Source organism: Dama dama, chromosome 4 (assembly GCF_033118175.1).
Source record: "Dama dama isolate Ldn47 chromosome 4, ASM3311817v1, whole genome shotgun sequence".
NCBI lineage: Eukaryota > Metazoa > Chordata > Mammalia > Artiodactyla > Cervidae > Dama > Dama dama.
In genome coordinates, this window is record NC_083684.1 from 29,716,516 (window position 1) to 29,785,597 (window position 69,082).

Sequence of the window (69,082 nt, forward strand, 5' to 3'; positions counted from 1 at the left end):
CCAGCCATCTCACACTGCTCCCTAGTAAACACCACCAGGCTCTCCACCGCTGAATAAACATCAGCACGCAGAGGAAAACGTGAAATCCTTCCATTGGAACCAAGTCTCAGGCACACTCACCCTTCCTTGACAATGACTAGGAAATTCCCTACGAATCCAAGTGAGTATGGGGATTTCCACTAGCCAAGGGCTAGCTTTGAGGGAAGGGCAGCTTTCAGCCTGACCTAGGGGGGAACTTGCAAATATTCAGAGTCAGACCACTGCAAGGACCTGTCAGAGGTCCTGTCAGCAGCACTGGGAAAGCCAAAACCGATGTTCCCTGAAAGGTGGAGGGGAGCAGGGCCATACCAGGCATGTGAGGTCCACACAATGGGGCATTGGTGAAGTGTATCCAGAACAGGTGCACACCTTCAGTGAATATATGTGCAGCTTATAAAAGTCTCTAATGCTAGTAATTTGTTCTTCACATATTTAGGTGAATGTATGTGTTGAAGGGAAAAATGGGTTTGATATATGTTGTTGTTTCAAAAATTTTTTTAGAAATCCGTTTATTGACCAAAGTTTTAAACCATGGTGTTAAAAAAAAAAAAGATTTTTCCATGGTGTTTTAGAAGCCAGCCCTGTGTAGATGTCAAGCAAGAGGTGTGTTGGATTTCATCCCCTCCGAGTACTCTTCCAGGCTCTCACCAAGACTGAGTTTGGCAGGGTTTCCCAGAGAAGGAAAATGAGAAATGGAGAACTTTCTCCGCAAACCATACTCTTAACATGAATACAGTGAAACCCTATGTTTCTCAGATGCCGTAATCATCTGGACAATGCTTTCCTTTTGAGCTGAGAAACTGAAGATTTGAGAGGTGACCTGCTAAGACAGAGTCGGGGGTAGTGGGGAGGCTTCTCTCTGGTCCAGAACCCAGGTCTCTGGGCTTCTGGTCCAGTTCATCACCCCAGTCCTCATGGACATGAACTTTTTGTGCCCAAGACAAAAAGGAAAACAGGGCCAGAATAAAGTCAACAACGTTTATTACCACTCAGGTGTTTCATAGAAACAGGAACGTGGCGCCGAGTCAGGTTGTATGAAAAGGAAGAAACTGCAGGTTGGCTGGTTGCTCTATGGACACCTGGCAGGCTCTCCCCTGCGTCAGGTGCAGCGGCTGCACTTGTCTGAGGCCCCTTTGCAGACATAGCCCTGGGCACACGAGGCACACCCCGCAGGGCTGCAGGAGCAGCAGCCTGGGGAAGCAACGGCAAGGCAAAGTCAGAGCACACGTTACCCAGCAACCCCCTTCCCCCAGCAGGTCTCACACAAGCTGCCCTGACGCCCAGACCCGGACTTTCACGGAGTCCGCTGTCCTGACGTCATTGCTGTCGGTTACCAGGTGAAGTTTCCTGCCGCATGTTTGCCCAGGACAGGGCACAGGGCCTCTGGGGACAAGAGAAAGCCAGCTCCCAGTCCATCACTAAAGAGAGAACGTCCCCCAGGGCAAGGTGGAGGCCGTCACTCTCACAGAGCACCTCCCAGTGGGAATAGGGATGCTCTGGGCTGCTTCCACAGGAAAGAGCAGAACCAGGTCAGAGAAGCCACACATTGTCACTAGCTCATGTCCCTAATGTGCTTCAGTCCATGAGAGGATACAGAAACCAAAATCAGGAGGCAGGAGAACTAGATCTAGTGATGGGTCTGAGTTTGTTCGGTTGGGACCATCCTGGCCTCCATTTCCCCATTCCCTAGTGAGAAATAACTTGATGCTCAGTTATCTCTGAGGTGATTGCAGGTGATTCAGAATCAGTTCCCAGTGAGGGGGTGCCAGGAAGTTTGGTCAGTGTCCCGCTCCCGCCTGCTGAGCTCTGGGTGCCTCCTAGGCCTCAGCTCAGCCCCGTTCCCAGAGGAGGCCCTGCACTCTTCTCTTCTTGCAGGAGGGGCATCTGCAGGCCCTGCAGGAGCAGGAGCCAGTGCAGCTGCAGAAGCCTCCAGCCAGGAAGGGAAAGGCCAGCAGTGAGCAGGGGGAGGAGGAGCCACCCCAGACATCAGCAGGGCCCTCCCCCTCCTCCTGGGTCAGGACCAGCCCTGGGAGTGCGCCCCTCCACTCAGCCAGAGGGAGAAGACCCAGCTCCTCTCTCCCGGTCGCAGGAAAGAAGATCCCCTTCCAAGGGAAGGCCCCAGGCTCCAGATCCAGCCCAGGTTGACCGGGGCAGGGGGCCAGGTCTATGTCCTGAGCCCCCAGAGGCACCATGTCCCCTCCTGCCATCAAAGCCTGGCAGCTCCAAGCCTTTCTCATAGAACTGGGTTCCGGTCTTGCTGTCCCCTGACCCGCTGGGGGAGAAGGACAGTGTAGGGCCTCCGTGCCCTCAGATTTAGAATGGCCTGGAGAAAGGCAGACCTGGCATTCAGTAAGAAAGACGAGTGGGCTTTCTTATTAGAGAAATGCAAATCAAAACCACAATAAGGTACCATTACACGCCAGTCAGGATGGCTGCTATCCAAAAGTCTACAAGCAATAAATGCTGGAGAGGGTGTGGAGAAAAGGGAACCCTCTTACACTGTTGGTGGGAATGCAAACTAGTACAGCTGCTATGGAAAACAGTGTGGAGATTTCTTAAAAAACTGGAAATAGAACTGCCATATGACCCAGCAATCCCACTTCTGGGCATACACACTGAGGAAACCAGATCTGAAAGAGACACGTGCACCCCAATGTTCATCGCAGCACTGTTTATAATAGCCAGGACATGGAAGCAACCTAGATGCCCATCAGCAGATGAATGGATAAGGAAGCTGTGGTACATATACACCATGGAATATTACTCAGCCATTAAAAAGAATTCATTTGAACCAGTCCTAATGAGATGGATGAAACTGGAGCCCATTATACAGAGTGAAGTAAGCCAGAAAGATAAAGAACATTACAGCATACTAACACATATATATGGAATTTAGAAAGATGGTAACGATAACCCTATATGCAAAACAGAAAAAGAGACACAGAAGTACAGAACAGACTTTTGAACTCTGTGGGAGAATGTGAGGGTGGGATATTTCAAAAGAACAGCATGTATACTATCTATGGTGAAACAGATCACCAGCCCAGGTGGGATGCATGAGACAAGTGCTCCGGCCTGGTGCACTGGGAAGACCCAGAGGAATCGGGTGGAGAGGGAGGTGGGAGGGGGGATCGGGATGGGGAATACATGTAAATCCATGGCTGATTCATATCAATGTATGACAAAACCCAAAAAAAAAAAAAAAGAAAGAAAGACGAGTGGGTAATTACCGTGTCAGTATTGCTGACAATTTCCTGACAATTACACGCCTTGGAGACTGTGCCAAGCCTTGTTAATTACTTTTACTTTTTGAATTCTCACAGTAACCCCAAAGGGAAATACGAGTTAGGACTGCCTTTCTCAAAGGCAAAACTGCACACAGTACAAAGAGGCTCCTCGGGCAGGCTCACAGTGCTGGGAAGTTATTCCCTTCTGGTTTTTTGTCACTTCCCAGTTGAAAGAGAGAGTCAGTGAGAAAGCCTCCCTTTGAGCCAGAACTATGTGTTCAGCACTTCTCACTGTGTGAGGCTCAATCCTGAGAGTTACACGTGAGAAAGAAAAGGAACGTCTGTATGATCTTCTGGCTACGGTTTTACGCTCCTTTTCAGTGGTGGTCATTTTTCATATAATGAAATTTCATGTAGCATTATTTTTCACATGATATACCCAAGAAAATATGAATTATGGAAAAGAAAATGGTAAGGAAATCCTGAGGCAGGTGACAGCAGAAACGGCAGGATCCTTCTGTATCTGTTAGGAGGACCCAGGCTGTCTTGCTTATGGCTTTCTATGTCTAGAGTCAATGCCTCTTTTCCTGAATGGAGGGTAACCCTCTGAGGGGAACTGGTCACATGCTCACAGGGTTGATGAGGATGACACAGAACCCAGAACTAAGCCTCCCGTCCTTGCTTGATTCTCTGGTAGGAGGAAAATGGCTCTTACACTGCTACTACGAATAATAAATAGCTGATATTATAGATACTCACTAAGTGCCAAGCAGATTTTGACAGTCTGCCAATGTATTACTTTCTTTCATCCTGAGAGCCAGGCACTGTTATTTTGCCCTTTAGAGCAGAGGAGACTGAGGCACAGAGAGGTTATGTGGCTAATGACACAGGTTGGGCTGACACTTGCAGGCTGCCTGCAGCCTCCTACCCTGACCCCACACCAGGCACCACGTCATCCCAGGACAGGTGAGGACATGATCACCTGGCACAGAGCAGCAGTGGGAAAGCACTGGCATGGCTATCAGGACCCTCTGCATACTCGGCGAGCTCTCTGGCTTCATCCTCCCGTGTCTCCAGCCAGGAGCACACATGGACTGTCTCTGAGCACCCTTACAGCTCTGAATAAGGAGAGGCAGGGTCAGCATCCCGCGGCATCATCATCAACACAGCATGGCATGGCCAGGAGGTGAGACAGTAGTTTAGGTTCAGCCCTCTGACTGTGGTGTGACCTCAGGCAAGTTGTTTTACCTCTTTGTAACTAGCAGTCACTCCAGACCATGAAGGTTCACTGAGTTTGCTCAAATGGTGGTACAGTGACTTATTCTGTGGGGCTTACTGGAGGACATGCACAGGCCCTGTGGGCACCGGATAAGCAAGGTTCCTATCCGTTTGTGGCCTCACGCTGAGCATGGTTGCAAACCAATGAGCCTTTCTCCCAATGCTTATTGGGAGCTGCATTAATGTCGGTGTGGATATAGAGATCATAATGGACACCATTCGGGAAGCCTGTGCTTGGAACCAAGTCACTGTCACATTTATTCCCCCACATTGAAATATCATCTTTTAAATTAATGATTTATTTATATTTGGCTGTGCTGGGTCTTCCTTGCTGTGCTCAGGCTTTCTCTAGTTGTAATTCGTGGACTTCTCATGGCGGTGGCTCCTTGTTGGGGAGCACAGGCTCTAGCGCACAGGCTCATCAGTTGTGGCACACAGCTGATCAGGAGGCTTAGATGCTCCGTGGCATGTGGGATCTTCCTGGATCAAAGATCCAACCTGTTTCTTCTGGATTGGCAGGTGGATTCTTTACCCCTGAACCACCAGGGAAGTCCTTTTATCTTTTTTATAGGAAGGAGGAAATGGAATCCCAGAGTATCAATAACTTGCCTCCGTCAGGAACTGGCAAGGTGACTGTTAGCAAGGATGCCTGACTCCCTCATACCCATGAACTCAGCACAGGCTGGCTCTTCACACTGGGCACATGTAGGCAGTCTGCATCCTGAGTTCTGAATCACATCTTGAACATCAAATAGTAATTCCCTGCAGCGACCGCCAGGGGGTGGGACACCTGGAATGGATTACCATTCACTCAGCACATGGGAGCCTGGCAGGCTAGTCCGTCGGATGGCAGAGTCAGACAGGACTAAAGCGACTTAGCACGCACACATGGCAGCACACACTGCTCCCTATTAACACCACCAGGCCCTTCAAACTGCAGAATGGCCATCATGTGCCGAGGAAGACATGAAATCCTCTATCTGGTAACAAGTCTCAGGTACACTCACTTTTGCTGGGAAAAAGATGGGAAATTCCCTCTAAATTTACATTAGTTTGTGGGTTTCAAGTAGCAAAGGGCTAAATTTCAAGGCAGGGTGGATTTCAGCCTGACTTAGGGAGGAATTTTCAAAGATTCAGAGCCAGGTCAGCATGGGGAGCTCTCAGGAAAAACAAGTGTCTTGTCACTGGAACTGGCCAAGCCAAGACTGATGTTCCCTCTGGGGATGCCAAGCCCAGCATCTCAGGCATGTTTGCTCACACAGTGGGGTATTTGTAAAGTGTTTCTAGAGCTCATGAATGCCTTCAATGAACATATAAAAATCACAAGCTTTTCAAAGTTATCATCTTCATATATTAATGTTGCTTTTTATGTGTTGAATCCTAAAGTAGGTTTTACATACTGTAGATTTTAACAATTTTTTAATAATTCATTTTTTATTTTTCAAAATAAAAGTGTGGTAGAAAATAAAAACAGGTCATTTTAGTGTTTTAGAAGCAAGCTAAAACATGGAAATTAAACAAGAGGAGCATTAAATAGCAGCCCCTGTGAGTGCTTTTGAAGATTCACATCACCAAGGACTGAGGTTGTCACAACTCCCCACAGAATTTAAAGAAACTAAAGTTTCTGAGCCATCAATACTCACAATGAGAACAGAGGGGAACCAGTACCTGCCCAATGTCATTGTGTCATGTGGACAACATTTTCCTTTTGAACTGAGAAACCGAAGATCTGAGAGGTAGCCTGACCTGCTAAGACCCTCAATGTGTTAGGGGATAATATTTGGTCCAGAGCCCAGATCTCTGCACTTCCGGTCCGTTCCCCACCCTAGTTCTCATAGGCATGAAGTCTCTTTGTCCAAGACAAACAAAGGAAAACAGAGCCAGAATAAAGTCAACAACTTTACTAGAAATCACATGTCTCACAGAAAAAGGGAATGTAGCACCAGGTCGGGTTGTATGAAAAATATGTATCTATATAAATTTGTCATGGTTGCTCTATTGACCACTAGGGCAGGCTCCCCCGGGTATCAGGCGCAGCAGCTGCACTTGTCCGAGGCCCCTTTGCAGACACAGCCCTGGGCACACTTGGCACAGTCCACAGGGCAGCAGGAGCAGCAGCCTGGGGAAGAAAGGAGAGAGTGAAAGTCGGAGATAATATTACAGCAAAACGCCTTTCCCAAGAGCAGACCTGCCCCAGGCTCCTCCTCCAGGCCTAGAGGACTCTGACTTCAGGATAGAGAGCCGTCTTAAGAAATTTGCTGTGTGACTAAAGGAAAAGGCTGCCCTGCCCCATGTGAGTACAGAATAGTCAGAGGGCCTTGGAGAGACAGTGACAGGGCCTCGGGACCAAGGGAAGGCCACCCCCAGAAGCATCCCAGGAAGTGAAAGAGTCTTCAGGGTCAGAGAGGAGGCAGACTAGTTACAGAGCTGGTCCCAGGAAGACCAGGTATGCTCTGGGCTGCACTGCAGCAAAGGACATGGTTCAGAGAAGCTACACATGGTCACCCAGTTCAGTATGAAGAACTCAGGACACTGGAGGGTTCACAAAGTGGCATCAGAGAAAGGAGACCTGGGTTCTAGTCCCCGATCCATCCTCGACACTATTATGTGACTTCTATGGGCTCAGTTTACCAGTTTTACCTTTCGAGAATGAGAGGTTGGTACTGAACAATCTTTATGGCTTGTATGGGTCTCAACCTGTTTCAGTGCTGGGGGTCGGGGGCGGGCACAGGACATGTAGGGAAGTGTGGTCAGTGTCCTGCTCCTGCCTGCTGAGCTCTGGGTCCCTCCTCAGCCCAGACCCCAGGTTCCCAGAGAAGGGGCCACACTCACTCTTCTTGCAGGAGAGACATCTGCAGGCCTTGCAGGTGCAGGAGCCAGCACAGCTGCAGGAGCCGCCTGCCAGGAAGGGAAAGGCCAGCGGTGAGCAGGGGGAGGAGGGCTCCATCAGCAGGCCCCCTCCCCATCCTCATGCGTCAGGACCAGCGCTGGAGCTCCCAGTCCACTCAGGCAGATAGAGCAGCCCCAGCTCCTCTCTTCCGGTCCCAGGAAAGTAGGTCCCCTCCTGATTTACTCCCCAGGGAAGGCCCCAGGCTCTAGACCCAGCCCAGGGTGACTGTGGGTGGGGGCCAGGTCTCTGTCCTGGAGCTCAAGAGGCACCATGTCCCCACCTCCCATCAAGGCCCGGCAGCTCCAAGGCCTCCTCGCAACACTGGGTCCCCGTTGAGCTGTCCCCTGACCAGGTGGGTGAGGACAAGGATGGGCTGGAACCTCAGTACATTCAATTCAATAAGAAGCAGGGATTTCCCCGGTGGTTAAGACTCCCCGCTGCCACTGCAGGGAGACACGGGTTCCTTCCCTGGTTGGGGAACTAAGATCCAGCACATCGTGCAAGACGACAAACTAAAAACAACAAAAAAAGGGGGTGGGTGGCAAAGGGAGATAAATGCTCTCATAATCCTGACTAGGAAAAACCACTGGTCCAATGACAGGAGTCCCCTTGAGCACAAACTCCACATCCTCCCTTCTCTAGCTGCCGGGACTTTCTGTCCTACGCCTGGAAGCGCGCATCCTAGGGCTCAACGCCAAGGGACACTTACCAGTGGGGCAGGAGCAGTTCGGGTCCATTTTTGAGGAAAGGCGAGGGCCGAGGTCCAGAGCAAGTGGCAAAGCAGATCCACTGATCCAGTGGGAGGCGTGTTGGAGCCCAGGAGCCGAGCGCTATTATACCCACAGGAGACGGGCCGGGCGCAGAGGGTCTGCCCCCGCCTGCCCCCACGCCGCCCTCTGCGCCCGGGCCGGGCGGTGAGCACTACGCGCGGCCGAGCGCAAGATTCCCGGAACGCGGCTGGGCTACGTGCGCACCGAAACGCCTCCTTCCCCTACTCGCCCCCAACGCGGAGGGACTTTGTCCCGGGCAACAAGTAGCGCTCCAGGCTTCCTGTCCGCCCCTTCCCAGCTTTCCACGATGTTCCCGGCGTTTACAGGAACCCAGCCCCTGAGTCCTCGCAGCCTTCCCCGCCCCCGCAACTCTTGTCTTTGCTTTCACCCTTTCCCGGAGCCCAGGCGCAACCTGAGCCTCGAGCTCACATCTCAGGCTTGGCTGGAGCCCGTGTGTCGTGTGCAGAGACCCGTGATGGACGTGAGCTTCACCATCAATCCCCTGAACCCCGCTTCCCTAATATGTCTTCCCACAGCCCCCACCGTGGACTTTGAACAGAGTTTCTCTAGTTTCTCCTGTAACAGCCCAGCAGCGAACTCAGCCTTTTGTCTCCCAGCCTTCCTTACATTCTCCACGACTGAATAGATGAATGGGCACGTTTACCCAGCGAATCCACTGCCTAGCCAGTCCTCCCGGCTCCGGGATGGAGATTCCCTAGTCATACGATGCCTCCTAGGGAAAGCATCCTTGTGAGTGATAGGCAGACCTGGCATTCAATAACGAAGTAAGACAGTGGGTATTTCCCTTTGAGTAGTCCTGACAATTACATACCAGGGAGTCTATGCCAAGCCTTCTTTCATCACTTTTCCTCTTTAAATTCTAACAGGTAAAGGGAAATACTACTTGGGAGCTTGTTTCCCAAAGGCAAAAAGTAGATCCAGTACAAGGATGCTACTAACCCAAGGTCACAGTGCTGGGATATGGTGCCCCAAATGCTATTCCTATCTCTTCTTAAGGAAAAGAGTCAGTGAAGAAGCTTCCCTGTGGCCCAGAGGTATGTGTTCAGCACTTCTCTACTGCATCAGCTCAATCATGGGTGCCGAAGTGGTACGAAAGGAATGCATATATGTCTTAGTGGCTACCATCAATGTTTAGAAGTAAATTGATCTTCATAGCGTTAAAGAGTTTGCTTTTCATGTAAATAAATTTATATGTATATAAAATGTTAAGTAAAATCTTGGTGCAGGTGACAGCAGAAATGGAAGAATCCTTCAGTATTTTGTTAGGAGAACTCGGACTGTCTTGCTGATGGCTTGATATCCCTAGTGCCAGCCCCTTTTTGTTGGAAGAGTGGCGTAACCCTCTTAGGGAAACTAGTCATCCACTCCCATATTTGATGAGAACAAGAGAGAACACTCAGCTAGCACACCAGCTCCAGCTTATTGGTCTGGGTGTAGAGATATATATCCTATGCTTTGACTGATAATAATAGCTGATATTACTATATTACTGACTGTGTGCCAGGTTTCATTCCAATTTATTTGCAAATATTCACTTCTTTAATCCTAAGAGCCAGACACTATTATTTTGCCTTTTAAAGCAGATGAGACTGAAGCACAGAGGTTATGTCATGTGGATGTGACACAGGTGGGACCGGCACTCATGCAGGCTGAGGGCAGCCCCCTTGCCCTCACCCCCTACTGGGCACCATGACATCTCACAACAGGTGAGGACACGGAACACCTGGCATGAAAGGAGCCGTGGGAAAGCACTGAGCTGGCAGTCAGAACCCTCTGCATAGCTCTGTGACCTCTCTGGCCCTCAGTCTCCCATCTCTCCAGCCAGGAACATAACTGGACCATCTCTGGGCACCCTTGCAGCTCTGAATAGGGAGAGGCAGGATTCAGCCTCCAGGGACATTGTAACCAGCAGTGTGTGGCCAGGAGGTGAGACGGCTGTAGTATAGGTTCAGTCTTCTGACTTCCGACTGTGTGTCCTTGGGCAGGTTGCTTAGCCTCTCTGGAAGATGGTACAATGACCCCAGCCCCTGCGCATTTATTCTGGCGCTGGTTCCTGTGCAGCTCAAATGACATGAAGGGTGGGAAAGTCTTCCGAGTCTGTCCTGACACTGTGTAGGGTCTTATCCTGTGGGTGTCATTTGAGGGTATCCCCACTCCCCCGGCACTCAGTCAGCAAGGTTCCAACCCATTCCCAGCCTCAGTCCTGGGAATCCTCCCAAATCCATGAGCCATTTTCTAGGAGTTTGTTGGGGCCTCAATGGATTCACCACATATCCACAAAATTTTGTGGATAAAGTGATTATAATGGCCACTTCTTAAAGCCATATCTAGGAATCACCACTATCCCACTTATGCCCGTGCCATTGAGATGTAATCTCCCTTATACACATGTGAAAATGGAGGCTCAGGCAGTATCACATACATGCGCAAGTCAGATAGTGGCTAGGTAGTTGTGAACCAGGATGCCTGACACCAAAACCCATCCCCTCTTCACACAGGAAATCCGTGGGCAAGTGTGGTTCTGACTTCTAGGCCAAGTGACTTGTTTTATGGTTGTGTTTTTTTTTTGGGGGGGGGGGGCGGTATTGTACAACAAATAGCAATACCCTGGAGTAAGAAGGGGAAACCTACTCCAGTATTCTTGCCTGGAAAATTTCATGAACCAAGGAGCCTGGGGGGAAAACAGTTCCTGGGCTCGAAAAGAGTCAGACACAACTGAGCCACCTGAGCACACATGCACGCACACAGCTTACTTTAAGTGTCCTTTTACTATTAAAAGATTCCTAAAAAAAAAAAAAGATTCCTGCATTAAAAAAAAAAAAAAATAACGGCAATACCCTCCACAAACAGCCAGGGACAGTGAGCTTTGATATAAATAACAAGTCACTGGGCTCCTCACTCCAGCCTAATGAACACCACCTCGCCCTCCAAACTGGGGAATAGCTATCACCCTGTGGACATGAAGTCCTTCACCTGGACCCAGTTCTCAGGTACACGCCCTCTTCATGGGAAATAGCTGGGTGGTGACTCCTTCCACTTTCACAGTCACTCTGCTGCTTTCATGTAGCCAAGGGCTGGATTTTGAGAGAGGAACAGATTTCAGCCTGCCCTAGGGAAGAACTCCCAAAGATTCTAAGCCAACTCACCACAGGAAGCTGGCTAGGGGTGGTGGCTGTCCTGTCAGTGACCCTGGGCAAGCCAAGGCTGATGTTCCCTGCGGGCATGTGGGGGCAAGAGCTACTTCAGGTGTGTGTGGTCCACACAGTGGGGCATTGGTGAAGTACTTCCAGGAAGGCTTATCCACGGCTTAGATGAACGTATGTGTAGCATTTAAAACTCTTAAATTTTCTTATTGGTTCTTTATAGATTGATGAAATTCTGTGTACTGAATCTAAAAATGGGTTGGTTTTTTTTACACTGTGACCTCTAAAATTTTTTTAGTACATATACCAAAGTTTAAATCTGTGAGCATTAGAAAATAAAAATTGGCCCTTCAGCAGTGTTTCAAGCAAGCCCTATGTAGAAGTAAAACAATTAAGGTTCGGATTTCACCCAGTCTGAGTACTTTTTTTTTTTTTTTTGCATGGCAGAATTTAATTTTTTTTAATTTATTTTTTTCTTTCTTTATTTTTTTTTCATTTATTTTTATTAGTTGGAGGCCAATTACTTCACAACATTGCAGTGGGTTTTGTCATACATTGACATGAATCAGCCATGGAGTTACATGTATTCCCCATCCCGATCCCCCCTCCCACCTCCCTCTCCACCCGATTCCTCTGGGTCTTCCCAGTGCACCAGGCCGGAACACTTGTCTCATGCATCCCATCTGGGCTGGTGATCTGTTTCACTATAGATAATATACATGCTGTACTCTCGAAACATCCCACCCTCACCTTCTCCCACAGAGTCCAAAAGTCTGTTCTCTACATCTGTGTCTCTTTTTCTGTTTTGCATATAGGGTTAGCATTACCATCTTTCTAAATTCCATATATATGTGTTAGTATGCTGTAATGGTCTTTATCTTTCTGGCTTACTTCACTCTGTATAATGGGCTCCAGTTTCATCCATCTCATTAGAACTGATTCAAATAAATTCTTTTTAACAGCTGAGTAATATTCCATGGTGTATATGTACCACAGCTTCCTTATCCATTCATCTGCTGATGGGCATCTAGGTTGCTTCCATGTCCTGGCTATTATAAACAGTGCTGCAATGAACATTGGGGTGCACGTGTCTCTTTCAGATCTGGTTTCCTTGGTGTGTATGCCCAGGAGTGGGATTGCTGGGTCATATGGCAGTTCTATTTCCAGTTTTTTAAGAAATCTCCACACTGTTTTCCATAGCGGCTGTACTAGTTTGCATTCCCACCAACAGTGTAAGAGGGTTCCCTTTTCTCCACACCCTCTCCAGCATGTATTGCTTGTAGACTTTTGGATAGCATTAGAAAATAAAAACTGGCCCTTCAGCAGTGTTTCAAGCAAGCCCTATGTAGAAGTAAAACAATTAGGGTTCGGATTTCACCCAGTCTGAGTACTTTTGAAACCTACAAACCTAATAATGCTGAGGCCTGAACTTTGGTAGGGGAAGCCCAGAGAGTGAAAATGAGAAATTGAGGAGTTTCCCCATCATCGACACTTAAAATAATGAGAACAGTGAGGAGCTGTATGTGCCCAATGCCATTATATCACTTGGAGGATGTGTCCCCTTTTACCTGAGAAGCCGAAGCTCAGAGAGGTAACCTGACCTGTTTAAGGTACTCAGTGTCTTAGGGGCAACTGGTTAGGTGCAGAACGCAAGTCTGCATTTCCACGCAAGACACACAAACAAAAACAGAAGCCAGAATAGAGTCAACAAGATTTATTACAATTCATATATTTTATAGAAAAAGGAATGTCGTATCGCATCAAGGTAGTGAGAAAAAATTGTGAAATGCAAGTTTGTCATGGTTGCTGTGCGGATACCCGGGAGCAGGCTCTCCCCTGCGTCAGGCGCAGCGACTGCACTTGTCCGGGGCCCCTTTGCAGACGCAGCCCTGGGCACACTTGGCATAGCCCACGGGGCAGCAGGAGCAGCAGCCTGGGGGGAGTGAGAGATAACATTATGTGAAACCACCCTTCCCAACAGCAGGCCTGGCACAAGCTGACCCCAGGCCCTGAGGACCCTGACCTTAGGAAAGTATGCTCTATCCTAAGAAATTCGTCTCTGACCCTCTGAAAATTGCTCTGAGTTCAGGACAGGGCAGAGAGCCTAGAGACTGTGGTGGGACCTTTAGGGGCAGTGAAAGGACAGCTGCCACTCCTCAGAGGGCTTCCTAGGTGGCACTAGTGGTAAAGAACCCTTTGCCAATGCAGGAGACATAAGAGACGTGGGTTTCATCCCTGGGTTTGGAAGATCCCCTGGAGGAGGGCATGGCAACCCACTCCAGTATCCTTGACTGGAGAATCCCATGGACAGAGGAGTCTGGATGGCTACAGTCCCTTAGGGTCACAAAGAGACATGACTGAAGCAAACAGACAGTGAAGTAAGCACGCACACACCCGTCAGAAACATACAGTGAAGTAAGGAAAGTGGTCAGGTCCAGAGAGGGGCAAACTCTGCCACAGCTGTTCACCAGGGGTCAGGGAAGGACTGGGCTGCCCGTACAGCAAAGGACTGCACCCCCAGGGCAGAGACACCGCACCTGGTCACCAAGTTCAAGAACCTAAAGTGTCCAGGACACTATAAGGTTCACAAGGTGACATAAGAGACAAGAGACCTGGGATCTAGGTCTAGTTTCCATCCTTGACCCCATTCGCTGACCTCTCTCAAACTTATTTAGCCATTCTAGAATGAGAAGCTGGAACAGAATCATCTCTCTGGCTCTTTCAGCTCAGATTCTGTTTCAGTGCTGGTGCAGAGGGAAGGGGGTGATGTAGGGAAGTCTGGTCAGTCCTGCTCCCTGCTGAGCTCTGGGTCCCTCCTCGGACTCAGCCCAGACCCCGGGTTCCCAGAGGAGGCCCCACACTCACTCTTCTTGCAGGAGGGGCATCTGCAGGCCTTGCAGGTGCAGGAGCCAGCGCAGCTGCAGGAGCCGCCTGCCAGGAAGGGAAAGGCCAGTGGTGAGCAGGGGGAGGAGGGGCCACTGCAGACATAAGCAGGGCCCTCCCCCTCCTCCTGGGTCAGGACCAGCCCTGGGAGAGCTCGCCTCCACTCAGCCAGATGGAGAAGCCCCAGCTCCTCTCTTCTGGCCCCAGGAAAGTAGATCTGGTTCCCAAGGAAGGCCCCAGGCTCCAGACCCAGCCCAGGTTGACCGGGGCTGGGGGCCAGGTCTATGTCCTGAACCCCAAGAGGCACCATGTCCCCTCCTGCCGTCAAAGCCTGGCAGCTCCAAGGTCTCCACCCAGCACTGGGTCCCAGTCTAGCTGTCCCCTGACCCCCTGGGTGAGGACAAGAGGGACAGTCTGGAGCCTCAGTACTCTCCATTCAAAAAGAGAGTCTGGGAATTCCCTGTGAGTCCAGTCCTTAGGATTCCCCTGCTCTCACTGCCCAGGGCCCGTGTTCAATCCCTGGTGGAGGAACTAAGATCCCACAAACCGCGTGACTGGGGGGGGGGGGGGGGGGGGGAAGGGGGAAAAAATGCTCCCTCGGTCCTGGCTAGGAAGAAAGCACTTCTGGGTGAACCCTGGGCATCCACTTTAGCTCAAATTCAAAATCCTCCATCGTCTAACCCCACGGAACATCTGTCTAGTGCCTGGGAAGGGGGCACCCTAGGCCCAGAGCCAGGGGTCTATTACTAGTGGGGAAGGAGCAGTTGGGGTCCATTTGGAGCAAAAGCACGCGGCAAAGAAGAGGCACACGATCCAGTGAGAGGCGTGTCGAGTCGAGGAGCCCGCTCGCTGTTTGTAACCGGAGGAGACGGCCCGGGCGCAGAGGGCCCGCCCCGCCTGCACCCGCCCGGAGGCTCCGCGCCCGCACCGCCCACAGCGCACGGGGCGGGGCGGTGAGCCCCGCGCGGGCCGAGCGCACGAGTCTTCCGGTGCCCTTGGGGCCGCTGCACACGGAGGGCCGCCTTTGGCCCTGGCCCGCGGGGAGGGACAGTTTGCCGGGAGGTACGCGGTGTCCTAGCCTCCCTGCCCGCCCCCTCCCAGTTTTCCCGAGGGTGGTAGCCACCCTGCTCCCGGCTTTTTCCGGGAACCCAGCCTCTGTGTGTTCGCCGTCTTCCCCACCCCCGCCCCCCGCGCTATCATCTTCGGGTTCGCCACTTCCCCGAGCCAGTGTGCAACCCTAGTCTCGCGTGCACATCCCACCCACAGCTGCAGCTGTGTGTCGTGTGCAGAGCCCCGTGGTGGATGTGACCGTCACCACCAAGCCCTCGACTCTCTCTTGCCCCACCATTCCCTGTCCTGGTCCCCGCAAAGGGCCCTAGGTAGCGTCTCTCTTAACATTTATCTCTAACGGCCCCAGGACCAACTCACTCAGGCCTTTGCCTCCCATCCTTCCTTCTGTTCTCCACGACTGAAATGGATGGATGGGCACGTTTTTCCAGGTGCTCTTGCCCTAAACTTTTCAGGGGTTTTCCTCAACCTAGCCAGTCCACCCCATTCCAGGATGGAGGTTCTGGAAGCATGATGACCCCAAGGAAGGGAAGATCATAGCCATGACCTCTTGGACTTCAGTCTCCCATCTTTTCTGCGGTTAGCACAACTAGCCTGTCTCTAGCAAGCCTGCCAGCTCTGAATAATGAGAGGCAGGGCTCAGCATACTATGACCTCATAATTATTCACCTTTGGCAAGGAGGCGAGACCGCTGTAGTATGGATTCAGACCTCTTGACTACGATCTGTGTGCCCTTGGGCAGGTTGCTTAAACTCTGGGTAATTGGCAGAATCCCTCCATCCCCTGCAAGTTCACTCTGTTATGGGTTCAATGTAGGTCATGTGATATGAAGGGTGGGCATTGAATTTGTGGTTGTCCAAACGGTGTGGCAGCATGATACCCAAGGGGGGCTGTTGCAGGGCATCCACACTCCCCCTGGCAATGGATTAGTACATTTCCAATCAAACTTTAACCTCTCACCTTTCCCCAAGAGCTTTTTGGGATTCAACAAGATTCTGTCCCAATAAAGTCACAGTGAACTGAAGGATCATAGTAGACACTGTTTATTAAGCCCTAGTGAGGAGCTAGGCCACTGTCACTTAATACCAGGCAGAGACACAACCTCCTTTTTATAGGAAATGGAGACTTAGAGGATTTGAGAGACTCATTCAGGATATGTGGCAGAAAGTGCCACTGCCTAAGTGAACCAGGACTGCCTGACACCAGCACCCATGCCCCCAGCATAGGCTGGCTCTAGAAATCCCCTCTTCACACAGGATACCTGGGGGTGAGTGTGGTCCTGACACTTGGGCCATGTGACTTTCTCTTTATCAAATAGCAAATCACTCCAAATGTTGTGGGGGTGGAGGGGGCAGGGACCAGCTATGGCCATTGTTTACAAGTCACTCAGCACCCCTCTCTTTCCAAATACACACAGCCACAACTTTGTAACTGCAGAAAGTGACACTGCCCTGCACAGGCAGACATGAAGTCCTTCATCAGGACCCAATTTCCAGGTATACTCCCTCTTGTTGGGAAATGACTGAGCATTACCTCTTAATTCCTAGCCACTTTGCTGGTTTCAAGTAGCCGAGGGCTGGATTTTGAAAGCAGAGTTCAGCCTGACCTAAAGAAACTTCCAGAAACTTAGAGCCAACTCACTGCAGGGAGCTCTCAAGGGTAGCCGGTTTCCGGTCCCTGGCACTAGATCAGATGAGATGGATGCTCCCTGTGGGGATGTGGGGAGGAGCTACTCCAGGTATAGATGGTCCACATAGTGGGACATCTCCAGAGTGTTTTCAGTGTTCAGCATACACCTTTGGTGAACAAATGTGCAGTTTGTTTCTTTTTTAAACTGAACTATAGTTGATTTACAATACTGTGTTAGTATCGGGTGAACAAACGTGGTTTTTACTTGTTAAATTTTTCTTGTATTACTATTCCCCATGTATTTATTCAAATCTGTCAAGTCAATAATTGGACTTTGTATTTTGTGTCCTTGTAAATTTTTATTAGTAATTCACTTAATTTTATTTTGCCAACATTTAGGTTTGTGAAGATAGAAAATAGAAACCACAGCCAGAAGATTCACACTAGCCTTTCAGTGCAGGGAGTTTGAGAGTCCCAGGTAGGGATTTAGGTAACTAGGGGTGTGAGTCCAACTTCTTTAGAGTCTATAAGCCTAAAATCTATGAGGAATTGAAGGAATTGAAGTTACTTAGGGCAATCAGAGGATGGAAAATGAAGCCACCAACCCTTGACATGAGAATGGAGGGGACCCTGAATCTGCTCAGCACACTTAGTTTATTAGGGATTAATGTTTTGTTCTAGTAGCCACGTCTCTACAGTTCTCATCCAGCCTCCTACACCAGCCCTGGATGGCACAAAAGCCCTTATTCCGAATGCATAGAAAAGAAAGCTGAATCAGAATAGTGTCAACAACCTTTATTACCATTCACATATTTCCTAGGAAAGGGAATGTAGCAATCAAGTCAGAGATGCATAAAATGCAGGTTGGCCCACGCTCCTCCATTGATACCCGGGAGCAGGCTCTCCCCGCCTTCAGGCGCAGCAGCTGCACTTGTCCGAGGCGCCTTTGCAGACGCAGCCCTGGGCACACTTGGCACAGCCCACGGGGCAGCAGGAGCAGCAGCCTGGGGAGAGATGGGGCAAAGCAGGTGTCAGCGATGTTTCCCAGGCACCTCCCTGCCCAACAGCAATCCTGCGGCAAAGCCCTCAGACCCAGAGGACCCTGAGTGCAGAAAAACATGCCCTACAACAGCTTGGAGGACCTTTGGCATTTGAGTTATCCTAGGAAATGGCTGCCTGGCTCCATCTAAGCCCAGGACAGGGCAGAAAGTTAGAAGCAGCAGTGACAGGTGGGTGCCCAGCGGCAAAAGAGGGCCAGGCCCCCAGAACCATGCACTCCGAACCCATTCTGGGTTCCCCCCCTCCCCCAAGCTGCAGCACTCCCCACCCACCACCTCCCTGGGTTTCCAGAGGAGTCCCCACACTCACTCTTCTTGCAGGAGACACATCTGCAGGCCTTGCAGGTGCAGGAGCCAGCGCAGCTGCAGGAGCCGCCTGCCAGGAAGGGAAAGGCCAGCCGTGAGCAGGGGGCAGGAGGAGCCACTGCAGACATGGCAGGGCCCTCCCCATCCTCCTGGGTCGGGACCAGCCCTGGGAGCTCCCGTCCAGCACAGAACAGACGGAAGGCTCATTCTCCCACCCCCCACCCCAGCCCCCTGCTCTGCCCTTCGGTGCAAAGGGCTATGTACTGTCTTGTATTTACCCCCAAGGATGAGCCCAGGCTCCGGTGCCCATTCAGGAAGCCTGGGTCTGATGGCCGGGACCTTCTGTCTGAGCCCGGAAGGGGCAATATCCCCTCCCCACCCAGCCTAGGCAATACGGAGGCCTGGACAGAGCACTGGAGCCGACCCAGAGGCTTCGTGACACCTGGATGATGTGGGACCGGGCAGCCTTGAGTCTCAGATCTCTTGCCTCTGAAACGGAAGACTCTAGGAGGAAGGGAACGCTCTAATGGGAGATGAAGGCGCTAGTTTTGGTAGAAAGCACATGCTGGGTTAACTACAGAAGCTCACCCAAAATACTCCCTCTTCTTAACCCAGGGACACTTCTTGGTATTGGGGAGGGGACATCCAAAGTCCCAGAGCCAGGGATCCCTTACCAGTGGAGCAGGAGCAGTTGGGGTCCATTCGGAGACGAGGTGAGGCCGTTCAAAGCAAGTGGCAAAGAAGAGGTACTCAGGCCGGTTGGAATCCAGGAACGCGCGGTTTAGTTTATACCCAGAGGAGGCGGCCCGGGCGCAGAGGCCCCGCCCCGGCCTTGCACTCCGCCCGCCCCGCTGGGTGGATCCACGCGGTCCTCTCCGCCGCGCTGGGCTGAGCGCACCTGGCGGCGCCCGCCCAGCGCAGGTTCAGTGAGCAAGACTTCGGTCCGTGCGCAGTGCCCGGACCGCCCTCTTTGGCACGAGAACTCGCGGAGGGAAGGTGTGCCGGGTTGCTCTCGGTGTCCCAGCTTCTCTGCCCGCCCCTTCCCAATTTTCCCAAGGTAGGATGCCACCTTTGTTCCAAGAACCCAATCATCCGTCTTCGCCACCCCAACCCCCCACCCCCACCCCCCTCGCCGCCCGTTCCTTTGTACTCAAGTTCTCAAGTTCGTCCTTTCCGGAGCCCGTGTGCAAACCCCAGCCTGTGCTCTCGTCCCTGCTGAACGGGGACGGTGGAAAAACCCGAGCGTTTCCTCCCCTAGTGCTCAGAAGGCCTTTGGCCCTGTTTTTCTGTCTCAATGCAAGGCGGACACTGCGCCCGGGGGCGTCTCCTTTGAGTATAAACTTTGAGTGAAATGGCCTCTACTTCCATCCTTCCTCCACTCTAGTTTGAAGGGATATATGGGCACATTTGTCTGGGTCCTTTGCGTATCTCTACAGCCTAGCCACCCCACTTCACTCCAGAAAAGATGTTCAGAATGTGGGATGCTTCCAGAGGAGGGATTTTTTTTAGGTGATATTTAGACCTAGCCTTACATAACATATCATTTTGTAATTGTTTCTCTTTCAGTGTTACTATTTGACAGCATTTTGTGTGTGTCACATCTGGTTAATCTTTTTCTTTTTTTTTTTTTTATCTTTCATCCCTCACAATGAATCTAAAAGAGGGACACTATTATTTATGAGCCCATTTCGCTGATGGGAAGGGAAGTCACACGGATGTTAAGTAACTTGTCCACAGAGCTAGGAATTAGTGCCACTGGATCTGAGTCCAGTCAGCTTCCCAAGGGAAGGAGAAGGTCAAGGATCAAGTTTTCCTTTGATGTGTCTTCAACATCAGTGTACTGCTTGAGATCTTTTAAAGAGAGATAGGCCTCAAGCTTATCAACTCTCCAGGCTTGTGTTGTGATTTTTGTCTTCAGGGACCTAGACTGCCTTTTCCTCCTCCAAGACACCACACTGGTCCAGTACATTGATGGTATGCCGATTGGAGCTAGTTGCAAAACATAGCAAGTACTCTAGGCTTATGGGTAAGACTGCAATGGCGCTAAGAAAGCCTATGTAATAGAGGAGATCCGTTAGGGCATCTCTTAGTACTACCCTGCCCTGAGATTAAAGTCAGTGGGAAACTACTATAACAACCCAATCAAGACCAGACTGATAAAGGCCCAGACCCTTCAAAAATGAAGGTTTAGGGTCAGCCCACCAGATCAAGAACCATGACCAGATGAGGTACAAGCAGGGGGCAAAGTGGACACAGAGTAGGCAGAAGAAGGTATTTATCAATGTCAGCTGTGACCATATGACTGATTCCAGAAACAGAAATGACACCTGTAACTATTATGAGTACTTCTTCATTATTTTCTTACAAATATGTAATATATATAAATATGTAAATAATATAATATATTTGTTGTTGTTTAGTCACTAACTTGTGTCCATGACCCCATGGACTGTAGCCCGCCAGGCTCCTCTGGCCATGGGAATTTCCCAGGCAAGAATACTGGAGTGGGTTGGCATTTCCTTCTCCAGGGGATCTTTCCTATCCAGGGATCAAACCTGCATCTTCTACATTGGCAGGCAGATTCTCTACCCCTGAGCCACCAGGGAAATGCATGTAATATATATATAAATAGGTAAATATATATATATATGGCAAATATATTTATTTGCTTTATTTGCTTCCCTCTTTTATTCCCTTCTCATGTAACATAGACTGTATTGACTGTATATTGTAGTATTTATGTATTGTTAATATCACAGTATTTAAGTTACATGATAGCAAATACAAAAGTGACCATCACCCAAGGACTTTGCATCCTCCTTTGAGGACAGTGTTATACATTTTCAGTTGTAGGTGAGGTAGTTGTGTTATGTTAGACAGAAGTATGATCTTGTTATTGTCTTTGCTGGGAGATTAAGTATGGTTTAAGAAGTTGTATGGGTGACAAGTGATGGTCTGTAATGGTTAGTTTTACATGCCAACATGTCTAGGCTATCATACCCAGTCCTTGATCACACATGCTAGCCTGATGTTGCTGTGAAGGTGTTTTTTTTTTACATGATTAACATTTAAATCAGTATGCTTTGAGAAAAGCAAAGTATATTACCCTTCATAATGTGGAAGGCCTCATCCAGTCAGTGGAGGCCTTAGAGAAAAAATGAGGTCTCTTGAAAAGGAGAGAATTGGGCCTCCAGATGGCCTTTAAACTCAGGATTGCAACCAACATCAACTCCTACTGGAATTTCCAGGCTGCTGGCTGGTCCTGCAAATTTCAGTCGTGCCAGTTTCCACAGTTACATAAGCCAATTTCTTAAATCTGGCTCTCTCTCTCTCTCTATCTACATTCTACTGGTTCTGTTTCTTTGGAGATGCTGATACAAATATATTTTAAAACATATAAATCATTTAAATGTTAAGTAAAATACTGGTGCAAGTGTGGTAGCAAAAATCGCAGCAATTGTCTGTATGCACCATAAGGGCACAAACTGTTGTGCTCGGGGTTATAAACCCCCAATGCTGATCACAGTTTTGTGAGAATCAATAACTCTTTTTGGACCACAGGTCACATGCTCAAGTGGCTGATGAAGACCACACAGGACATACACCTAGGCACACCAGCACTGCTTCTGTGTCTAGAGGGTACTTGAATAGCCGCTGTGTTATGAATAATAATGATAATAATAAATAGCTAACATTATAGACCACTCACTATATGCCGAGTACCATACTAAGTTTTTTACATGTATTAGTTCTTTAATCTCCTGAAAGATATGCTTTTGTTTAAAAAATATTTATTTATTTGGCTGCGCCAGGTTGTAGTTGTCGCATGTGGGATTCAGTTCCCTCACCAGGGATCGAACCTGGGCCCCCTGCATTGAGAGCGCAGTCTTGGCCACTGGACCACCAGGGAAGTCCCTGAGCTGTAGGCTTTTATTTTGCCCCTCAAACAGTGGTCGAGACTGAGCCAGAGAGAGGTTACGTCCTATGACCGTAAGGGACGCGGGTAGGATTGGTACTCTTGCAGGCGGACTGCAGCATTCTGCCCCCACCCAGGCTCCTACACCCCAACTTCACATGACCAGCAAGGATGCTGAAAGCTGGCACAGGGGCAGCAGTGGGAAGCGCGCTGAGCAGGCAGCTCTGTAACCTCTCTGGAATTCAGTTTCCCACATGTCAAGTCAGGAGCACATTCAGACCTTTTCGAAAGGTCCTTCTACCTCTGAACAGTGAGAGGCAGGGTTTAGCATCCAGTGACATCGTGATCTACCAGCTGTGGCCAGGGGGTGAGATCAGCTGTAGTATAGGTTCGGGCCTCTGACCTCTGAGCTGTGTGTCCTTGGGCAGGTTGCTGAACCTCTCTGAAACTGGCACAGTCACTCCAGCCCCTGCACATTCACTCTCTCACTGGTTCCTGTGCAGGTCAGATGACGTGGTTGGGAAGGTGTCCAAATGCTGTGGCAGCATCTGGTCCTGGGGGTGCTCACTGGAGGTCATCCATACCCCCTTTAGCACCAGATCAGCAAAGTTCCAATCCCACCCTTAACCTCCAGCCCAGAGTATTGCTTCTGAACCAATGAACCTTTCCCTAAGAGCTTGTTGGGAGCTGAAAGGATTCTCTCTCTGCAAATGTCAGTGTGGATATTCGTGTGATCAGAGTGGCCATTGTTTGTTAAGCCAGGACACTATCATTTAATCCCCACATAGAGATATAATCTTTTCACAAATGGGAAAATGGGGGCTTCCCTGGTGGCTCAGTGGTAAAGAATCCGCCTGCCAGTGCAGGAGCCACAGGTTTGATCCCGGATCCAGGAAGATTCCACAGGCCATGGAGCAGCTAAGCCCATGTGCCACAACTTTCAAGCCTGTGCTCCACAACAAGAGAAGCCACTGCAATGAGAAGCCCGTGCACAACTAGAGAGTGGCCCCCGCTCACCACAACTAGAGAAAAATCCATGCAGCATCAAAGACCCAGCACAGCCATATATATATATATATATATTTTTTTTTTTTTTTTTTTTTTTTTTTTAATGGGAGAATGGAGACTCAGAGATGTTGAGTAACTTGTTCAGGGCTTACCACTGTGGCAAAATAGGCTGTGAACTGCAACACCCATACCCTCAGCACAGGCTGACTCCTGGGATCCCCTCTTTACCTAGGGCACCTGTGGGCAAGTGTGGTCTTGACTTCAGGGCCACATGACTTGCCTTTCCCTTTTATTTGACATCAAATAGCAATTCTCTCCACAAGCAGCCAGGGGGGACTAACCCTTGGCATTAATTACAAGTCACGGGGCACCTCAGTCCTGCCTAACAAACACCACCACACCCTCCGAACTGCCATCACCTAGCTTTGGCAGACATGAAATACTCTCATTTGGATCCAATTCTCAGGCATCCACCCTCTTCATGGGAAATGGCTGGGTAATTCCCTCCAATTCCCTGGTTACTTTGCTATTTGCAGGTAACCAAGGGCTGGATTTTGGAGGGACCGATTTCAGCCTGAGCAACAGAACAGCTTCCAAAGGATGAGCACCAGGTCCCAGCAGGGAGCTCTCAGGGCAGTGGGTCTATTGTGAGGGGCACTGGGCAAGTCAATTGCCTGTTCCCTGTGTGGATGCCAGGGGTGGGAGGGCAGTGCTATGCGAGGTGTGTGGGGTCCACACCCTGGGGCTATTTTATGAGCTGTTTCAGGTTGTCCTTGGACACTTGATGAATGTCTGCGCAGCATTCCTTTTTGTTTTGTTTTTTGTTTTTTGTTTTTTTTTTACTGCACTTGGTCTGAGTTGCAGCATGCAAGACCTTTAGTTATGGCATGTGGCATCTAGGTACACCACCAGGGATCGAACCCAAGCCCCCTGCATTGGGATTGCAAAGTCTAAGCCACTGGACAGGGAAGTCCCCCTGAGCAGTATTTTAAAATCTGATTTTGTTTGTTCTTCATATAGTGATTGAAATGATGTGTGTTGAATCTAAAAATATGGGCTTTGTGTTGTTCCTTTATGGCATTTTTATAGTAATTATTATTATTTTTTACCAATGTGTGATGGATGGGAAGTAAAATATGTTCCTTCACCACAGGGATTTATTTTAGAAGCCCCATTCATATTCAAGCAGGAGGGGTTTTAGTCACTTTCAAGCCTAAAACCCAAGAGGAACAGAAATTGAACAGGGAAACCATACAGAATGAAAATTCTAGATTGAGAAGCTTCCATGCCGCCAACCCTTGACTTGAAAACAGAGGGGACCCCACGTGTGCCCGTTGTCCTTGTGCACCGGCCCTAAGGCACTTCCATTTTACAGAAGGTGAAGCTCAGTGCCGAAATGTGGCGCGAACAAGGCACTAGTTTTGTCAGGGGTTAACATTTCCATCCAGAAACCCAAGTCTCTGTACTTCTAGCCCAATCCCTCCCTGAAGCCCTGGTCAAGTCAAAGAAAACAGCCCGAATAAAGCCAACCACTTTTATTATCATTCTCGTATTTTAGAGGAAAAAAAAGAGGGATGTAACAAACGGGTCAGGTTGTATTTAAAAAAAAAAAAATGCAGGTTTGTACAGGTTGTTCTATTTACACCCGGGAGCAGGCTCTCCCCACCTTCAGGCGCAGCAGCTGCACTTGTCCGAGGCGCCTTTGCAGACGCAGCCCTGGGCACACTTGGCACAGCCCACGGGGCAGCAGGAGCAGCAGCCTGGGGGGAGATGGGGGCGGCGGTGATGAGCGCTCGGGACCAGCGGTTAGGAAGGCCTCCCGCCCTCTCCGGCGGAGGCGCCACCTTCCCTGGGGAAGGGGCACCCACTGCGCTGTGTAAGTTCCCCTCCAGCGGTGTGGGGGCTCCCCTGGTGGCTCAGACGGTAAAGAATCCTCCTGCGAGGGCGGGGGGTGTGGTGCTGGGCGCGGGGGGTGGGGCCCGTGAGGGGTAGACAGAGAGAAAACCCCACTTACTCTTCTTGCAGGAGGCGCACTTGCAATCTTTGCATTTGCAGGAGCCGGCACACGTGCAGGATTCGCCTGCCAGGAGAAAGAGGCAAGAACGGCCCCTGGAGAACCGAACGCGGGCATTCGGGCTCGCAGCCCGAGTTTGACTCCCAATTCCACAACCAGTTCGTGGGAACCTGGGCGACCCACGAACTCGAATCGCCTTATCGGTCAAACGGGGTCTCCTAGTTGAACTCAGAGGAGAAGAGGGTACACCGAAACCCTTTCGAAAGGGGCAAACAGTGCCCTGAAAGTGAGTGATGAGGAGTCAAGAGATCCTCCTCTAGCTCTGCGATGGACACCCAGCCCCGAACCAGAGGTCCTTACCTGCGGTGCAGGAGCAGTTGGGGTCCATGGCGAGCCGAAGCGGAGGCTGGGGTCCGGAGACGGCTGAGCAAAGGATGGCGAGGATGTCGAAGGGGCGTGCTGGAGCAGAGCGGGCGGTGGGCTGCCTTTATAGCCGAAGGGAGCTGGGGCGAGTGCAAAAGCCCTCGGGGCCGGGCGCTGCCTGCACCCGCCCCGCGCTGAGTCACTGGCGGGCCGCGCGGCTCCCCGGGCTGTGCACACGGGCCACCAGGCATCAGTTCCCAGAAGCCGCCCTACGTGCGCCAGGGCGATGGAGAAGCGGGCCGGGCGCAGAGCGGCGAACACCGCGTGCCGGGCGGCCCGGGCCGTGGGCCGAGCCCCCGGCCCCTGCCCTCGGCGTGTGCAGAGTTTCCGCCACCGCCTTCCCCTCCCGCAGCTCTCCCGCCCCTCCCCTCCCCCTGCCCCCTGCTCTGTACCCTGTGCTTGCCGGACCTGAATAGTTTAGAGAGTTGATCCTGAGGTTCCTGTTCACTTTAGTTCAGTTCAGTCGCGCAGTCGTGTCCGACCTTTGCGACCCCGTGGACTGCAGCATTCCAGGCCTCCCTGTCCATCACCAACTCCCGGAGTTCACTCAAACTCGTGTCCATTGAGTCGATGATGCCATCCAGCTCGGATGGAAAAAACGGTTGGAACCCAGGACAGATTACAGAAAACTTTTTGTACCTGTCAAGGCTTAAAAATAGTGTAGCTCACGGCTGGTGCACTGGGAAGACCCAGAGGGATGGGATGGGGAGGAAGGCGGGAGGGGGGATCAGGATGGGGAACACATGTAAATCCATGGCTGATTCATGTCAATGTATGGCAAAAACCACTACAATATTGTTAAGTAATTAGCCTCCAACTAATAAAAATAAATGAAAAAATAAATAAATAAAAGACAACTCAAAAATAAAATAAAATTGTGTACCCTCGTACTGAATCCGTGGGGTGATTATTAATGTTGTACTGTAGACGCCATGGGGGAGTCAGTAAGCCTGTTATGCAGGAGCTCTCATTTAATCCTCCAGTCAACCCTGTGAGGTAAGGACTATTCCTCATTCGCATTTTAGAGTATGGAGGCCCAGAGATGTTAAGTAACTTTCCCGAGGTCACAGAGCTAGTGAGTGGCAGAGCCTGGTGATTCAAATCAGTGGGCCCAACAGATGCTGAAGTCCCTCTAAGGGTAGACATCACCACCAGGGCAGACCACGGGTCAATAAATCACAAGCTTTGTGCTCAGGGAACTCAGAGTCACGGGGACAGCCTCACCGGGGCACGGGGAAAAGTAATACCAGGGTCGCGGCTAGGATGGAGGCAGGGGGAGCTGAGTTGGGAGACCCAGCCCAACCTGGGAGGAGATGGGCAAGCACCTTGGGCTTGAGGGTGAGAAAGTCTTCTCCAGGCAGGGGAGGAGAAAGGAGTTGTGTGCCAGTGCCTGGAAGAAGCAACTGGGTGGAAAGTTGGCGCCGCCTTGGGACATTGGGAAGGGAAAACCCCACAAGAAAGTCCTTCCCCAGTGGATGCAGAGGGGAAGTGGGGAGGTGGCGTCCAAATTCCTCTCTGCGGAGACACATCCTGCTCCCTTGCTGGCACATGTCTGAATACTAAGCAACGGATCTTAGATCATCCTGCCCCAAGCGAGTCATCGGAGGACTGGGTTACTGGAAAGTTCCTAGGGGCTTAGAGGATGCTATTTGCTGCAGTGGGGAGTTCAGTGAGGCAGTGGGCAGAGGACAGGCTGTTCTTGGAGTATTTACTGTTAAGTCCTGTGGAAATATCTTCACAGCTCAGCTCAAACATCACTTCCTGCTGGGAGCCCATCCTGACCCTAAGCACCTAGGTCAGCTAGGTGCCCGTGGAACATGCTGGTAAACAGCCTGTTCTTTTCCTTCCTGGCGCTTCCCGTGTCTGTAATGTGTTTGAACATGTGTGATTTTGAGATCCGTGTCTGGGTCCCTCCACCCTTGCCTCCGCTGAAAACATCAAGAGAACTCACTGCCCATGATATGTGTCTATGGCAGTCAGCCCAGGGCCAAGTTTACGGTAGGCCCTTAATAAATATTTGTCAAATCAATTAATGAGGGTAAATCCATCCATGTGTCCTCCCTTCCCAGGCTCTCTTCCCCCCAGCATTAGGGCTGATTACAAAATGATAGTGAAAAACTGTTTTTCACCACTCTGGGACCTGTGTGGTCACTCAGAAACGCCAAGCAGGGCAGGAAAGTTGAACTGTCAGAAGGACTTACTTCTAATGCTCACTGAACCACTCACAGGCTAAGTGGGGCTGTTATGGGTCAGGGCTCACCACACCCCACCCCGAGCATCAGTTTACGCATCTGTCAAAGGATTACATTGTACTAGAATTGGAGGCTCACATGCAAACACCCTCTGATTTGAGAGCCAAGGTCTCAGAAATCTCGCTGTGTCTGGCAGCCCCACGGACCGAGAGCATGGAAGGGCCGCTGTTTGGATGGTGGGCAGATTTTGTTGTTATTTACATGGACACGTACATCACATGCAAAATTCCAGATCTCTAATAAGCCAGACGGTCACTTGTCCACTCAGGGGAAACAGTCCGACTCTATGAGGAAGACAATAAAGCTTGTTTTGGCCCTGAAAAGTGTTGAATCAAGCCCTGGGTTTGGGCCATCTGTGTTGGCAGTAAAATTTGTTTTCAGGTCGAAGCTGTCTCGCTTGAGTCATTTTGACTCTGTGAGGGAAGGGATGACCAATCAACAAAGGTGAAGGGCAGCCCAGGCCCAGTTTTGCTCATCTCTGTACTCCTGAAAGCCTCATTGTGTTGGGGGGACAGGGGTGGAGAGGAAGAGTGCCTGCCCTCCTCACATGGTAGGAAGTGAGGAAAATGAAGCCAAGCGGTGTAAAATGAGAAGTGTTAAATGCAGATTTGGTGTGAGTCATCAGTGTGAGGCAATGGTGTGGCCGTAGCCTGCATTAATAGAACTATGACGTGTAGAATGAAGCGTACTTCTACTGCTGAGTCATCCATTCATCCTTCCCCTATGATAGTATCCTTAGCCTTCCTTTGTAGAATCGCTCTTTCCTACTCTTAGTCCATATGATTTGGATGGAGTAGGCCCCTGTGGGCTCGCAGGACATTTCCTCTTCCTGGCCACAGTGATTGACTCTGTTTGGGTCACATAGTCATGAACCAGAGAGAATCAATGAAACTCCTGCTGGAAATGCTGGGAGAACGATAGATGCTCTTTCCATCTAGACTTGAACCTAGAAGGATGTGAAGCTGAGTTTCTAAAGCCTTTGCTCCATGAGAAGGAGTCAAGAATAAGTTCATCGTAAAGGAGATGGAGCCTGATGATATCATTGGAGCATCTGGCTCCAGCCAAGCCTGAAGCCACTGTGAGTCCAAAATTTCCTTTTTTTGTTTAAATCATTCTGGAAATAAGATTCCTAACTGGCATAGTTGGACAGACCACCCTGAGGGCTGTGTTCATGGCTGGACTTCAACAGTCCAGAAGACAGTTAATAACGGAAGTCCTAAGACTCAAAACCCCATCATGTGAGTAACAGTTGAGAGGGGTGGGTAATTTCAGTCTGCAAGAAAAGTTACCTTCAGATATGTGGACAGTGGTTGCTCCAATTATCTGTAGCTATGCAACAAACTGGGCTTCCTTGGTGGTCTAGATGGTAAAGAATCTGCCTACAATGCAGGAGACCCAGGTTCTATCCCTGGGTCGGGAAGATCCCCTGGAGAAGGTAATGGCAACCCACTCCAGTATTCTTGCCTGAAGAATCCCATGGACTGAGGCACCTGGTGGGCTACAGTCCATGGAGTCGCAAAGAGTTGGACACGACTGAGTGAGTAACTTTGATTTGTGCAACTAATCACCCAAAACTTTGCAAGTTAAGACAAGAACCAGTTTATTCTCTTTCTTGGTTTTGTGGGTCAGGAATTTGAGAAGGGCTCATTTGGGTGATTCTTTTGTTTCACGTGAGGTCACTTGGTGGCATTCAGTCGGTGGACGGCTGGTCTGGCGCCTACTCACGTGTCTGGCACCCTCACAGACAGGGCTAGAGGGCTGAACTCAGCAGGAATTAAAGACCAGCGCTCCCTCTTGTGGTCTCTTCAGCATGTGGCCACAGGGCAATTAGGTTTCTTACATTTGGCTCTGGGCGCCAAGGGTGAAAGTCCCAAGAGACTGGAGCAGTATCTGTGAGTCTCTCAAGCCCTGAGCCCTGAAACTAGCACAGGTCACTTTCACCACATTTGATTGGTCAAGAAGCCACAGATTTGAGGGGAAAAGATGAAGACCCCAGGACTTGATGGGAGGAATGAACGTTTGCAGTTATCTCTAATCTGCCCCAGTCGTCGTGGGGCATAATACTGAGCACCTACTATGCATCAGAACACTGAGTTGACTTCGCTTGAACCTCAGCACAGTCCTTCAGCACTGATGCTGTTCGTCTCTCCATTGTACAAACGAGGCACTGAAGAGTTGTACTGCGGCCCGCTCTGGGTCACCCAGCTGGAAGTGGCAGCGTGGGGATTTGAACCCAGGACTCTCTGACTCCACAACTACGTGTTTATGCCATCCCGAAAAGAAGAAATTAGACTTGTGCTCTGTCGTCCCAAGGGCAGAACCAGGAATAAAGATTCTGTTCTGGGCAGGAAAAGGCCTCTCTGGCCATTAGAGCTGGTGACGACGAAGGGACGGCCTGGGGAGATGGTTTCCTGTCACCATGGCAGTAGGAACAGAGGCTGGTGGATTCTGACAGATTAGCTGGTGGGATAGAAACAATATATGTCTCATGAGACGATCATCAACATTATGGAGGTGATGAACTGGCCTACCTCTATAAGGTCTGTCTCCAGATCACTGATGCCCCACTGATGCCCTGGGCACCTCTGCCACCACCATCACACACCTGCTCACCAAAGACACTTATATATATATATATATATATATATATATATATATATATTATATATGCACACACACATATAGTTTATGATTAGCGTTATACTATATGTACATCTTGGGTTTTTCCCCACTAACTGATAAGTTATGGTGTTCTTTCCATGGCAGCACCCAGAGCCTTAGAGCATTCTTTTTATTAGACATTCATATGACCAATTTTATACTTCTCTCTTGAAGGATATTTAGCTTGTTTTGAGGCTTCTGTGGATACCAATGATGGGCAGTGAACTTCCCGGGTTGAAGGTATGTGCGTTTTAAATTTGAGTAACTACTGTTAAAATACCCTCCGAGAGTCTGCTTTTGATTCTTTTGGGTATATACCCAGAAGTAGAATTGCTGGCCATAAGATCATTCTATTTTTATTTTTTTGAGGAACCTACCTTCATCTTACATTTTCTCCAATGCTGCACAAGGGTTCCAATTTCTCCACATCCTTGTCAGCAGTTGCTATTTTCTGGGTGGTGGTTGTAGTTTCATTTTTGATTTTTGATAGTGGTCATCTGCTGTAGTCTCAATGTTTGTGTCCTCTGGAGCCTTTGAGAGGTGCTTAGGTCATGAGGGTGGAGCTCTCATGAACAGGATTAGTGCTTCTATAAAAGACACCCCACAGAGCCCCTAGTCCTTTCCACCATGTGAGGATGCGAAGAGAAGCCTTTGACCCAGAAAAGGGGCTTCACCCAACCATGCGGGCACCCTAATCTCAGACTTCTAGCCTCTCAAACTGTGAGAAACAGATTTCTGCTGTTTGTAAGCTGCCCAGTCTGTAATATTTTGTTATACCAGCCCAAAGGGACAGACACTATCATAGTGGGTATGAGGTGATTTAGCTTTGTTTTGATGCTTTTTGTAAGACAAAGCAAGCGAGAAACAGAGGAAACAAGCATGTTAGGTCTTAGTCAGACAGCCTGGGTTCAACTCCTGCCTCTGCCACCTTCGAGCTTCATTGCTAAGTTGTGCCCAACTCTTTCGCGACCCCATGGACTATAGCCCGCCAGGCTCCTCTGTCTATGGAATTTCTGAGGCAAGAATTCCCTTCTCCAGGGTATCTTCTCGACCCAGGAATCGGACCCATCACCTGCTTTGGCAAGCAGATTCTTTACTACTGAGCCACCAGGAAAGCCCACCATCTTTTAGTTTTGTGGCCTGTTAAACACAGGACAGCAGGCTCAAAATGGAGTTGCTTATGCTAAGCTCCATGTCACCAGAGACTTTGGCTCTCCAGAAATGGAATCTTTAACCATTCAGGAATCACCTGATCAGCACTAGTTAGGTAATCTACCTGAGAAAGCCCTGCCACCCCCTGAAGGAAAGAAACTGCAATAACCAACCAGCTTTTCTACCTGTTATAACGTCCTTGTTTCTTGCTGGCTATAAAAGTCTTCAGTTTTGTGCAGTTCTTCAAGCTCCTTTCTATCTGCTACATTCGATGCTGCCCAGTTTGAATAGGTATTTGCTCAAATCAACTCTTAAAAATGTTAATATGCCTCAGTTTATCTTTCAACAGATCACATACAAATTTTACCCCAAACCCTATTGGCCCATCTGTAACATGGGTAAAATAGTCACACCATTCTTCTAGAGTTGTATGGATCAAGTAAGATAGTGTCCTTAATAGAATTTTGCACAAGATAATCTAACATTTATTAATCTTTTTAGTGTCTTACTTAAGAGAGTCACCCCCAGAATTCCCTGGTGGTCCAGTGGTTAGGACTCTGTGCTTCCACTGCAGGGGACATGGGTTCCATCCTTGCTGGGGACGAGGATCTCACGAGCCATGGGGTGAGGCCAGGGGAGAAAAAAGTCATCTCCACCCCATAGTACTCATCATACTCCTGTTTTCCTCTTCCAAATTCTTTTATAGCTTTGATTTTGCTCCTGGGAATTTAAGTCAATTGAAATTTATCTGATAGGCACAAGGGTAGGCAGTTGTTTCAACACTTTTCACTAACTAGTGTATCTCTTCACCACTGATTTAATCACCTCCTACTTGCAGCTGCACTGGGTCTATTGTTGAATCATCCTTTCTGTCCAATTGATCTATTCCTGAGCCAACACCACTTCTGAGAACTTTATAACAAGTCCTACCATGGGGTTAGAGCAGGCCCGTTTTGTTGTTCCAAAACTGGCTTGGCTTTTCTTGTACTGTTTTTCTTTTCAAAACTCAGCCGGTTAGGTTAAAAAAAAAAATCCTGGTGGACTTTTGAATGAACCATACTGATGAAGTAACTTGGAGGAGAACTGACATGTTGACAGCATTCCATTCTCTTAGCTGGGAAACTTTTCTCTCCCAGGACTTTTTCTTTTCCATTCAACCCAGGTAGACCAGAGTGTTCCCTCTCATCAAGGATTGCGCCACAACCACCGTGGATTAAAGCTCCCAGTACCCTACCTCCCCTTGAGAAAGGAAGGGGTTATACACAAATTGCCAAATGAGAAGGTTTGAAAAGGAGTGGAACAATCTGTTTGAGGGGAGACAGGCTATTCAGGGCGGTGACCTTGGAAACGCAGATGACAGTTGGCCAAGACAGGCCCCGGGGCCTCCTGGCCTTGCCTCTGATGATTCTGAAAACAGGCAGCTCTGCAGGAGTGGTTAGAAAATTGCAGAAACCGCAGGCCTTTGGGGCTGGGGGCTGGTTTTAACTTCCCCCAACCCCATTGGCTTCCCAGGTGGGTCAGTGGTAAAGAATCCACCTGCCAAGAAGGAGATGCAGGTTTGATCCCTGAGTCGGGAAGTTCCCGTGGAAGGGGAAATGGCAACCCACCGCAGTATTCTTGCCTGGAAAATCCCATGGACAGAGGAGGCTGGCAGGCTATAGTCCACGGGGTTGCAAAGAGTTGGAGACGACTTAACGAAAACAGCAGCAACAACAAGTCCCATTGTACAGATGCAGACTCTGAGGCTAAGAGGCAGGAAAAGAGACAGACCCACGTGAGTCTGGTCTCCCCTCTTTCCCCAGAGTTCAGCTTGACTTGGCAGGAGGGTCATGTGCCATCTGAAGATGGGGAGGATGTCCTCCCAGTCCCAAACAGACCAGTGGCCAATCTCCAGATTTTATCTTCCAACTGGGAAGTTCTTCTGATGAGGCTCCTTCCACCCCCACCCCTACCCCCGCCCTGGAGTCCTTCCCCTTTAAGAAGAGACCAGTCCTTGGCTTATGCCATTCATAGGATTTATTGTCACTTGCCAATGGTTTGCAGGGAAGGGGACACACTGCCGGGCCTCGCCACAAGGCAGGTGGCACTGGGCCACCCCGCACTATTTACACACGTTTCACGCAGGATGGGGGGCACGTCCTCACTGGCAGCAGCTACATTTCTCCTCCTCAGCTTTGGCCCCCTCTCCACTTTTGCACACACAATCCTTGGCACATTTCTCACACTCTGCGGGGCAGCAGGAGCAGCAGCCTGCAGATAAAATGGGGGATGCCCAGTCTGATGGCCTGTCCTCCCCCATCTGTCCTCATCAAAAAGAAGGGGTGCCAGAGGTCACTGCCCCCCGCTTCCTAGTCTTACACCTGGGTTGACTCAGGATCTCTGGTGTGTCAGCTACACACTGGGCTCCCATGGGAGAAGGGTACCCAGTAACTAGCCCACAGCCCCATCTATGAGCCCAGGAGTCCTGGGGACGGTGGAGTGAGGCCCACGCTAGGGGGAACCAGGCCTTAAGGAGAAAACATCTAGGGGAAATGACCTTGAAGGACAAACCTGCAGGCAGATATGGTACAAGCGTAGGGGTCCAGGAGACTCACGGAGAGGGGTATGCCTAGTCTAATACACAAACAAGGGTGCCCCCCCCTGCGTATTACACTGCTTTGGGGGAGATTCAGGGGAGGTAAAATTGAGGGGATCCACAAAGGCCTGAGAGGTCCCAAGGGACCCGGACTCCAGAGCTAATCCCCGGCCTCACTAATGTTTCCCCGGGCGCTGGAGGCCTGGAGGGGAGCGGTGGGCCCAGGAGAGCAGTTCTGCATCCTAACTGCCCGTTAGAACCTTCCGGGAATGCACAATTGCCTGGGCCCAAGGCAACAATCACTGAAGGAGGGCCCCTGCAATTGAGTCTTCAGGCCTCTGGATGGTTCTGTTCCCGTTAGAGTTAACGCAGTGTCACAGCCGGCCGAGGGGCCGCTCCGTGCCTACGTGGAGAGGCGTGGTGCTCACGGGAGGACCGGGGCGGGGGGCGCGCAGAGGGGTCCCCCGCACTCACTCTTCTTGCAGGAGGCGCATGTGCAGCCCTCGCACTTGCAGGAGTCAGAGCAGGTGCAGGAGCCGCCTAGAGGGGGAGGGGCCACAGGAAGGGTTAATGGGGTAGAACTCGGGGTGGGGCCAGGCCTAAAAGGAGATGGGGTACCCAGCCTCAATGCCCTTTGAATATAGCCATGCCCATCCTTCAGGAGATTCAAAGTGGGAAATAAGGGTCCCTTCCCCCAAATGTCCTTGAGCAAAGGCATAGGGTTCCTTGCAAGTAAAGGGGCGCGCGGTGCCGCAGGGGGGTGGGGGCTCACCAGTAGGGCAAGGGCAGGTCTCAGGGTCCATGCCGGAGAGGAGCGACCGCCGAAGGAGGCGAATCGGCTTCTAGGGCAATTGGATGCACTGGCGGCAGCAGGTGGCGAGGCTTTTATAGCCCCAGGCGGGGGCGCGTTGGCACAGTCCTCTAGGCGCACGCGCCTCCTCTCTCCATCCGCGGGCACAAGCCGGCGCGGAGGCGCGCATTGCGGCAGCGCTCCCTGCACCCCTGCCGTGTGTCCCCCGCCGTGTGCACGGCCGGGGAGCTCCCTCCACCCTACCCGGCTGCCGTCCGCACAGCCGGGCGCGCGCAGTCACGTACTTCCCGCCGTGTGCACAGGGAACATTCCCCTCCCGCCTTTCCGCCCTTGTCCACCGCTGCAGCCGGCTCCCGGCAGAAAGTGCACGCGCCCCGCCTCTGAAAGCGGAGGGCGAGCAAAAGGCTTTGTTTTCGAGTCCTATCCTGCGTCTCATCCTTTCCGCCGCCGATATCCCTCATTCTGGGTTTACCAGGGTGCGCTGAGCCATTCCGCTGCTCCAAGACTCCCTGTCTGATGCGGAGAGAACACATCCCGCCCCCACCCAAGGCCTTCACAAACTGTCTTGGGAAGGACCTGCTCTGGGAGCCCTGCAGCACTGGACTGGGGTGACCAGCGGGAGTTTTGGGGGGAGGGGTGGTGATGCTAGGTGGCTGCATCTCAGCTTCAGAGGGAAGCCTCTCTCCTTTTATCTGTTCCTCCTGCTGAGTTTCTCAGAGTCCCTTGTGCCTGCGGTTGGCTGAAAACTGGCCCCGCAAGAGATATCTATGTCAAATCCTGGAATCTGTGATTATTACTTTATTTGAAAAGGGAGGCTTTGCAGATGTAATTAAATTAAGGATCTTGAGATGAGATCATCCTGGATTATCCACACAGGCCCTAAATCCAGTGATGAGCATCCTTAGAAGGTCCACAGAGACAAGAAGAGGAGGGGGCGATGTGACCACGGGAGCAGGGACTGAAGTGATGGGACCAGCAGCCAGAGAAGCTGGACACAGAACAGTTCATGGCCTTTGTTATAAGACTGTGTCCTCACTCAGCAAGTCAGGACACTTAATCCCTAGGAAATGGAGGAGCAAAGGACAGCATTAGATAACTGGCTAAGGGTTAAAGGAGGAGGAGAAAGGGTTGCTGATGGTGTTTCAGAAAGGGCAGCCACATCGTGACCCCACCCCCGCCCCCGCACACGGGGAGGCCTCGCTTCTTCTGCTTGTAAGCACCTTTCACATAGTTCTATTGCGTCTCACAGAGGCAAGGCTCATCTAGAGACAGTAAACAAACAAAAATATTCCCCAGGAACCCTGCATTAAGAGGCTTCCACGGTGCCTCAGCAGTTAAAGAATCTGCCTGCAATGCAGAAGTCGTGGGTTCAATCCCTAGGTTGGGAAGATCCCCTGGAGGAGGAAATGGCAACCCACTCCAGTATTCTTGCCTGGGAAATTCCATGGACAGAGGAGTCTGTCTGGCTGCAGTCAGTTCAGTTCGGTTGAGTTGCTCAGTCGTGTCAGACTCTTTGCGACCCCATGGACTGCCGAACGCCAGGCTTCCCTGTCCATCACCAACTCCCGGAGCTTGCTCAAACTGATGTCCATAGAGTTGGTGATGCCATCCAACCATCTCATCCTCTGTCATCCCCTTCTCCTCCTGCCTTCAGTCTTTCCTTGCATCAGGGTCTTTTCCAGTGAGTCCGTTCTTTGCATCAGGTGGCAAAGTATTGGAGTTCCAGCTTCCACATCACTCCTTCCAATGAATATTCAGGACTAATTTCTTTTAGGATTGACTGGTTTGATCTCCTCGCAGTCCAAGGGACTCTGAAGAGTCTTCAACACCACAGTGCAAAAGCATCAATTTTTCTGCCATCAGCTTTCTTTATAGTCCAACTCTCACATCCATACATGACTACTGGAAAAACCATAATTTTGACCAGATGGACCTTTGTTGGCAAAATAATGTCTCTGCTTTTTAATACACTGTCTAGGTTGGTCATAGCTTTTCTTCCAAGGAGCAAGCATCTTTTAATTTCATGGCTACAATCACCATCTGCAGTAATTTTGGAGCCCAAGAAAATAAAGTCTGTCACTGTTTCCATCGTTTTCGATCTATTTGTCATGAAGTGATGGAACTGGATGCTATAATCTTAGTTTTCTGAATGTTGAGTTTTAAGCCAACTTTTTCCCACTCTCCCTTTCACTTTCATGCATCCCAGGCATGCTACAGTCATGGGGTTGCAAAGAGTTGGACTCGACTTAGCGACTACACAACAACAACCTGCTGCCTCCTCAAGAATGGAAGTGCCTCCACAAGTTCTCCCAAAGAGACCTGATCACCTCTCACACCCAACTTCCACTTTTTATAAAAGAGATACTAGGATAGGCTGGCACCTGGGACTGTCTACCAGAGTGCTTGCCCTTGAACCTAGACAAATGTCTCTTCATTTACAAAGAAACTGTGTGGGACTAAAAATAACCATGCATGAACAGTTGGGGCAATTAGGAACAATGAAATACAGGAGGGTCACAAACCGACTGCCATTTTGGAGGGGCCCAGAGTAGATGCCCTGGAGGAGGGCTTAACCCACTCTAGTATTCTTGCCTGGAGAATCTCATGGACAGAGCAGCCTGGCGGGCTAAAGTCCAGGGGGTCTAAAAGTCAGACACGACTGAAACAACTCCACACACAGCAAAATCAGGGTACTGCGCATGATCCCTGCACATAGCACACCTAAGCCACCCCTCTGGCCCAACCAGAGCTGCCCCTAACCTCATCCCATTTAAGGAACCAGCCCACCCTCCTGGGAGAGCGAGCAAGGACACCTGTTTCTTGTTCTCACTCCATCATGCTGCAGCCTGAACCCAATAAAGCCTTGCCTGGCCTCTTATCAATTTCTCTTGATTAAAGGGTCAATACCTGTGTAGGATTTGCAGCCCTCCCCCTTTGGAGGTGGTACTGAGGCTGCTTCCCAGGAAGAAGGAGCGACTGAGACTCGCCAGGACAGACCCGGCCCTACTTCGTTCCCCCTGGGCAAATCTGAGCCTCTTCTAAATCGGAGCTGGATAAGCACTTGAAAATGTTGGTTGGAAACTCTGCACCCCCAAAAATATTAGCTTCCAGGGGGCCTCCAAATGGCCTCAGACAAGGAGCAAGCTAAGCTTTCTCCAGGCTTTTCTACGTGTTGCCTCACGAGTCTTCAGTTTCGATGAAGTTGAAGTGAAGTTGCTCAGTTGTGTCCGACTCTTTATGACCCCATGTACTGTAGCCTACCAGGCTCCTCCATGGAATTTTCCATGCAAGAGTACTGGAGTGGGTTGCAATTTCCTTCTCCAGAGGATCTTCCCAACCCAGGGATCAAACCTGGGTCTCCTACATTGCAGGCAGACGTTTTACCATCTGAGCTACCAGGGAAGCCCCTGATAAAGTTGAAGGAAGAGGAAAAAGGAGGAAGAAAGGAAAGTCCAAAGAGGAGACACTATCATCTCCTATCAGACATGACTTAGTGACTAAGCAACAACAACCCCAAGGTATTTAACGTGAAGCCCAGGTGACTTTTCAACAGTGGCTTCAGGCAATTTCAATTCAAGAGCTCACCACCTCAAGCAACGCTGTTTGTTTCTTTTTGGTTTTGTTTTGCCTAAGGGCATTCAGGCCTTAGACTTGTCTGGCCTGGGCTCTAACCTTGACAGGACTCAAGGTCTCGCTATCTGGAAGTTTTAGTGCCAGGTTAGGTGTGCAACCTAACACACTCAAGCCAAGCTGCCTGCCTGCCGTTTCCCCTCGGACTACTCAGATTTCCTCAGAAAGAGGTTTCAGAGCTGGGAGAACCAGCTCTCACCCTGAGGGCTAATCTTGTCAACCTGACTGGGCTCAGGGATGTCCAGAAAGCTGACTGAATGTTATTCCTGAGCTGTCTGTGAGGATGTTTCCAGAAGAGATTAGCATTTGAAACAGAAGACTGAGTGAAGACTGAGTTACCGTTGTGGGTGGACGTCATCCAATCTATTGAGGGTCTAGGTAGAACAAAGAGGCAGAGGAAGGATGAATTTGCTCTCTGCCCGAGCTCAGACATCCATTTTCTCCTGCCCTTGGACTCCTGCTTCTCAGGCCTTTGGACTTGGACTGCGACCATCGGCTTCTCCATTCCCAGCCTTCCAGACTCGGATTGAATTTCACCATTGGCTTTACTGGATCTCCAGCCTGAAGATGGCAGATGTTGGGACATTTCAGCCTCCCTAATCCAGTAAGTCAGTTCCTAAAATTAGTCACTGTCTGTATGTGTAGATCGCACATGGTTCTGTTTCTCTGTAGAGTCTTAATATATCACCCAAGGGTGATATCTTAATATCACACCCAAGGGTGGCCAGGATTTTGAGAGATCTGAAAGCCACAACATTCTTCTGAAACACCCTCCTGCCCACCCACCCACCCCCAATTCTTCACAGAACCAGGCTTCTCATCCATCTTTCTCAACTTCTGTGACCTCCAAAGAGCATTTCACGTAGGTGCCTCACTCCAGAAGGGTCCCCATTACCTCACCTTCATTTCTCTCTGACCCCTTGTTAATTCTCACAGTGTAAATTTATTTTGTTTGTGTTTCCTACACCTATGATGCTCCTTCCCCAGATAGCCACATGGCTCGCTCCCTTCTTTCTTTTCTTCTAAGCTCAAATCTTGATCACCTCCGTGTCACCCTGTTTAAAATTGCAACATGTACCTCGGTCCCCCATACTTTGCTCTGTCTTTTCTTTTTTCATAGCATTTAACACCTTTTAGTGAACTAAGTAATATATTTGTGAAGTTTATGTGCTATCTCCCCCCTGCTAGAATTTAAGCACTGTAATCTGATGAGGAATCATTTCTTTTCTTCATGAACATATAAAGTGCCTGCAACAGTGATATTCAGGAGATATTTATTGGATGCATGAATGAGTGGCTCTGAAGTCAAGCTGTTGCCTTTGTTACCAAAACTTTCTTCACCTCCTTAGTCAATAGAAATTGATGAGCCCAGACAAAAAACTTAGGCAAGGCTTTTTGGGTTTCCTGCTGCAGCAGTGGGGAGCAAAGACAAATGACAGATTCCCACGCTTACTCCCTGAGAGGGGGCAAGCTGGTTCCTTCTATGAGGTGAGGGTAAGAGGGGGTCCATATGTCAGGCCAAAGGGGTGGCTTAGGTGGTCTGCCTTCGATGGTGCTGGGTGGGTTTTTGGTCTTTTTTTCCTTGTTTTGTTTTCATTTTTATTTAATAATTTTCGGCTGTGCTGGGTCTTCATTGCTGTGCCCCGGTTTTCTCTAATTGTGGTGAGCGGGGGCTACCTTCTAGTTTCGGTGTGTGGGCTTCTCATTGTGTTGGCTTCTCTTGTTGGAGAACACAGGCTGTAGGATGTGTGGTCTTCAGTAGTTATGGCGCATGGGCTTAGTTGCCCTTCGGCATGTGGGATCTTCCTAGACCAAGGATAGAACCCATGTCCCTCTCATTGGCTGAGGCACTCAACCGACTCTTAACCACTGGACCACCAGGGAAGTCCCTGGTTTTTTGTCTTTTTGTATCTCGTTCATAATTTGCCCTAATTGCATACACAGGCAATTATTTTTAGTCTCTTATAGTTGATTTGTATTTTGTTGCTTAAAGACGTTTGTCCGTGTACAAGCACTGCAACAAAGGGTCCCAGGTGCCAGCCTGTTTCAGGTCACAATCTGATTCTGACACTAGTAATGTGACAAGTGACTAGCAAGTTGCTAACATTTCTACCTCTTGGGTTGCTTGAGGATAAAATGGGAACAGTTTTTTCAGCAGCTTAAATTGGGTGGCACTTGGAAAGCTTTCAGAGTAGGGCCCTAACCATGTTGGCTCTTTCTGTTTGCAAATAAGTCTGAGATTCATAAGGTCAGGTGAGGACTCTGCAGGAGCCTGGGGTCCCTAGAGCTCCTACCTGACACCCAGCTCCATTGTTAGCCTCAGTTCTGGGCTTCCCGAATGGCAGCTCCCTCTGATTGACATGGGTTTACAGGCGTTGGCTTGGACCAGCTGAGTCACAGACATCAATCCTCACCCTGAGCCCTGCACCTAATCCCAGTGCTTCCTGGGAGAAGGGAGTGCATGGAGATACTTACATTCTAAATGAGATTGGAGCCAGGAGGCAGGATCAGGTGGGTTGAGGGGTGGAGATCACTTAGGATCTCACTAATGGATGGAAAATCCCCAGGTGATCTCAGAAACAAGCCCAACAAGTCCCACCCCTGGCTGAAATTGGTTCAGTGCAGTATTAAGACTGTTGCATTACTCTCTTAAAGAGTTTCTGAATTTATTATCCTGGGACTGAAAGTTGGCCAAGAGTTTAGGAGCCTGAGTAAATAGCAGTGTACCCAAAGAGGTTGCAAACATGCTTATTTGCAAAGAAAGTCATTTCTTGGAGAGATCTGGACATTTATTAATAGAGTAATTGTTAAAAGAGCAATATTGTTCACAGGAGCAGCTGAAGCAGAGGAATGGGCTCTGGTCTAAGAGCCCCATGGTTCCTAGTTCCAGCTCTTTCAAAACCTAGCTTTCTGAACTCAAGGAAATCTCTCCCCAGTTTTCACATAGTTTGACCAGATAACTGCTAGTGACCAATATGGATAATGTCCACCATTTGCTGGGTCTTTACTATGTATTTCGAGTACCACGTGTTTTATAGATATGTTCTTTTGTGTCGTATTTTAGATTCCACATCTAAGTGATATGTTATTTGCATTTCTCTGACTTACTTCACTTACTATAATAATCTCTAGGTCCATCCATGTTGCTGCAAATAGCATTATTTCATTCTTTTTAATGGATGAGTAGTATTCCATTGTGTGTGTGTTATATATATATCACATATTTTTTATCCATTCATCTGTTAATGGACATTTATGTCTTGGTTATTATAAACAGAGCTTCTATGAACATGGGGGTGAATGTATCTTTTTGAATTATGGTTTTGTCTGGGTATATGTCCAGGTGTGGAATTGCTAGATCATATGGTGACTCTAGTTTTTTGAGGAACCTCCATACTGCTTTCCATGGTGGCTGCCCTAATTTACATCCCCACTGATAGTATAAGAGGGTTCCCTTTTCTCCACACCCTCTCGAGCACAATAAGTGAGATTCTTCATGCAGATCACCTAACACATGATAGCTGCTCACTAAACAGTGCTCAATGAACTCTTCTCTGTTCAGGAATCTTCCAGGATCTGGAACTAGCAAATGATGGATGCAAGTTTCCCTTCACCTACTTCTGCTATCTCTTCATGGTCTGCCCCTCATCTACCCTGGCAACCAAAGGTAGTCCGTGCTAACTCAAAAATGTGCCCCAAGCTCTCCTGCTTCCATGCTTCTGCTCATACTTTTGCCACTTCCTGGAATTTCCTGCCCATGATTTCTACCTGTTTAAAATCCCATGTAACCTTTGAGGCCACCTCCTTCTGGAAGTCCTCACTCTTGTCTACCACCAAATGTAACTGCCCTCTTTAGAGGTTTCTCCAGGGGTTTCTGCCCCATCGGAGAAGGGTACAAGGTAGTCTGACAGTCTCCCCAGTGGACTCTGAGGTCCCAGAAGGCTGAAGCTGGAAGAAGCAATTCCTTCCTCTCTCCTTGATTCTGTGCCTAGCAAAGCTCCCTGTATACCTGAAATGTCCTTTGATTGTTGAGTGAATAAATCAACGTGAGAATTGAGAGCACCCAACTTTGGACTCACTGTTTTTGTAGAACACCTTTGAAGACTGGGTCAGGAAAAGAGATTGATTTAACTATGTATTATTGAAGTTATTCCATGGTTCCCAGCATCTTCCTTTGCCTAATGAGTCATTTACTGGTGAACCCTTTCATATTGCAAATATTTATTGAGCAGACACAAAGGTGAGTGGAACAGTGTCTTTCTTCTCCAAGAACCCACGTAATTAAAAAAATCAACACACAGTAAGATGAGCACAATTTTATTAACCAGTCCCCAAGTTTGAAACATTTTTGTGTTTTCAAATCTTCACTGTTATACTTCATACTGTGATAAACATCTTGGCATCTTTTGAGTGTGTCCATTCGTAATTTTTTTCTTAGGACACTACATTCCTTGAAGTAGAATTTCTGGCTCAAAGTACACATTTTTTCCTTTTCAAACAGTATTTATTTAAAAAATGCTACTTCAGTAAATTTTGGAAATTTCAGAGTAATAGAAAAGTGGAAAAGTGGGGAATTTTGTCTATGATCTGAACACAACCACTATTATTTTAGTATTTTTAATATTTTATAATATTATAAATATTAAATATTTTAGTATATTTCATTTCCATATTTGGTATGGTTTTTTTTTTTAAATCCTGACTAATGAATTGTAGCCTAATATTTATTTAAGATTGTGACTGTAATCATTTCCTGTGTTTTTGCATTTCCAATGGTTATATCATATCCTCTTGTGTGCACAGACCATGGCTTACTTGAGCAACTTCATGAAATTGAAGTTATTTCCAGTTTTTCATAATTGTAAATAGTGAAAATGAAACTTTTTCTGAGTGAGTGAAGTTGTGTTTTTTTTCCCCCTGAATTTGCGGTGAACTCAGAATAGATTTACAGAGGTGAAACTACTGGGACAAATGAGTAAAATGGTTTTGTGGTTCTTTGACATATCAATATATTGCCAAATTATTTTTTAATTTTTAAAAACCTTTTATTTTATATTGAAGTACAGTCAATTAACAATGTTGTGATAGCTTCAGGTGGAAAGCAAATACATATACATGTATCCATTCTCCCCCAAACTCCCCTCCCTTCCAGGCTGCCACATATTGAGCAGAGTCCCCTGTGTACATAGTTGTTGTTGTTTTAAGTCGCTAGGTCTTGTCTGACTCTTTGCAGCCCCATGGACCGTAACCCACAAAGCTCCTTTGTCCATGGGATTTCCCAGGCAAGAATATTGGAGTGGGTTGCCAATTCTGTCCTTGTTATTGCCAAATGATTTTTAAAAGCCTTACGCCTGTGAATCTAGGTGTTTTGCACCTTGTTAAGCCCTTTGGAGAACTGACTTATCCTCCCCCAGAGGTGACTAAGGATTCTAGCCCCTTTCTGGGATTTCTTGGGCTCCAAACCCAGCCAGACTGAGGTTGAAACAAGTCTGTGCAATTAATTCCTTGAGGCGCAGAGAGGACTCAGTATGCTCGCGCCTCTGGGTCTGGAGCGCCCCCTGCAGTTCACATGAGGAACTTCCCTCCCCACCCGGTGACCTGGGCTCCATTCCTTCCCCACCAAACCCTGCTCTTGTCTCCATCCAAGTCGGAGCTTGACCTGAGCAGGTCCAGCGTCTGTCATAGCCTCTGAGGTCTCTGTTGTACTTTGGGCAACACAGGAGCACAATCCTTGTGTCAGCCTGCTAACTTGGCGTTTTCCTGCTCCCGGCAACTCTGCCATGAGAAAGCTTTTTTCCCCCTGACTTCAAATCACATTCCTTGGTGTTTCTTGAACTGCTCAAGTGTTACTCATTCAGGGTCATATGTAACCAGTTTGCTCCTTTTTCACTATGGCCTTTGCCCCAGCTCATCTTCCCTCCTGGTCTTCAAGCTTTCCTCTCAGGCGGTCCTGCCTGAGTAGGGAAAAGGTCTTTAACTTCTCTGAGTCTAGTTTCTTTACCTATAGAATTAACATAATCGTTGCTATCCTGCAAGGTTTTTGCAGGCATTCAAATAATACCAATAAAAAGCTGAGCACAGGGGCTTCCCTGGTGGTCCAGTGGTTAAGAATCCAGCTTGCAATGCAGGGGATATGGGTTCGATCCTTGTCGGGGAACTAATATCCCACATGCTGCAGAGCAACTAAGCCAGCATGCCACAACTAGAGTCCTGGTGCTACAACTAAGACCTAATGCAGCCCAAAGAAAAATGTTGAGCCCAGGTATATGGTTCAAGATAGAAGGCTGAGTACATGCATTTACCTCTCCTGCCTCCTAAAGATCCATGGAAAGAAAAACTCAGAAGACAGCAGGGACTTGGTGTTGGGGAGGATGACTTGGATTAATGAATCAAATTTTAACATTTTTCTGGAATATCAAAAGGGGTCAAATCACATTTATTGGTGGATGGAAGGAGAGAGAGCCACAGCTCAGGTCAAGAAGTAGAGATGTCCACGGGGTGGGGTGGCTATTTTATACTGTTTTAGTTGGGAAGTCAAACTGGGAGAGGGGAAGAACAGGGAAGCACAGCAACCAGGATGGTGACTGAAGCTGGAGAGCCACGACATGGCCTCCTTCACTTCTACTTGTTTGGACCTGCCATGTTGCCCCAGGCTGAGACTGAGAGAGATTCTCCAAAGGAATGGAGTAACCAGTCTGCTGCTGCTGCGAAGTCACTTCAGTCGTGCCCGACTCTGTGCGATCCCATAGACGGCAGCCCACCAGGCTCCCCTGTCCCTGGGATTCTCCAGCAAGAACACTGGAGTGGGTTGCCATTTCCTTCTCCAGTCTAGGAGGGGCCAAACTCGCCAGCAGCAAATGAGAGTTCCTGTTGCCCCACATCCTCGCCAGCGTTTGGTGTTGTCCATCTTCTGGGCTTTGTCCATCCTATGGGGATGTAGCGGTATCTCGTTGTTTTACATTTCCCTGAAGACATGTGATGTGGAGCATCTTTTCATATGCTTCTGTGGTATCTGTATAGATCTTCTTTGGCGAGGTGTCTGTTAAGGTCTTCGATTCACTTTTTGTCCTTTTGAGGACATAGGACAAGAGGTGGAGGAGTATTTTCTCAGGGACCTGTGTTAGACACAAGAGCTGGTGTTTAGGGTTAATTGATTGGACTGTGCCAAACAAGTACTCGATCAGGAGTGACAGCAGCCCCCATGTATTCTTCAATAAAATTGTGTTTTGAGTGTTTGGATATGTAGGCTCTTTAAAGCACATGGCCCAGGGTGGGGACCTTTTATTCCTGGGTGTGGGGCTGGAGGACCTGCAGCCTTCTCTGCCCCATCCATCTACCATAGGCACAAGCATGAACTCTAAGCCCAGCAGCCCCGAATTCAGGTCCCAGTTCTGCTGCATATGAGCCTTGTGACCCTGAGCAAGTTACTGAGTCTCCCGAACCTTGGCTCCTGATCTGGGCAGAAGGAAAGATGGAGAGTTAGCCTGAAAGTTCATCCCTTTTCTTCCACCCCTGGCTCCATTCCCTTCTGCAGACATCAAAACCCTAGTGCCAGTCTCTATCCACACATCCCCCTTCCTTGAATTCCCCCATTCCTCGGGCCAAGGAGCACACAGACTTCTGGCATGGTCCACCCTCAGGCGGGACCAACCTGGGGAAGAGGCCCACACAGGCCCTGAAGTTGGTCCCCGGTACGCAAAGCCTTGTCTCATTGAGGGAAGTGGGAGAGGGACGGATAGGAGAGATCTGGGTGAATGTGTCTTCATCGACTCTCAGTCTCCTTACTTGTAGGGAGGAGAGCCCGAGACAGACCCTCTAAAGCAGGGCCCTGAATGTCCAGCTCTGAAGTGGTCCTGATGGTGCAGGCTCCATGAGATGATGTTTATAAACTGCTTAGCCCAGTGTGTGGTACTTGTTAAGTGTTCAGCAGTCTGTGCTCAATAAATATTAATTGTTGGTATTATTATTAAAATGAGACTCTGAGGGCTGATTCTCCCCTCAAGAATGTGGTAGGAATAAATGAGATTGTTCAAATGAAGCATTTGAATGAGATGAAATGGCATCCCTTGGGAGCGCTGAGGCTGAGTGACCGGTCAGCCTGCTTGTTGGAGACACAGGGGACCTCTCTGTCCCCTGGAAGCTTTGGTTACCAGGATCGTGTCCTTCCCGAGGGGCTCCAGAGCTCTGCCATCACTGAGAGTGACTTGCCAGGGATCTTCTCAGACTCATAAACAGAAGCCTAAGAAAGGCTGTAGCCCTGTGAATCCCCTTTAGGGAGCACCTACTGTGTGCATTGATCCTATGCTGTGGGTGTGCCCTGTGAGGGAGGGACACTTTGCAGATGTGGAACCTGAGGCTTAGGAGGTAAGTGACTCATTCAAGCTCACCTGGCCGGCGGGGAGTGGGGGGCAGGGGTGGAGTGTCCGTCTCCCAAGTCCTTTCCATTGCACTGCGATGCTGCATCTAAGGCTCAATTCATGGGCAGAGGGGGAGCCTTCCCAGGCAGGCCCCAGATAATTTGCAAACAGAGAGGATGACAGTGTGGCCCATGGAAACAGCCAGCACCAGGAAGCACACAGTAAATCCTGCTCCTTGTTTTGCTGGCTGAGCTCAGCCCCACAGGACACCCTCGGAGAAAGTTTCATTCTTTCCTGCTTCTGGGTCACCTTGACCTAGGCCAGTGGTGGAGATAGATGCTCTGGCCTCTTGGGTCCTGGTCTTAGGCCCTTGGTAGCGTGGACAAACACCCTCCCCAAACGTGAGTTTATCTTCTGCTCTGTTGAGGACGGTGGGATGGGTGAGTATGAACTCACCCCACTTCCTCTCCCAGGGCTGGCATCGGGAACTTCAGCCTTCACAGTCTTCTATCCTGGAAGCTGTTTTTGCACCTCCACTTGCTCTCAGGACATGGCTTTGGGGTCTGTCAGACCTGGATTCAAATCTCAATTCTACAAAACTAGCCAGGGAGTCTCAGGCAAGTCATCTAACCTCTGTATTCCTTGGTTTCCTCACCTGTAAAGTGGGGTTGATAACAGTACTGACCTCGTGGAGTCATGTTGTGACGATTAAATGAAGTAATGCATAGGTGGTGCTGGACTCAGTATTTTAATCTATTATTAGTATTATTAATAGCAAATTAGTAATGTGTTTTAAGTAACAGATCACATGGACCATAGATTCTTTTTTTTTAATTTTTTTAAATTGTAAGGTTGCTTTACAATGAAGCGTTAGTCTCTGCCGTACAACAAAGTGAAGCAGCTATATGCATACATATATCCCCTCCCTCCTGGACCTCCTTCCACCCCACTCCATCCCACCCCTCTAGGCCATCTGAGAGCACTAAGCTGAGCTACCTGTGCTATAGGCAGCTTCCCACTAGCTAGCTATTTTACACACGGCAATGTATACGTGTCTGTCCCAATCTCCCAATTCATCCCATCCCACTCCTGTCATGGACCATAGATTCTTAATCAGGATCTCCTGGGGGTCCAGAGATGGCTTTGGGGGACTGTGAATTCCCTAATATCATAAGTAAGATTGTCTGAGGTCATACCCAGATATGAGTGTTTTTAGGGAGAATAAGGTTCATTGCTGTCGGTGAATTTTTATGGGTGTTTTTGACCCCTGCTCTAAGGGGTCCCAGGCACGGTGCTAGGCTCAGTGGGTCAGAAAAAGAAGTAGTCACGAGTCTTGGCTGTCTTGGGCAGGGCCACCATGGTGGAGGTGTGTGTGGCGTTTTTGCTTTGTCTCCCATATTTTCTATAACCTTTTTGTTTCATCCAGTTTTTTTTGGTCACCTTATTTTTTGGTTGTTTAAACTTTTAAGTTTTTCATCTACCTGTTTTTCTTTCTTGAATGGAAAGAAGCACTTGGGAGAGAGTTTATAAGAGAAAACACTTGTCAAGTTTCCCGGGGTGGGTGGGTGTGTGTTAAAAAAAAAAAAAAATCAAAGATTCCTCCACACACCCACCCTGTGGAAGGCCATTGTAGGGATTAAATGAGGAGCACGTGTGTGCACTGCTCAGCACGGGGGCTGGTGCATTTAAGTGTACAAAGTGGCAGGACTTGTTATCATTAAACTTAATTGGATTGTGCTGGTGGAGTGAAAGCTCTGATACATGTGTCAGCAATCTGGGAAGGGGGTGGGGGAGATATAGCCTCAGTGTTTCTTCACATTGACCTCTATGAAATGCAAGAACATTATGCAATGTTAATGTCCATATCTACCCAGTCACCCTGTGCTAAAGGTGGACCCAGACAACTAAACTGCTAATACCCTCAGTGCTTTGGCCATGGGGATCCATCATCTTTAGCTCTGCACAGATTTCTTACCTGTTCACTGCTGGTTCAATACTGAAGTCCCTTAAATAGCTCCATTCACACAAAGCATTTGGGGCCAACACTATTCCACTATTCCAGAAGGGGCTGGCTAAGATTGGGTTTCCCCCAAAGTGGACCCTGTACAAGTAGTTTCTTTGGGTGGGGATCCCAGGAGGGCCTGGCAGGAGAATGGAGAAACGAGGCAGAGAAGGAAGAAAGCCAATGAGGGGGATGTTAATAAGCAGGTTACCTCTGTGGGCTATTGGAGTTCAGTGCTGCTGAGGACTTCTGTTGGGGGCCAGTATAGAACAGTATAGATTTGTCCCACTGTCACTGTAAAGATGCTAGAGGTATTAATCCACTATCTCCTGTTTGTGATTGGTTGAGGGCTGTTACCAGGGGTGGCCTGGCATGTGCATGCATCATGCAAGCTCATGCTGCAGGAGGAAACCCTCAGGTAGCGTGGCAGGATCTCATGATTAACAGCCATCTGTTGAATGAGTCCAGGCTGGTGACTGCCTTATCTGCATGGGGGCAGCCCTTCGTGGTCCTCCTGGGTTGGGGTAAAACATTGCTCTGAGCCACCAGACAACCACAAGTGAAAACTTTATTGCTCCAAACACTTTCTGTGAATGTCACCAACACCCGACGTGGACAAATATATAAAAAGCACAACCTATTGTACAATCATTCCAACTCCTCAGCTAAGGCGCTGTACACATGCTTTCCGGGACTCGTCACCAGCACTACGGATGCATTTCATGGGCAGCAGCTGCATTTGTCTGACGCCCCTTTGCAGATGCAACCCCGAGCACACTTGGCGCAGCCCGGGGGGCAGCAAGGACAGCAGCCTGAAAGGGACAGGAGAGGGGCAAGATGAATTTGGGGTCATCACCCTTATCTGACCGCTTCCCCCTGCACCACTTAGCAGGAAGTAGAAAAAGAAAGCATGTCACACACAGGCTCTGATTCACATGAGCAAAAAAAACCGGAACAGGAAGTGGTGGGGTGTTTAGAGCTGGAAGGGACCTCAGGGGTCACCCAGAGTCCATCAGAGGCCGGGGTTGGGGAGGGTTGGCCTGAGACCATTGGACAGTGGCCGATCCATAACACCAGGCTGGTACTCTGTCCCCTCCACTACTGGGCTGGCTGGAACCTTCTCTCAGTCCTCTTCCTCGCCAAACCCCTGGAATGGATGCCCCAGGTGGGCTGCAGTCCAGGGTACTCAGCTTTCATTTCAGATCTCTTCCAAATGAGAAAAAGGCACCCAGGAACCCCTCCATCCCACCACGGCTGGAGGGTGGCAGAAACAGACTCTCCTAGCTCCCGGTCATCAGTGCCCATGGGCCCCAGACTCACTTTTTCGACACGTTTTACAGCTGCAAGTTGTGCATTTGCAGTTGTCTCCACAGGCGCAGGTTCCTCCTGAGAAGAAAGGGCAGAGCCACAAACATGAGTGCCGAGGTGGAGGGGGCCCACAGCCTTGCTGCAGGCCATCCTGGTGCCGGGGGATCTGGGGTGCCCTTGAGCAGAGGCTGGACGAGAGTGTGAAGATGCTGCTGAGAATCACCCCCGGGGTGAAGACCATCCAGTCGTTCCCAGTCACAGTGCATGGTCGGAAACTGGGAGGCTGCATCAATCAGCATCCCCAGGGGTACTCGTTAAGATGCATTCTGATTCATAGGTCTGGGTGGGGAAAGGGAGTCAGTATTTTTCAAAAGCAACCCAGATAATTCTGATGTACCATCAGGTTTGAGAACAACTAGGTTAGGCTAAGGGGCTTCCCTGGTGGCTCAGACGGTAATGAATCTGCCTGCAATGCAGGAGACCTGGGTTTGATTCCTAGGTTTGGAAGATCCCCTGGAGAAGGGAATGGCAACCCACTCCAGTATTCCTGCCTGGAGAATCCCATGGACAGAGGAGCCTGACAGGCTACAGTCCATGGGGTTGCAAAGAGTTGGACACGACTGAGTGACTAACACTGTCCAGGGTCCTCTGGGGACTGTCGAAGCCCTTAGTACCATCCTCACATTTCCAAGATATCAGGCAAGATGAAATCCTAAATGGGTAGGAGGAAGAGCAAAGACTATAAACAAGCCCAAAGCAAGAGCCACAGCTACTACTTGTTTCCATATCATAAAACCATCTATATTAAAAAAAAAAAAATCATCTTACTGCTTTGAGTATCAAGATACTGGTAGCTTCTGTAAACTTTTGGGCAGATTTTGGGGACAGACTAGGAAAGCTTGTGAGATTTCTTGATACCATTTCCCAAAGTCACAAAACCCAAGGTGGCTCTGAACCCCAACCTCACTTCTCCTGGCCAACATGCTTCCGTGGAATTAAGCAGTTTTCAGACTCAGGGGTTCACATATGCTTCTAATAACTCCCCTGACATCTGCAAAAACTTCATGATTTTAGCACTTTCACAGCCACCCTGGAAGGTGTGCAGCTGGGAATGAGTGACCCTAGTTTTCAGATGAAGAAACTGAGGCTTGGAAATAAGTATCAGGAGTGGATGGAAGCAATGAACCAAAAGCAGATTTCTCTGGGCCGGAGCTCTTTCCCTTCTTCCCCGGTGGCTGCCCTCAGAGGCTTGCCCCTAGGTCCCCTCATGGTCATTCCTAAGCCAGGTTATTAATTCTAGTAAATCAAGCTGGTATCCAGTAGAGAGCGGGTGCTTCCCCAGAGGTGGCCAGTCTGAGACAAGCCCCATTGGTGCCTCTAATTGGAAGAAGAGAAGCATTGATCCCAGTCCTGCAGCCTTTCTGTAGGGAACTGGTGAAAGGTCGCAGAATCCCAGGGTAGGCATCCTTACTCACCAGACATGCAGGTGCATTCCCCGGAGTCCATGGTCCAAGCAGCTGAGAGGTTCCGGCGCGGTCACAGCTGGGGAAGGGAGGCTGATGAGCAATTGCCAGAGGCTCCTTATTTATAGCCATGTGGGTGTAGACCTGGGCTCACCCCACCTCTCCCTGGGGCCAGACGCCCTGCACACGGCCCAGCCATGGGCTGGGGGTTGGCAGAGGAGAAGGTGAGCCATATAGTCATTTAGGCAACTTTTCACAAGGAGTGCGGGTGGCTGTACCTGCCTACCTGCCAAGGTGTCAGGGAACCAGACTCAGGCTCAAATGGCAGTCACATACGGAGCCACCTATGTCTCTTCTCCAAGTCCTCCACGTGCTATTACTTGCTATTTTAAATTTTTATTTATTTTTAGTTTTGGCTGCGCTGGGTCTTCATTGCTGTGTGAACTTTCTCTAACTGCAGAAAGCAGGGGCTCCTCATTGCGGTGGGTTCTCTTGTTGGCAGAACACGGGCTCAGTGGCTGTAGAACCCAGGCTTATTAGCCCCACGGCATGTGGAATCTTCCTGGATCTGTGATCAAACTCATGTCCTCTGCATTGGCAGGCAGATTCTATACCATGGGACCGCCGGAGAAGTCCATTACCTGCTGTTTCTGCTCCCTCTTTCACAGGGGCTGTTCCTACCCTGGCCCAGGTCTCATTCTCTGCCCCCCTGCTTGACTGTAGACGCCCGTACCGTGGGAAGGTGGGGGCCTCTATCTGGACCCTGGCTTTAGAAGGTCCCATTCAAGACCTCTTCCCCCTTACTCACCGCACCCCCCCCCTCCAAAGTCATAAGCAAGTGCCCACCCAGAGCCTATAACCTCTCTTTCTAGACCACACCTGGACCACCCTGGATTCTAGAATTTTCTGTCATCCAAACCTGCTTCTTTCTAAGAATTTGCTCAGTTCTCCTCCCCAGACTTCCACAGGCAGATTTGCAGGCAGTGTGTGTCCCTGGAGCCTGAGGGATGGCCAAGGGTGGCTGTTTGCTGGGGCTACAGGCAGAGTTTGAATGTGTGGGCTGGGTGCCCGCAGGGCTGTGGAGGGAAGGAGCTGGGGTGGGGAGAGAAGGGAGGTGGGCCACAGATTGGGGGTGGGGGCCACAGGGCAGATCTCCTGGCACCCCTGCCTTCTAGGTTGCGATGAAGCTCTTTGTTAAGGTTGGGGAATAGAATGTATTTTATGTATTTGATGTATACCTTTCAAATGTTTTCACCTGGGAGTGTGTGGACCCCCACTTATATTCTTGTGCTGCCCCACTAAACATTAGAAGGGGCCCAGGACTAGCCTCCTCTTGTCTTGCCCCCTCCTCCTCATCCTGAAAGGCCAAAAAGCCGTTCTGGCCACAACCAAGGAAGGTAGTTCCTCCTACTTGTAGGTTCCTGTGGTCTCCATTCCTCATCCGCAAGGATCGCTAGGGCCACAGTCTGACCCATGGAGCCGTGATTGAGCTGAGAGCTAGTGAGCAGCCCCATGGTCATCGGGGCACTGGTGAGGGGTAGGTAGGGGCCACATAGCAGTGATCCCCAGATGGCCCCTGCCCAAAAGGAGTTCACAGCCCCTAGCAGGGAATCCAGGCCCATTCATTCATTCATCACCTTCCAAGGGCCGGCACTGTCTGGACACTGTGGAGCCAGAGGGTGAGTAAAAAGAGAGCTAATGGCGTAGAAGGTCAGGAGGGCATCTCATCCCAGGAAACCCCTGACCAGGCAGGGCTGCTCTTAGAGTCCAGAGGCTGGATCTGTCTTCTCATGCCTGCATTTCCTGCTCATTCCCCACCCATCTCTTCTCAGGTCCAGCTTCTCCCCATGCCTCCCACTCTTGGGTGTCCCTTGTTGCAGATACGAATGCCTTAGAGGGTCTGGTCCAAAAAAGGAAGGATTTCCCTTCCCCCTATCTAAGCCACCTCTCCTCTCTGCTCACTCTTTGAGCCAGGAGTTGCTTCTTCCTTGGATGACTGACACTGCCGTGTTGCTTAAGGCCCCAGCTGAATGATAGTATCAAAATCCAGTCACCAAGCATGACGCTGTTTCCCAGTTTCTGGGCTGTGTGGACTGAAACGACTGTGTATCATCAGGCAGGGGAGTCCCTGTTGACTGCGCCTAGGCTGTCGTATTCCTGTTACATGGAGTCCCCTAGGCCCTGGGGACGCACATCCAGGGGCCCCTCTGCCCTTTGGGCCATCTTATGGGTCGCAGCTCCTGATCTCTGCAGGGCAGCAGGAAAGCAAGAACACACACCACCCCTGGAACATGGCATGACTGGCGGGCATAACTTAAATCTGCACCTAGAAAATAGATACAACTTGTTCTCCATTCCCACAGTGGTGGAACCTGAGGCTGCTGAAGGCGGAATGTAACTCACCAACTCCCACGGCTCCCCAGGACTTCACCATCCATGGATTTGGTACCCACTGCGACACTGAGGGATGCCTGTATTTCTTCAGAGATGTGATCTTTGGCCTTCTCAGGGGATTCCAGGGGCCCTTTGAAAGTCTGATGAAAGTTCTAGCCAGAACATGCATGCGTACTCGGTTACTTCAGACGTGCCCCAGTCTTTGCGACTCTATGGACCATAGCCCACCAGGTTCCTCTGTCCATGGGACTCTCCAGGCAAGAATACTGGAGTTGGTAGCCATGCCCTCCTCCAGGAAATCTTACCAACTCAGGGATCGAACCCATATCTCACATCTCCTGCATTGGCAGGTGGGTTCTTTACCACTAGTGTCACCTGGGAAGCCCCCTCATCACAAATTTCACAAATCAGCACAAATTTCGGCCCCCTAAAAATGCACAAATACATTTTCCCTCACAAGTTCAAAGGATTTGTGGATATTCTGAATCCCATTGCAGGGCTTTCTCCCCCACCCCCCAGGGATCCTGAGGTAAGAACTTCTCTGTAAAGAAGCAGGCCTGTCCGAGTAGCCCTTCTGTGGCCACCACTGAGCCCTAAATACCTCCTCCTCCACTGTTGGCCTCTCCATACGAATGGGCAAGTTGTTTTCTCAGAACAAGGTAATGGATTTTTCCACAGGAGAAGCTAACGCGCCACCTGTTAGCCTAAAATGACTGGGTCATCATCATCTCCCCCTTCCGTGAAAGTCAAAGCTTTATGTACTCAGACACGCAGTCGTGTCTGACTCTTTGGGACCCCATGGACTGTAACCCGCCAGACTCTTCTGTCCATGGGATTCTCCAGGCAAGAATAATGGAGTGGGTTGCCACTTCCTCCTCCAGGGGATCTTCCCCACCCAGGGATTGAACTTGCATTTCTTACATCTCCTGCATTGGCAGGTGGGTTCTTTACCACTAACACCACTTGAGAAGTGCTAGCTAGGCACCTGCTATCCTGCACCCAGCAGTTTCTGCCAGAAGTTCTGGGACTCATGGACTGGGACTGGAGGGTGAGCCTTGGTACTGATGGTCGACGAAGGTGCTATGTACACCCATCTCGGATCACCATGCTTTCCTATACAGGGCCCCTCTGGACATGGGCATCTCTCCGGGGGCAGTCTGGAGCTGCCTACAGATTTTATTACATTGGTTTATAAACTGACCTCTCTCTAGACCACAGGCTCCTCACAGACAGAGGCTGTGCTTATGCATCTCGGCATCCGTGTGGCCAGGCACACTGGGTGCTGCCCATGCAGTGGGTGTTTGATAAATATTTATGAGCTGCTGATGAGTAAATGACTCAATTCATAGAGTTACATGTGGGCTGTCTTCTCTGGCTCTTGTTGGATAGACTTAAAGGGCCTCGTCGCTCACTGAGAGTGGGCAGGAGCTTGAGATCTGGAGTAATGCTCCCTGGGCCCTGATCCTGGTTCTCTTTCTTTGCTGTATGATTTTTTTTAAAGTAATTTGTATTTATTTATTTTATTTTTTGGCTGTTCTGGGTCTTCGTTGCTTTGCACGGGCTTTCGCTAGTTGCAGTGAGTGAGGGCTACCCTTCGTTGGTGTGCCAGCCTCTCATTGTGGTAGCTTCTCTTTTTGTGGAGCACAGGCTCAGAAGTTGTGGTGAACAGCTTTTGTTGCTCCTCGGTATGTGGGATCTTCCCAGGCCAGGGATCGAACCGGTATCCCCTTGCATCGGCCGGCAAATCTTAGCCACTGTGCCACCAGGGAAGTCCTGCTGCATGATCTGGGGCAAGTTGCTTAAGCTCTCTGAGCTCCAGTTCCCTCATCGGCAAAAGTGTAACTCATGAAAATGATAACCCCGTGGCACTCTCATTGCGAGACTGAAATGAGGAAATGTACTCAGCCCTTAATTCAGAATCTGACGCAAGTATTATCATTATTTCACTATTACTATTATTTTTATCTGTGTCTATTACAACTGGTTCAGCCGCTCACCCATTCATTTCAGGCTCTGTGGGGTGCGTTCATCAGCAGACAATATTGTGGAGAGTTTTAGTCTCTGCGTTTCCAACTCTTAAGCTCAGGCTAATTCCTTTTGGATCTCAGGGCATGGGGACCACGGGGCATTATCTTCTTCTTTTTTTTTTTTTTTTTCCTGACTTCCCTGGCAGCAGTTTGTATCTGTTTGGAGTCCGAGTTGACCTTCCACCTACAAGGCTGTCTTATCGAGTATTTCTGGCTTCGTCTATAGGACTAGACATAAGACATGGGTGGACAAAAAGCAGGGAGGAACCCCAGAGACCCCCAGCTTGAATCAAGATGGTCAGCACTGGGAGAACCCTGAGAAGTCACGGGCCAGCTTCTTACCCCATTGGGAAAACAGGCCCAGAGTGACAGGGTCAACCTTGGTCACCAGCTTAGGCTGGTGGTGGGGGGGATTTGAACATGGCTCCCTAACTCACTACCAATACCCACTCTCGAGGTCTGAGGAACGCATGACAGAAGTGTTCAGCGGTTTGGAACCTCGTGGTTTTCTATACTTTTTATTAATTAATTTTATTATAAAAGTTCAAGCACACTAAAAACTACAAAGAATAGTACTACAAACATCCATGTGTCTACCACCCAGAATTAACAGATGTCAACATTGTCATATTTGCTTCAGCTCTTTTATTTGTAAGACATTAAAAATCAACAGGATTGTAGCTTTAAATACCACCTCTTGCTGGTGACACCCCACTCATACCCCCAGCCCAGGCCTCTCTTTTGAACTGCAGGCTCGTATTTCCGGCTGCTCCTCGACATCTGCACATAGCCGTCAAATAGCATCTCTAACTCCCCAGGGAGCTCTTGCTGCCTGCCTCACCTCCAACTAGAGCAGTGTTTTGTCTGCCTCCGTCACTTCCTAAGAAGATTCAGCACTCATTTCTTGACTGGCTTTCTTGCATCTGACTTGGGCTCTTTCTACCACGTTTTCTTTATTATGAGAATGCTGCTGGGGAATGCCCTGGTTGTCCAGTGGTTAGGACTCTGTGCTTTCCCTGTTCAAGGCCTGGGCTTAATACCTGGTCAGGAACTAAGATCCCACAAGTCATGTGGTAGAGTCAAAATAAATAAAAATAAAATATTTCTTTAAAAAAAAAAGTGCTGTTATGGGACTTCCCTGGTGGTCCAGTTGTTAAAAATCTGCACTCGCAATGCAGGGGGCATAGATTCAGTTTCTGGTTAGGGAACTAAGATTCTGCATGCTGCACAGTGTGGGCTAAAAAATTTTTAAAAATTAAAATGCTGCAAGGAACATCTCCACTCATATCATGTACATGAGTGGACAAGCCTCACTCATTCCTAGAAGGAGGATGGCCAAGTTATAAGGGGCAACTGCTCTCCAAAGATCTTAATTTGCACTCTTTCTAATAATTTCTGAGACTCACAGTCTGTATACCTCCTCCTTCAGTACTTCCTATATTCAGACTTTGAAATGTTTGCCTATCTGATAAGTGTGATGTGTAATGATACTTCCCTGAGGTATAATTTGCATGTCTCTGCCTCCCGACTTCACCGTTCATTAGCATCCAGAAAGTAAGCCCTGGTCTGGTGGTCCTCACACTGACTGCACGGCTCATTAGCCTGTCATACTCTAGCAAGAGAGCACAGTGGGCTCCTGACCTTCACCCGTGGATTCAATTCTGGCTCCTCCACCTGCTTGCCATACAACCTCAGGCAAGTTCCCTTGTCTCCGGGGACCTCCACTATAAAACGGAGATAACTGGGTCTACTCATGGAACTGTGGTGAGGATTAAGAGAAAATGAAGATTAGGCATTTAATGCACCATGTGCTTGAAGAGTGGTAGGTATTGTTAAGATTTCAGGCTTATGGGACTTCCTTGGTGGCCCAGTGGCTGAGGTTCCACGCTCCCAATACAGAGGGCCTGGGTCTGATTGCTGGTCAGGGAACTAGATCCCACATGCTACAACTGAGACCCAGGGCAGTCAAATAAAAAAAAAAAGTTTTTAAGAAATAATTGTTTAAAAAAGATTTCATGTTTACAGTGGAGTGATATATTGATAGGCAGCTTGAATCAGAGTCAGATATGCCTGGAGTTCAGCCTCAGTGCTTTGGTAAGGCCTGCCACCTTTCTGAACATGAGGCTGGCATCTTTAGGAGGGAGATAGAGCAGGACAGGAGATTCTAGGGTAGACAGATCAAAGGAGAAGTAGGAAGCCATGGAAAATATAAGGGGCCAGCATCTTTGTTACAGAAGATGGAGAAGCATGGAGCAGAGGGGTGAACCCCTGTTCAGAGCCCCACACCCTGGCAGGTTGGGCTTTGGGGTGGGAGGCTGGTTGAGTACCCCCTACCCCCCCCCGCGCTGATCACCCCTCCCCTGCTGGGATCACGAGATGCCTTCCTCTGTGTGATCCAAGCTCTGATGACTGTGCTGAGGGCATTTTGAAAGATCTCAGCGGCAAAAGAGGTTCTGTAGATTTTGACAAACTTGAAGGTGCTTCCCATTTCCTTTATGTTTTTTCCAAAGATTTGTTCCATCACCTAAGGTAGCAATGTGTGTTATGTGTGAGAGAAAGGGAGAGAGACAGAGACCCTGAGCAAGCTGTATATACAAGAAGATAGCTGGGGCTATCTTCTCTCAGGATAGTTCTGAGAAATGCTCTTCCCACAAGCAACACTCACACACACACACACACACACACACACACATACATCAAGATAGTTCTGAAAAATGCTCTCCCCACAACCAAAACACACACACTCACACTCTCACACACTCTTCTGCTTTTCTGGCCCCATTTGCACTCATGGAACCCCAGTACATAACCCCACAGCCCAATGGGGGAGCCAGCCTGGGAGGAGGTGGGTCCCAGTGCTGTGGACTGTAAAAAACCAGGCCACCGCTAATTAGGAGCTAGCTTGCTGGGTGCCCAACCACCTGCGCCCTGGGCAGGCGTCACAGGCTCTCCAGGGCCGGCGGCTGCTGGTTAATTACACAGGACTCCAGCCCCATGGCTGTAATTCAGTACCCACTGGGCAAGTGAAACCGTCTGCTTTTGCACACAGCCCCAAGGGAGGATGAGTAAAGCCAAAGCCGACAATTACTCACACTCACGGCCCCCAGCAGCGCAGAGGCTGGTCCAGGTTGGCTGGCCTTTGGAGAGGGCACAGGAGGCTCTCCTCTGTCCATCCTTCCTTATTTCATCCTCTCCATCCCCCCTGCCTCCCTTCCTTCCCTCAGTCAGTTATTTAGCAAACATATTCAGGGCCTACGATGTGCTCAGCTTGGGGTTCGCCCTCTGGATGGAGTCACTGAGCCAGACACAGGGCCTGATCTTCACGAACTTGCTTTCCAAGAGGGGCAGGGAGCGTGTTGGTAGCTGTCAGCAAGGGAGGAAGCAAGCAGGGTTTCTGTGAGGACGCACCAGTGCAGGGTGGCACTGGGATGACCCCAGGAGTGAGTACTTCCTTAAACGTTGCCCCTGTGGTGCCTCCCTTGCCTCATCCTGGTCTCAGCCCTTCATTTCTCCCCATCTAGCTGACCGCTGGGTCCCTCATGGAATGCTGGGGCTGGATTCGAGGTGTTCGCATGGGAGGCTGAGAACACTAGGGCTTCATGGATGTGTCTGGCAGTGGCTGCTACAGATGGGATTCTAGGTCTCTTCCCTGTCTCTCCCTCTCCTGTTTAAACAGGGCAGCTCTTCTTTTTAAAATTCATTTTATCTTGTACATCCCACCCCCCATTCCCCCCACCCCCGCCATCCCTCTTATAATGATTTTACCCGGGGGCTGGGGGAGGCAGTTGCTATAGCTAGAACCAGTTGGATCACTGGTGACAACCAGCCGTGCCTTCCAGGTTAATGGTCTTGCCCCAGGGAACAGTGGGACCTTCCAAATATGCCCCTGGAATCCCAATTAGATCTCAGGCCCAATGCGCTTTCTTGTTTTCTTCTTTTTCAAAACATTTATTTATTCTTTAAAATAACAATAATAAATCCACTACATGTGAATCTAAATAGCACTTCAAAATTTTTATATTATAGTTGATTAACAATGTTGTGTTAGTTGCAAGTGTAGGGCAAACTGACTCAGTTATTCATATATCCATTCTGTATCAAATTTTTTTCTCATATAGTTTATTACAGAATATTGAGTAGAGTTCCCTGTGCTTACTAGCACATCTTTATTGATTATTTTATATATAGTAGTGCTTCAGTCATGTCCAACTCTGTGTGATCCTATGGACTATAGCCAGCCAAGGTTCCTCTGTCTGTGGGGATTCTCCAAGGCAAGAATACTGGAGTGGGTTGCCATTCCCTCCTCCAGGGGTCCAGGGGATCTTTTTGACCCAGGGATCGAACTTGCATCTCTTACATCTCCTGCATTGGCAGACGGGTTCTCTACTGCTGAGCCACCAGAGAAGCCCATATAGATAGCAGTCTGTATGTGTTAATACCAAGCTCCTAATTTATCCCTCCCCCCACCCAACATTTCCCCTTTGGTAAGCATAAGTTTGTTTTCAAAGCCTGGGAGTCTGTTTCTGTTTTAAAAATAAGTTGATTTGTATCATCTTTTTTTTAGATTCCACATATAGATCATATATTTATTTTTCTCTGACTTATTTCACTTAGTATGATAATCTCTAGGTACATCCCTATTACTGCAAATGGCATTATTTCATTCTTTATAACTGAGTGATGTTCCACTACGATGTATACCACATCTTTATTCCTCTATTGATGGACATTTAGACTGCTACCATGTCTTGGCTATTATGAAAAGCGCGGTTGTGAACATTGGGCTGTGTATATCTTTTTGAATTGTGCTTTTCTTTGGATACATGCCCAGGAGTGGAATTGCTGGATCATATGGTATTTCTATTTTTAGTTTTCTAAGGAATCCCCATACTGTTCTCCATAGTGTTGTTTTCTCTTTTTAAAATTATTCTTAAAATTTGAAATGATTTCAAAAACAGATAACAGAAAATTAAATACAGAACCTTCCAGTGTTATCCGATATTAACATTAAGTTCTGTTCACTTTAATTTTCAAAGGAACAAAATAATCAGAGTAGAAACTGCCTGTGTAAACTTTTCATATCTCATTCTTCCTCCACCACCAAACCCGGGAACCAATCTCATGAAGTGTTTATCATGTCCATGCATGTTTTTCTTCTTTTACGACATATGTACATATCTATAAAAATTACATACCCTTGTTTTACAGGTTTATAAACCTTCTATAAAATGGCATCATTCTCTATATAGCCTTTTACAATTTTTTTTTTTTTTTTACTTTTTTGGCTCAGCGTTTTGAGATTTATGGTTTAACTGCTTTATATTATTCTATTATATGACTACTTCACAATTTGTCCAGTTGATGGGCTTTTATATGTTTCTGTCTACTTTGTCATCATTATAAACACTGCTGCAGTAAATATCCACACATATGTGTTTCTGCATGTGAAATGTGCCAGGGTTTCTCTAGGGGGTGTACCTCGGAGGGGACTTACAGGATTGAAGGGGACAGCCTTGTTCTGCTTTACTGGATCTTTCCAAATCGCTCACCACAGGGGCCTACAATCCCGTGACCGGTGTACTCAGGCGCCCAGTTCTCCATGGCTTTGTTAACACTCGGCGCTGCCAGACTTCGTTTTTGCCAGTCTGACAGACGTGAAGTGGCATTTCCTTGGCTGCTGCTTTGAAGTTCCCTAATTACTACCGAGGCTGAGCATGCTATCATAAGACTCCCGGGCCTCCTCTACGTGGTCCGCTCTTCTTCCTCAAATGCCACGTTCCACAGTCACTCGGTAGGACAGAGTGCTGAGCCATCCTGCTTTGGGATCGGTCTACATATTATTTCCTCAGACATGTGGCAAGTCTGTGTCTTTCCACGTTTCTGGTTTTTTTTTTTAATAATTTCCCCGTTCAGGAGGCTCATAGTGACTTCGGTTGATGAGGAAGATGAACATCCTGGTGTATCCCCAGGAAGGATAGTCTCAAGGTTGGTGGTGGTGGGGGGAGCTGACACAGCTGTATCTGCAGCCTTCGAGTCCTCTGCAGGCCCACTGGGGACCCCTCGACAAAGCGCATATCAGGCTCCTGCACTTTATCCTCTTACTTTAGAAACCCTTCCTTCTGGCTGAAATTGATTTCTAGCAAGGCATTCTGGATTTGCTCTGTAATGGTTGTCGAGAAAAGGAGAAAGTAGAATTCCTGGAATGAAGGTCATTCTAGAATGCCGGAGCTGTAAGGGCAATCGTGTGGGCCAGACTTTGTCTCAATCCCAGCCCCATTTACAGATTGGGAGTCTGAGGTCCCAGAGGGGAAGTGCCCTGGCCACCATTTCATCCACAGTGCAGATCAGCTGGGCCAGATGATGAATTGAGGAGGGAAACTTCCCAGGGCCTTTGACATCTCTTAGGTGTCTGTGGAGTGAGGCCATTTGCAGAATCTCCTGCTCAGGGTAAGCAACTTCTGAGGGCCCCCCACAGTGCCACCTGCCTCACCCAAGGGTGCAAAGAAGGTTTATTGTGTGATTGGCAAGGTGAGGCACCAGGGAAGAAGCCGCTGGTGAGCGTCACAGGCCAGCGTGGTCAGATGGTGAAATTATCAAGGCTGCCTCTTCTCCCACTCTCCGTCTCTCCTGCTTGCTTTTCTCTCCATCTCTTCTTCTGGTTTCCTTTCTTCTTCCTCTTCCTCGCTTCTCCTCTTCTTCTCTCACTCCCACTTTGTCCTCTCACATCTCACCCTTCCTCTTGTTTCTTCTGTTTTTCTCTCTTAGTGCAAGAAGCCAGGAAGTCAGGGCAACTGAGTGTCTCTAAATTCACTCACTGGGATTGCTCACTCACAAGGTCACTTCCCAGCCCTGGGCCACAGGTCATCTGAAGCAACGAGGAGGTAGTCATTGCTAGATGACTATAGGGCCTCTCTTAGCTCTGCTCTAGGAGTGTGTAAAGAGATAGCTTTTTTTGTTGGCCGTGCCACGTGGCATGTGGGATCTTAGTTCCTTGACCAGGGATCGAACCTGCATCCCTTGCATTGGAAGCTCAGAGTGGTAACCACTGGACTGCCAGGGAAGTCCTAAGACAGCTTCCTGTCTCAGAAGATCCCTGTTTCTTAGATTTCTAGAGGGGAAGCCCCCTCTGCCAACACCCACCCCCCAACCCCACCCAAAGCAGTTTGTATCTACAGCTTTGGGATCAAAGTCATTTTTTGGAGAAATTTCAGCAATCGTTAATTGTCTACAGGCACTTGTGGCTGTGCTTTTCCTCCAAAGATGTGGGAGGGAATTCAGCAGCCCAGGCCCTGCAGCCCCAGTAGCATGTTCTTCCTACAGAAGCCTCGCCAGATCAACATTTTCTCCAGTTTCAAAAATCCTTCGGGGCTAGGGACTTCTGTTTGAACAGGCCCCTCAGGTAGAGGAACCAAGGCTCAACCCACAGAGCCCTGCCCCACCTAGCAGGGATTTCACTAACTCAGAACCATGGTATACTAGGTATTAACTTTGTTGATTTCTCCAGGATAAGTACATAGTTCTCTGAAAATAATCAGATCCTCTCCAATTAAAGTTCGGGAGAAAAAACAAAGACCACAGTTTGAAGGTTGTATAGTGGAGAGCAATTATCCACTGCAGTCATTTCCTGCATGGTAAAGGGGTTGATGATAGAGCCTGTCATCTCCCTCCAGACCTGTGGGGCTACTAGTGTCTTTGTGAAATCTGGGTCTGGGAAACCCAGCGTGAGAACCAGGAGCGCTGGCCACGACAACCCAGCTGGGCAGGAACACCTGGGTGTGCTACAATGCTGGGCCAGATACAGGTCTGAGTGAGCCTCAGATGGATATAGATTTAGGCTGCTGCTGCTTTGACTCCATCTTTTTCTCTCTGGTCTTGGGCAAGCTGTTTGACCTCAGTTTCCCTGCCAATAAAATGGGGATAATCACCCACTCTTCTAAGGGTGCCTCTTAAGAATAATTGGCCAGTTTCTGCAGGGCACTTTGAAGAAAATTGCTGTGAAGATGTTCTGCTCCCTGGAATTTTCCATGCTGCCCATATCCAACAGTCGAGGATGGCCATTGTTCTGATTTTGGCAGTTGCAGCTGTTACCATTTTCCCCAGTTCAGTTGGAAGAGGGGGAGGGGCCGTGATCACAGCCTGGGCCTGCCTGGACTATTAAAGCCACAACTCTGCCTTTGATGCCTGCCTGCAATGCTTGTTAATTTTAATAGGAAGCCAACAGAGACGAGAAGGTTCTGCCTGGCAGAAGAAAAGAGGTCGGGACTGAAGAGGATTAGTGCCAGTTCAGTTAGGATCTTGTTTGGCTTTGAAGTCCTTGGCCCCAGTGCTGGAGTGACAGGACGACTCCTGGATGTCAGCAGGGTGGGAGGCAGGGGGCTGGGGAAGTTTGGACCCGAGGCCCTTCAGGTTCCAGCCTAGCCAAGAGCAGATGGCCCCTGTCCCAACTGGGGAGTCACTGGAGGATCTCCCAAGCTGGTGAATTTCTGGGGAAACCTCAGACAGGGGTCTCCAACTACCTTGACTTCAGGGGCAAGTCAAGGTAAGACTTTGATCTTAATGCATAAGAGCAAAGTAAACTGATTATAGTAATAGACCGCGGTGGTGGTGGTGATTGTTCAATTGCTAAGTCATGTCTGACTCTCTGCAGCCCCATGAACTGCAGAACACCAGGCTTCCCTGTTCTTCACTATCTCCGGGAGTTTGATCGAACTCATATCCACTCAGTCAGCCAACCAACCATCTCATCCTCTGTCGTCCCCTTCTCCTCCTGCCCTCAATCTTTCCCAGCATCAGGGTCTTTACTAATGAGTCAGTCAGTTCTTTGCATCAGGTGTCCACAGTATTGGAGCTTTAGCATCAGTCCTTCCAATGAATATTCAGGGCTGATTTCCTTTAGGATTGACTGGTTTGATCTCCTTGCAGTCCAAGGGACTCTCAAGAGTCTTCTCTGACTGTGGCTAGTTGTCTAAGCTCCAGGCTGGGATTTGGGAATGAGGGTCAAATTTTGCTATCTCTTCTGATTCTGCATGAGAAATGGGAAACTGGATGTTGTGTATGTGTGTGAATATTCTAATTTTTAAACAGTGATCAAAGTTGTTTCTTTATTATATTAGAATTCTCTCCTCATAAACAAACATATCCATAGGCCAGCGCAGCCTATTGGGTCCTATTTTGTGATCTCTGTCGTAGAATTCTAAACCTTTAGGAGTGCATAGTCCCTTAAAATTCACTAAGACCTTTCTTTGCTTACCATTTTCTAGAGATTTCAGACTAGTCGCCGGTTGAGGGTATCAGAATTACAGACAGACAATTTTTATTAATAAAAAAACACAAGTATTTAGGGATTCTGATGCAATGGGCTTGAAATGGGATCTGGGGAGGGTCTCCTATTTTTTTTTTTTTTTTTAACTCTTCAGATGTTCAGCTGGGCAGCCAGGTTTGGGAAATGGTGACCTCATCAGTTCTCAGTGATTAAAATTTTTCAGTCATAAACACTTTTGAGAAGTTGAAGAAAGTTATGAACATTTTCCTGGGTGGGGGAAGATGCTCATCCAGAAAAAAATTTGCATACAGTGTCAGGCAGTCTGACTACCTCTCTCTGAAGGCCATTGGAGGCCACCCAGTGAAGAACGATGGCAGTACTTACTGCTGGAATCTCATCTACAAGTGCCACGAAAATAGCCTCTGGGCCTTACTTGTACTCCTCCAGTAATGGGGAGCTCATTACCTTTGGAGAAAGCCTCCCCCCTTTTTGCAAGCATTAGTTTTCAGCAAAGTCCTTCTTGTGGTGAGCAGAACACAGTCACCCTTTCTCACAAGCAGCTTTCTCCAGCACCCCTAGCTTTCACCTGCAAATCCCACATTTGTGCTCTAGCTCATCTTTCTGGTTTTACTGGGGTCTAAAGGGAAGAACTGTAGCAGGAGACCAGGAGAAGCTGAGGGGGCTGGGGGGTTGGCCAAGCATGAGGATCGCTTCCTCTTGGGATTTGAGAATTCAGGAGCAGATAATTGACCAGATCCTGGTGAATCCTGTTCCTGCCACCTCATCCCTTTGTCCTCTTTTGAGACCTCACTCTATGAATCCAGCATGAGATGCCAAAGCCTTCATGGTCACTGTCTTCTCCCTGTGGCTATCTCTCTAGGAGAGGCTGACCCCCAAGCCTGGAAGATGAACTTTTTCAATGTGAGTCAGGTATAGCTTGGAGATACTAGAAGCATCAAATAAAGGGTTATTTGAATTCATTTAGCCCAGCTCTCTTGCTTTTTTTTTTCTTTTTTTGGCCACACCGTGTGGCTTGAGGGATCTTAGTTCCCCGACCAGGAACTATACCTGGGCCCTTGGCAATGAAAGCCCAGAGTTCAAACCACTGGACCACCAGGGAATTCCCCACAGCGCTTTTGCTTTGTCAGCATCTGGTGGGCACTTGCAGGAGAGGAATGCTGCTGTGACATTCATGTCATCACTTTCATCCAGAACTGGCTGAACATTGACCACACATTTGTAAAAGGTCCCTCTGCCCAGCCTCAGCTCTGCCACCATCATATCGTCCTTCTGAGCAAAGTAGCTTGGGGAGTGTGTGTGGCTTTTTTTTCTGCCTTAAACTCTTTTAAACTTGAAGGGGGAGCCTCTCCTTCTAATAGTTGAGGTTGGGTGTCCATCATCCCTTCCTCTGCATCTACTCTGGGATTTTATAGATTTAATTCAAGTCTCCTTTTCTCCATCTAGAAGAAGCCTCACTTTGAAGCTCTGTCATCTCATCATCCCTTTGATCACTTTAGTCATCATTTACTTGCCTGACAAATGTATCCAGGTTTTGAATGCAAATACCCCTAAGTGCTCTCACTCACCTCTCATCCCAGAGCTTCTGGAACAGGGGAACATATGGGCCTGCTCAACATGCACTTGAGTGAATCCCATGGAGAGGATGGGAAAATGATATCCTCTTACTAACCCTGCAGGTAAACAGGGAAGATTGGCCCCTGAATGGACACTGAATGGACGCCCCCAAGCCTGGCAGAATCTCACTCATGCATTCTAGCATTCATTCATACCACAAAAATTTACCAATTTCCTAAGATGGGCCAGGTTCTGGGCTGCATACTGCAAATGCTGCAATCTGTAACACCAAGCAATCTTTGCCCTCCCGGGATCTCTATTTTAAAAGGGGAGACAGAGACAAATAAATAAGCACGCACATGAATAATTGTAAGTTGTGATCTGTGATATGAGAGATAAGTACAGGTACATTAAGGGGAACCCAATTCAGACCCTTGTGCAGGGAAATGTGTTCCAGGCAGAGAGAATAGCATGTGCAAAGGCCCTGTGGCTGGAAGAGCTTGACTTTTTTGAAAAACCTCCCAGAGGAGTCCAGAGCAACTAGCAGCTAGTGACTAAAGAGAAGGAGATACTTCAAGAATTGTGATTCAGATATATACAGGGTTCAGCAGGTTTCATGGTTGAGAGAAGTGAGTAAATGGGAGTAGTGGAGACTGTGGCAAATTGGTGAAAAGGAGGCAGTCATGAGACTTCCCTGACAATCCAGTGGTTAAGACTCCAGGCTTCACTGCAGGGGGTTTTGGCTCAGTGCCTGGTTGGTGAACTAAGATCCCATATGCTGAATGGTGTGGCAAAAAAAAATAATAATACGTTTTTAATTAAAAACAATTTTTAATTAAAAAAAAAAAGGCAGTCACTGCTTAGCTCCAGCCAGCCTTGCACATGTGAAAAAGAAATCTTGGCCAGTATTGCCAGACCTTTGTTTTTTGAAGAGAACTCTCAATTCTAGATTTCTATTTAAAAATCTTTTTTTAAAAACAAAACATGTTTGAAGACTGAATTTGTCCTCCCTGGTGCTGCCTCTCGGAGGCCCCAGAGCTGAGTAAATCCACAGTAGAGATTTAAGGAATTGTAGAGTTTACCTACAACTGTAGAGTTTACCTCACCCTGGGAGGTAAACTGAGGCTCCAAGTCCTATCCGCTTCCAATTCTTGCTCCACCCCGTGGTTTCCTGAAGAATGAGCAGACTTTTAGGCTGATTTCTTTTTTGCCTTCAGGCAGGCTTTTAACTGGAAGACTCAGTTTCTCTAATTTGCAAATGGGAGGGTTGAGGCCAAGCTTGATGGCTCCCTGGGGCTCTAATATGTGGGGTTAGTTAAGGTTTGTAAATGACTTTGAAGCTTCCAAGAGTAAAGTACCCACCAAAGTTCAGAAGGAGACACCAGTTTGATCGCCGGGTTTGAAAGATCCCCTGGAGGAGGGCATGGCAACCCAGTCCAGTATTCTTGCCTGGAGAATCCCATGACTAGAGGAGCCTAGCGGGCTACAGTCCATGGGGTCACAAAAGTGCGGTACACGACTTAGCAGCTAAACAACAAAATTCACTAGGAGGTTGCTCCTTAAAGTGCCACCAAGTTATATATCCACCCTCCCCAATCTCCAGGGGGTCTTCCCCAGGTAGAAGTGCTGTGGGATTCCAGGGAGCCCCTGGTACCTCCCTGTCTTCCCCACCAGCCTGTCCTTTCCCTCCCTCCCTTCTGTTCCCTTTCTGTCTTTGCTCAGAAACCCAGTGGGTCCCTTCTAGGTGCCAGTCACATGGAATTGCAGTGTTGGCTCTAGAAAGTCACCGTTGTGGAACTTGCAGCTTCGCAAGGAAAACAGGGAGTCAAGCATAAGCAATGCTTGTTACAAGATGGAACTTGCAGGGGGTCATAGGAGCCAGTAATCCACCCCTAGTTTCAGGAACCCACACCTAACTTCAAAATAGTGATGTTTCAGTT

General features: G+C 48.9%; 5 protein-coding genes across 5 annotated transcripts; all 5 read right to left on the reverse strand.

Annotated features, from left to right (window-relative positions):
* Positions 1–6,430: 6,430 nt before the first annotated feature.
* On the reverse strand, positions 6,431–8,342 carry LOC133050354 (metallothionein-1E-like). Its single transcript, XM_061134512.1, has 3 exons — positions 8,144–8,342; positions 7,377–7,442; positions 6,431–6,663 (listed from the first exon to the last, which is right to left on the reverse strand). The coding sequence occupies exons 1-3, from the start codon at positions 8,169–8,171 to the stop codon at positions 6,572–6,574; spliced, it is 186 nt and encodes a 61-aa protein (XP_060990495.1). The 5' UTR covers positions 8,172–8,342; the 3' UTR covers positions 6,431–6,571.
* A 4,725-nt stretch (positions 8,343–13,067) lies between these two features.
* LOC133050361 (metallothionein-1B-like) lies at positions 13,068–15,124 on the reverse strand. The gene is made up of 3 exons (XM_061134522.1): positions 14,999–15,124; positions 14,234–14,299; positions 13,068–13,301 (listed from the first exon to the last, which is right to left on the reverse strand). The coding sequence occupies exons 1-3, from the start codon at positions 15,024–15,026 to the stop codon at positions 13,210–13,212; spliced, it is 186 nt and encodes a 61-aa protein (XP_060990505.1). The 5' UTR covers positions 15,027–15,124; the 3' UTR covers positions 13,068–13,209.
* A 2,598-nt stretch (positions 15,125–17,722) lies between these two features.
* On the reverse strand, positions 17,723–19,134 carry LOC133050371 (metallothionein-1E). Its single transcript, XM_061134529.1, has 3 exons — positions 18,987–19,134; positions 18,317–18,382; positions 17,723–17,952 (listed from the first exon to the last, which is right to left on the reverse strand). The coding sequence occupies exons 1-3, from the start codon at positions 19,012–19,014 to the stop codon at positions 17,861–17,863; spliced, it is 186 nt and encodes a 61-aa protein (XP_060990512.1). The 5' UTR covers positions 19,015–19,134; the 3' UTR covers positions 17,723–17,860.
* A 5,622-nt stretch (positions 19,135–24,756) lies between these two features.
* On the reverse strand, positions 24,757–25,769 carry LOC133050382 (metallothionein-2). The gene is made up of 3 exons (XM_061134536.1): positions 25,611–25,769; positions 25,251–25,316; positions 24,757–24,996 (listed from the first exon to the last, which is right to left on the reverse strand). Exons 1-3 carry the CDS (start codon positions 25,636–25,638, stop codon positions 24,905–24,907), a joined length of 186 nt encoding a protein of 61 aa, XP_060990519.1. The 5' UTR covers positions 25,639–25,769; the 3' UTR covers positions 24,757–24,904.
* A 7,977-nt stretch (positions 25,770–33,746) lies between these two features.
* Positions 33,747–35,374, reverse strand: MT3 (metallothionein 3). Its single transcript, XM_061134546.1, has 3 exons — positions 35,086–35,374; positions 34,788–34,853; positions 33,747–33,988 (listed from the first exon to the last, which is right to left on the reverse strand). The coding sequence occupies exons 1-3, from the start codon at positions 35,114–35,116 to the stop codon at positions 33,879–33,881; spliced, it is 207 nt and encodes a 68-aa protein (XP_060990529.1). The 5' UTR covers positions 35,117–35,374; the 3' UTR covers positions 33,747–33,878.
* Positions 35,375–69,082: the final 33,708 nt, after the last annotated feature.

Excerpts from the sequence above, each read along its gene's own strand:
- LOC133050382 (XM_061134536.1), bottom strand. The coding sequence starts at position 25,638 with ATGGACCCCAACTGCTCCTGCACCGCAG. Across the intron at positions 25,317-25,610 it reads CAACTGCTCCTGCACCGCAG|GCGAATCCTGCACGTGTGCC; the intron begins GTAAGGACCTCT and ends TTCTCCTGGCAG. Across the intron at positions 24,997-25,250 it reads GTGCGCCTCCTGCAAGAAGA|GCTGCTGCTCCTGCTGCCCC; the intron begins GTAAGTGGGGTT and ends ATCTCCCCCCAG.
- LOC133050361 (XM_061134522.1), bottom strand. The coding sequence starts at position 15,026 with ATGGACCCCAACTGCTCCTTCCCCACTA. Across the intron at positions 14,300-14,998 it reads CAACTGCTCCTTCCCCACTA|GCGGCTCCTGCAGCTGCGCT; the intron begins GTAATAGACCCC and ends CCTTCCTGGCAG. Across the intron at positions 13,302-14,233 it reads ATGCCCCTCCTGCAAGAAGA|GCTGCTGCTCCTGCTGCCCC; the intron begins GTGAGTGTGGGG and ends CACTCCCCCCAG.
- LOC133050371 (XM_061134529.1), bottom strand. The coding sequence starts at position 19,014 with ATGGACCCCAACTGCTCCTGCTCCACTG. Across the intron at positions 18,383-18,986 it reads CAACTGCTCCTGCTCCACTG|GCGGCTCCTGCAGCTGCGCT; the intron begins GTAAGGGATCCC and ends CCTTCCTGGCAG. Across the intron at positions 17,953-18,316 it reads ATGTGTCTCCTGCAAGAAGA|GCTGCTGCTCCTGCTGCCCC; the intron begins GTGAGTGTGGGG and ends ATCTCTCCCCAG.
- LOC133050354 (XM_061134512.1), bottom strand. The coding sequence starts at position 8,171 with ATGGACCCGAACTGCTCCTGCCCCACTG. Across the intron at positions 7,443-8,143 it reads GAACTGCTCCTGCCCCACTG|GCGGCTCCTGCAGCTGTGCT; the intron begins GTAAGTGTCCCT and ends CCTTCCTGGCAG. Across the intron at positions 6,664-7,376 it reads ATGTCTCTCCTGCAAGAAGA|GCTGCTGCTCCTGCTGCCCT; the intron begins GTGAGTGTGGCC and ends TTTCTTCCCCAG.
- MT3 (XM_061134546.1), bottom strand. The coding sequence starts at position 35,116 with ATGGACCCTGAGACCTGCCCTTGCCCTACTG. Across the intron at positions 34,854-35,085 it reads GACCTGCCCTTGCCCTACTG|GCGGCTCCTGCACCTGCTCT; the intron begins GTGAGCCCCCAC and ends CTCCCCCTCTAG. Across the intron at positions 33,989-34,787 it reads ATGCGCCTCCTGCAAGAAGA|GCTGCTGCTCCTGCTGCCCC; the intron begins GTGAGTGCGGGG and ends TTTTATCTGCAG.